The sequence below is a fragment of the Melospiza melodia genome, chromosome 21, assembly GCF_035770615.1.
Source record: "Melospiza melodia melodia isolate bMelMel2 chromosome 21, bMelMel2.pri, whole genome shotgun sequence".
NCBI classification, from domain to species: domain Eukaryota; kingdom Metazoa; phylum Chordata; class Aves; order Passeriformes; family Passerellidae; genus Melospiza; species Melospiza melodia.
In genome coordinates this window covers 8,183,402-8,244,349 of record NC_086214.1, presented here as the reverse complement: position 1 = coordinate 8,244,349, position 60,948 = coordinate 8,183,402, and the positions used below count along the sequence as shown (strand labels likewise).

The window sequence follows — 60,948 nt, the reverse complement described above, 5'->3', positions numbered from 1 at the left end:
GGAACACTGCCACAACTTGCAGCACTGAGCAGAAAACAGTTCCATGCAGATCTCTATCCTGAGGGAGGCAGTGGGGACATGGACCTGGCAGGTCAGAAGTTATCCAGCTCTGAAGCCCTTGGATATGTACAGAGGAACTAAACACAAACATCACTTGCACTTGGTCACATCTGCTTCCCAGCCACCATGGTAATACCATGGAGAAGCCATTACATAAAGCCAGCTCAGACAAAATGCAGGATTTCTGGCAGCACTATCCAACAAAGGCGAAATCTAAAAAGAGATTCTCCCTTTTTACTGTTTTTGCTTAAAATAATTTGGCATTAACCAAGGCTTGAGAAGAAGTAGCACCGCATTCTGGATGCAAGGCTCTGGGATGAGCATGTCTGAAAGCCAGCAGGCACTTCTAATTAAAGATACACTGAAGAGACAAAAACCAGAGTTACAAGTAAAACCACCACTGCATATGCTTTAAGCACCAATAAGTAAATATATAGAGAGATGTTAAGATTCCTACCAGGGAATCCAAGGTGCAAAGCAGAGCGCTCAAGCAGAGAGAAAGGCAGGTGTCATCACAGGAAGCTGAGCACAAGCAAAATGATTCCATTCCAAGCCTTTCTGCCACAGGATTCGGAGGCTTTACACACAATCTTTGGGAAAAGGTATTGTTCTAATTCAAAAGCAAAAAGTAACATGCAGCTTACACCTTTTTCCATATTTTCATGTGTGCCACATCACTTGATCTCTTTGTCCCTTCCTGCAGCACTGCAGCATCTCTTTTATTTTACTGAAATCCTCTTCCAAAAAGAAAAATAGAAGACAGAACAATCCAACACATCCCTTTTATTAATTTAGAAAACATGGAAGAAAAGCAATAGGGAAAGTTTTAGCATTAAAAAAGGGATCCAGATTAAAAATCTATAGAACTTGTCTAGCAACATAAACTGATTTCTTTGGGTTAGAGATGACCCCATACAAAACCCCAAATGCAGAACACTCACAGTGCAGGAGAGTCTGGCTACAGACCACTTTTCTACTTCAGGTTAAACTCTTCCCCTAGATTCATGTATCCCACTGCTACCAGCTTCAAGATAAGTAGAATACGTAGCCTTCACAGTAATATTTCCCTTAAATGGTAATAGTTATGTTTTAGCTTTCAGACAGAAAAAACACTCTGGGCCATTTCAGAAAGAACTCTAGGGTCATAGAGACTTATGGCTGACTCTTTAGAGCAAACTTAGAGCAGACTGCACAGCAGTTATACAAGCAATTAAGAAAAAAATCTCTTATTTGGCATTTCTCTATCATTTTCTCTCAGGCCTGTGACGTGAAGGCCATGCCCCGCTAAGCAGATGCAACGTACGCCAATGGGTTCTGCTTGGCTGAGATGAAAGATTTTCATGCTCCTGAATATAAAGCAATGAACAGTGTTTCCAGCTGTCCCTGGAAGGCCTCATCCTCTTCCCATTACAAAACTTGGCTCGTCAGCATCATCTTCCTTCTCTTCCTCCTCCTTGCTATCCTCTTCTTCGTCATCCTCGCTGCTGCCTTGCTCTTGGGATTGCCCAGGTTCTACAAACACAAACAGGATGAATGGATGGATGAGCTGTTCCCACCTGGCTTCCTTGTCAAGCATTTCACAGCAAAACACTCTCAGGTGCTCAGCAAATGTGGATTAGGTCAGGCTAATTAGCACAGAGGGTAACATAATTCCCCTGTGTCTCCCTTGTTAAGCATCTCACAACTAAGCAGTCCCAGATACTCAGGAACACAAATCAGGTTCTATTAATTCTACCAGGTGATGAGGAGCTCAGAATGTCAAATTCTCCCTTGGGGAATTCCCTTATCTCCAGTACCAAGTCCATCATTAAACAGCTCCACCTCCTCTGGAACATTATTTCTTTCTAACAGAGGCAGTCAAACACTGAGGTGATGATTATTTCATTCCCAATCTCCCCTCTGCAGGCTGGGATGAAATTTGAAGGATCCCACACAGCACTGGGAAGGCACAGTCAAAACTCAGTGTATTCCTACAACCTGTCTAAGTTCACAGAAACTCCACGAGGTGCCATAAACTTTTACAGACTGTTTGCTATACTGTCAGTACAGGAACTCATTAAGATATGCCTAAGGTTAACAAGGGTCACAGAAAACTCGTGAAGTCTGCTAAAAAGCCAGGACACATATACTAGAAATTAAATAACCGATAACAAAAATGAGGAATGGCATAAAGGCCATTTTTCTGCTCTCTCCTCCTCCTCAGGCCCAGTCACACTCTGTGTCCTGACCAGTTCACGCGGGATTCAGGATCAGTGGTCTGATGCCACCGCGTGGTGAAGTGCTGAACTTTGAGCGTTTACTGGGAGTTTGCTCATCAACAGCTGACCTCATTCAGTGCCAACCCTTATTCTTTATGTTTTTACTACAACAAAGATGAAACATGGCAATTCAGAGGTTTAATTTATTCGTTCAAAAAGGAAGATAAATGTTTTCCTGCTATATCCAACAAATACATTTTAATCAATTTGAAAAAACTCTCAGATCACAACCCAGGGTACACAAAACTAAAAAAAGCTGTTCTCAGTTGACCAAAAATGGCTAAGAGAGAACTCCTCTCCCCCTTGATATTATTATTTTACATATAGAACTCTTTTACACAGACTGTAAAGAGTTAAGAACTATTACAAAGACCAAAGAGTTTGGATTCTGTCTTTCAGGAACTTGTGCCAAACAAAACCACTCCTGCCCCACAATGGGTACAGGGCAATCCCACACCTCAGTGCCAGTCCCTGATCCAGCTCTCCTCTCTCCCAGCCACTCCCTAAGGGATGGGTATTCTGTTTGTTCACTCAAAATGAACAAATGTTGACTCATACTTAAATTCTCCTCCCAGTTACAATTCATAAATGAGTAGCTTAAAAAAATAAAATAAAATAACAAGACCAAAACACCCAAAAAATTCACTCTGCCACATTCACTTGCTGTCACAAGTAAAATTAACCTAACAATTTTTCCTCCCATGTTTACATGAGAGGCTGGCAGTGGTTCAGCTGAAACAGATCCAATTCTGAAAAGCAAAGCACAAATAAGGTAGAACTGTCAGGCAAGCCACTGTTCCAGCAGAATTACCAGAAACTGCTGCAAATTTAACATTAACCATTTGTGTGCTAATTCACATTGAAAGAGTAAGCCAAAATATACTCACTGGAAAGAGGCAACAAATATGCAAAAGTTTGAGCAAACAGTTACACTGACATTGCTGAACATTAATGTTGCAGAAGAACAGAAGCAGTTAGGTTTTTCACCTTTATTTCTATGAAATAAAATAGTCCTGTGGAACAGATAGTACCAAGGTGGCTCAATTTCTTACACATAAAATTATAACTTTGCTGCCCAAGTTCTGCCTTTTTTCCACCTGTTTTCCCATACACATTCAAAATATATTTTAAAAAAGCACAGCCTTGAACAATCCTGCCTTTCTGAACCTCAGGTGAAGTTCTGAATCTGCAGTTCATCAGAATAGCTGGGGCAAAATATCCACAAACTCAGATTCCAGAGTTTGCTGTCCAAAATTCCCCCTAATAAATGGAAAATATTCACAAACAGCCAAGTTATTTGTAAGATTAAATCTCAACATAGATGGCTTTCAAAGAGGATTTTGAAACATCAGCTAAAATAACAAGCTTAAGGCTCAGGCTTTAATCCATGTATTGAGAATGCCTGGGATGGGGGGTGGAACAAAAAACCTTCTAAGCTTCAATGAGGGAACAGAACCAAGTCCTGAGAAAAGTAAACTAAATTTCACTGACCTTTTTCCTGCTTCTTTTGTTCAAGTTTATTTTTCTTAGCTTGCAGTTTCTTCTCTTTTAACTTCTGGCTATAAAGCAAAGAGAAAAGACTCTCTGGCAAATCCAATGTTGTAAAGCTTCTGCACCTTCATGCACTGATAAAGGACATATTACAGACATCCTGGAAAAGCTGATTTCAGAAGAGAAGTTAAATTTAAATTTGGCCTCAATTGAAAATTCAGCAAGAGCAAATTTAGCATGTGAGCAAGAGAAACTTTTCTATGTTGTTTTCAGATTAATGGATTTTTTTAAAGCCTTTCATGACTCCACTGCAACCAGAACTATGATACACAAGAATCTCCAAGAACACAGATGGAACAAGAATGAAACTGCCCCCACATTTTATCTACCTAGGCTAATAAACACAAAAAGAAAATGGTGTTAATACCCAGACTGCAGAAACTGAACACTGGGGAAAAAAAAACACCAGTAATACATACTTCAATTGAAGAAAATCAAAATAGTGCAGTATGCTCTGACCTTCCTCTTTGGCTGTGCTTTCTCAGGATGTCAGGCCCTAGGAGTAGCACTGGGGGTAAGAGGGAATTTCAATTCATACAATCCAGCTCTCGTTGCCCAGCAAAGGCAACCTGGGAACTTAATGGCAGATACAGGCAGAGCAGCCTGACATTCACATGCTCCTCTCTCAACAGCACAACTGAATTCTCTTGAAACAGAGAGCCAGGAACTGAACCTGTTGGGTCAGGACAGAGAAGGGTGGTGAGGGAAATTAGAGGGGCTCCTGCAGGGCAAAGTCACAGCATTAGAGCATAGCAGGGGGACATGGAGGTGTTGGTGTTTAGGTAGCATCTGCTGTTGGAACAGTTGTTCTCCATCTCAGCCAGGGAAGAGGCAGCAGGCCAGATCTGACTTGCTGGCCATCTGTTGGACCACATTAAATTAAACTAAGATGGCAACAGTGTTTGTGTTGTGCACTTTAGTGTTAACATGGCAGTGAGCCACTTTGCACAGGCCTTTCCACAGCAACTCTCAGCCACAGCATGCAAAACAGCAAGGGAGAGGCTGCTCAGGGTCAGACCCTGGCAAAGAGCAGAGGCACGATTCCCTGCTTCTTCTGAAACCTATCCTGGACACAGAGAGTGGGATTTAAATTCTTGTGTCACTGCACTACAAAGGTCAGTCTATTTCTTAGAGCATCAATCTTGTAAATGCTTCATTTTGTCTAAAATTTAAAGGAAATATGGATTTAATATTTTTTTAGTATTTCCACCTAACTTATTAGACTTGGCTTGCCAGACATTTCAATGGGGTAGGCAGAAGCAGCCCACCCATGAAGCAGCACCCAATTTTGCACTGAAACTGCTTGGTTCCAAATGATTCAGACATAAACTCAAGCCAGATATAGACACAAACCTTTCCTGACACTGTTAAAACAAATATGCAGCAAGGCATGTTGCAGTCAAGACCACAGTGTCAGCAAAAGCAGCTCAACCAGTCCAAAGTTATCCTGCAAGCAATGGCACGGAAAAGAAACCACCCCAGCAAAGCCTGTCAGGTTTACAGCTACCTTTGGAAACCAAACATTGACATTGACAACTTTAATTTCCACAGCCAGACTTCCCAGCTGATAGATGCAGACACAGAATGACAGTGTTTATCCAGAGCATGCAGCTACAGATGAGGCACAGGGAGTGAGGGTTTCCATGTCAAGCCTCCTGGGAAAGATCTGCCCTTACCGCTTCCTTCTGCGTTTTGCTGTTTGCTCTTCTGCAATCATCTTATTCCTCTCCAGTTTCTTCTGGAATTCCTCATCTAGTCTTTGCTGTAATTGATCACATGTCATACTTTGGTCACAATCTAAATTAAAATACTTATTTTAAAAGTCATGTCCTTTTAGGGAGAAGTCTTTTAGCAAAATACAGAAGGGAGCTCTGCCAGATTTTGCCTGGCTTCTTTATACAAAGCCACGTTCCTAGGGATGGCTCCTGTACAGACAGCATTTTTAACCTGCAACCTGAGCCAAACATTGGAACCTTCTGAGGGAGGAATCCTCACCAGAGCAGATGAGGGAGGCTGGGCTTCTGCCCTAATTAACGTTTCAGTAAAAACAAATGAATAACTGGAGACACAAACATTAACATACGGACTCATCTCGGCCAAGAGAGAGTATATCAATAGTGTTTCCTGAAACAGGGGGCATTCTACTCCATCAGGACTTAAAAGAAACATCTGAACTCTATGCACAGGCACTCACTTTGTTTCTGTCTGTGCAAGGCAGTGTTATCAGGGATTTCTAGCTTTTAAAGCATTTTCAAGTCAGCCTGAGAACACACACATTCCCATGAGGCCTTACAGCGTGCTAGGACCCCAGGGAACACAGGAGATGGAGCACGTCTGACACAGAGCACCAAATGTTTCAGTACCGACACAGACACCACGGATCACACACTCCTACAGACTCCTCTGACAAGGGAATTATTTGTACATGGCTTTCAAAGAAAACACACATTTGCAAAGAACAACAAATAGCTGAGGGGAGGGGGGAGTCATAAAGAGCTGTGCTGACCTTCTCAGCCATGGCATCCATGAAATCTTGCCTCTGGTACTCTCGCCGACGGAGGTGCCGGTACACGTGGAACTCCCCGCTGCCAGCCCCAGCACTGGAACCTGCAACAAGGAGAGCTCAGTCTGTAGGAAAGGAGGTAAATAAACGTTCACAAATCACTGCAGCTGTGTAAGAAATGGTGTCTAGTGCAATACAGCACAGCTGGACACTGAGGGATGGGACACAGGAATGGGCACTGTCAGATAAAAACCTACCAACAGCACACGGAGTGTGTCACCATTGTAAACTCAGCTCACAAGCAAAAGCAGAGTGAGCTGCAAAGCCACACACTTTTGGGTCACTGCAGGTCCTACAATCACCCCCCTGCAGAACCCACCCTGCACATCAAGGCAGGCAAAGAACTGCAGATGAAATGCACTCCTCAGTCTCTTACAGGCAGAGGTGAGCTACAATACCCTGCTGATGTTGCTTCCCACTAATTTTCAGCACTTCTCAACATAAAATAAAGGTCAACAGAAAGGTGGTAAAAGGTGATCTTGTACTTTCCCATGCAAGACACATCCACTGACAGTTTTCAACTGTTTCTTCATAAATTAAACTCCTACAGCTGTCTCTTCCTAGCATTCATCATGCTGAAGCCTTGCAGGAGCTTTAAGCATCGTGCTCCACTCTCTTCCCCCATCCTCCCGAGCCCTTTCTCAAGGGAAAGGAATACAAACCTCAAAGAAAACACCCAATTAAAACCCAGCAGCTGGGACTGCAACAAGGGTGCTCTTGACACCAACAGAGTCCCAGCATGTCAGGTACTCCCAGAAAAACAAGACCATTCACTCAAGCACACAGCAGAGCTATTTGAAAAAGCCATGGGAGAATTACTATAAGCAGATTATATTCAGAAGCATATAAAAACCTGAGTCCAAGATCAAATATTCTGAAATAAGAACAGGTCAACCTCTAGAAAGGATGGAGGTCTCAAAGAAAGACAGAACTTCTACATGCAGGCAGTTTATACCACAGCAGCTCCATTTAATCCCTGCAGGCAGAAGTAAAGTGTACACAGAGCACTTGGGTCAGGTCCTGGCACAGCTGCCACCTGAGCACACACATTCACACCTGCTGCATGTGCCTGCTCCTCACAGCCTGAGATTCAGGCTCAAAGCAGTCCAAAGAAGGACTTCACACTGCCAATCTTCCAGAGCACTCTCAGATCCATGGAGAGGACAGATTTACTCATCATCATTTACTTGTCATCACCAAGAGCAGCAGCTTATTGCACTGCAGGCAGCCCACGTGCTGCAGTGCCACGGGCTTTGTTCTCTCTGCATTCTGACAGCCAGCAAAAAAGTGGAATCAGAGAACCAAATAAAACTTGAAAAATCAACTCTCAAAGCACATTTCACACCTCTTTTCTCCAGCAAAATGAGCAGCAGAAAACCACCTCTGTCCTTCCCTGCTAAACATTTTTCTAAGTTAATTGTGGCTGATACCAGAGTTATCTGAAGAACAGAATCTTTACCCATGACATCTCTAACGAACTCCGGGGGAGGTCGAGGTGCCCATTCATTCAGTTTTTCAGGAATTGGTACAGTCTTTTCCTGCAAGAACAAACCAAGCAGCCATCAGTATCTTCCAGGAGCAAAGTCTGCAATTTTAACACTTTGTTGAAAGGCGGGGTACGTCTGACAACAGCCTCTTCCACCAACTGACAGATCTCAGAAGGAGCACAGCTGCAGCAATTTCTTCATCCACAGGGATCAGGAGCAGGCAGAAAAGGAGAATCAGAAGGGATCCTCTCTGTCCCTCACATTCAGGCCTGCAGGTCAACAAACCCCAGGAGGATTAGGAGTGTCTGTGCCTCTTTTCAGCACGGCAGCTAGAAGGAAGCATGTCAGCACCTCCAAGCACTCACAGGAACTGGTATAATTCACTACCAGCAGTCTGGGAAATGATGAAAGGTGTCTGAGCACCTTCCATGCCAGAGCTAGAGGACAGGGAGAGCAGGGGAGGGAGAACACATGGTGCAAGGTCAGAGGAAGAACGTGCTGCAGGGAAGTCTTAGGCTGCTCCAGCACATGCAGAGCGGGGGGTGAGAGTCTCCTCCTGGCAAAAATCTCCTCAGGAAAGGATCAGAACACCCAGATGGAGGACCAGGGTCATGCTCCCACACATTAAAAGCAGTGGATAGAGGAAAGACCAGCGGGCAGAGCACCGAGGGGCCCCTGTGTTCCCAGAGAAGCGTGTTTCTCCTCACAGCATCCCACAAAAGACGGGTCCTTCCCCCCTTACAGCAATACAGTGTGGGGGGGTCGGTCCCGCTCCCCTTGGGGACCCGGCAAGGAGCAGGGGGCGTGTGTCGATCCCGTCATGGAACCGGGAAGGAAAAGGGGGGGTTGGCTGGTCCCTTTCTCCTCACAGACCCCCGGGAGGGGTGGCGATTCCTCTTCCCTCACGGACACGGAGAGGAGAGAGGGGAGGCTGGTCCCACTCCCCCTCACGGACCCCGGAGGAAGGGAAAGGGGGTGTGAGTCCTTCTTCTCTCACAGAGCCAGAGCTGGGGTGTCCCGGCGTCCTTCTCCCCTCACAGACACCGAGAGGGTCCCAGTGTCCCTCTCACCTCACAGACACCGAGGGCGGAGGGCTCGGTGTCCCTCTGCCCTCACAGACCCAAGGGGTGGCTGGGGTGGGGGTCTCGGTCTCCCTCTACCCCTCACGGACCCCGCCGGGATCTCGGCGTCCCTCTCCTCTCCCGCCGCCCCGGGCCGTGCCCCGGCGGGTGCCCTCACCGGGTTCCTCATGAGGCGCTCGAGGCGGAGGCGCTGCTCCTCGGCCGCGCTCCTGGGGATGACGAGCGGCTGCGGCTCCTTGCGGGGCCGGGGCGGCCGCGGGGCCGAGGGCGCCGCCATGTTCCGGCCCTGGCCGCGCCCCGCCCCCCCGTGACGTCACGGCGCGCGACGCGGGCGGCCCCGTCATGGCGGGTGCGGTGAGGGCCGGACGGGGGCGGGGGTTTTGTGAGGGACCCCCGTGTGAGGGAGCCACGGAATCCCGTCCGTGAGGGGACAGGGACACCGAGGAAATCCTTGTGGGGTCATCGAATCCAACTTCTGCCCTGTCAGTCAGAGCACTGAGTGCTACATGTCGTTTCTTGAACACCTCCACGGACAATGAGTTCACCACCTCACTGGGCAGCCTGTGCCAATATCTAATCACCATTTCTGTGAATAAATTCCCCCTCCTAATGTCCATACCCTGCAGCCTGGACGGAGGCTGAAGGCAGAGTCACCAAACTGTATAGTTGGAAGGGCCCTCTGTAGATTATTCAGCCAAATCCCCTGGCAAGGCAGGGGACACAGGAACGTGTCCAGGTGGGCTTGGAATGGCTCCAGACAGGGACACTCCACCGCCTTCCTGAGCAGCTTGTCCCAGCACTCTGCCACCCTCAATGGGATTCTTTGAAGGCACAGAGTCACAGAATTATTGTTCAGGTTGGAAAGGACCATTGGGGTCACCCAGTCCGCCCTCCCTAATCCAGCACAATCCCCTGAGTGTGGCACTCGGGGCTGTGTCCAGGGGGCTTTAGGGGACACCCCACACCCTGTCTGTGCAGCCCGTGCCAGTGCTTGGTCACCCACACAGTGAAGAAGTTCTTCCTCATAGAATCACAGGATGGTTTGGGTTAGGAGGGGTCTTAAAGACCTTCCTATTCCAGCCCCCTGATGTGGGCAGGGATGCCACTCACTAGACCAGGCTGCTCAGAATTCTCTCCTACCTGGCCTTGGGCATTTCCAGGGATGCAGCAGTCAAAGATTTTCTGGGCTATCTGTGCTGGAGCAACACCACCTTCACAGCAAAGAATTTAGTCCTAATATCTCATCTAAACCCATCCTTTCAGTTTGAAGCAGGTCGCCATTTGTCACTATAAATTTGTGTTCAAAGTCCTTCTGCATCTTTTTGTCCATTTGGGTACTGAAAGGCCACAATTAGATCACCCTGAAGCCTTCTCCTTTCCAGGCTGAACAATCCCAGTTCTCTCAACCTTTCCTTGTAGGAGAGGTGCTCCATTCTGCCAGTCATCTGGTTTGTCTTCTCTGGGCTCAATCCAACACTCCCCTGTCTCATTTTTGTGTAGAACTGCCTTTGCTCCATCCACTCATGCCATGGCCCATCACCACTGAGGAGGGCCTGGCTCCAGCCTTCTCTCAGACACTCAAAAACTCACACACAGCTTGTTCCCTGTGTCCCAGCTGTGGCCATGCATCCTGCCCAAGCTGTGTTCGCTGAGCTCTGCTGTCCCCTGTCCCCTCACACACCTCCTCAGGGCCGCAGGCTGTCCCCAGCAGGCCGCATTAGCGCGGCAGCTCCGGCATCTGCCACGCTCCGTCCAGGGTGAAAATTCAGCGTGCGTTTTCCACTGGCGCCCTCAGCCCTGCCAAATCCCTTCCCCGTGAGGGTGTAAGCGATACAGCACTTCCTGGTGCCCCCGTGGCAGGCTGCCTGCGCCATCTGTTCGTGTCACTTTGGTCATTAACCAGCGTGGCCCCGTGGTCTTTGTGTGCTGACAGTGATGAACGGCAGCGCTGCTCCCCACAGCACCGTGCGGGCAGGTAGCAGGGGGGGAGATGCTGTGCTGTTTGTGAGAGGAATAGAGGATTTGTCATTACAAACAAGCTGTGGGTCTGCTGGTAGATAAAACTAGCTCTGGGAGAGAAAAGGAACAATGGGAAGGATTCCATTCCAAAAAGGTGTTTGCTTTTACAAATAAACTTTAGGTTTGCTGATAAATGAAATTAGGCATTGAAAAATGAAAGAAACGATGGGGAAGAAAAAGCCCTAAATTCCATAAGAATTAAAAATTAAAAGGGAGGGTTATACATTAGAGGGAAATCTTTGGGAAATCTTCGGTATCAGGTGTTTTGGGAAGTCTGAACCTCTCAAGTAACTCAGCCAATGGGGAAAGAGAGAAGGGAAATGTGGCCAGGAAATTGGGATAAAAAGGAGGCTGTGTCCTCCAAAAATTTGAGAGATCCCAGGGGAATGCCCCATGGCCTCTCCCTTTATTCAAATAAAGTAAAAGGACTCCTCTGTCCCCTTTTTGGACATAAACCTCTGGTGTTTGTGGATTCATTTTCCTAACATTTGCATCCATATTCACACCTGGGGTTAGCAGGAACAGCGCTTGGATGAGCTGAGGGCTGCTACACCCAAATCCAAGCTTGCCTGAGGGAGCTGGAGGGAGCCATGGTGGGGAAGAGGAGCCAGAGCTGGCTGCAGCACAGGCCTCCACTGCAAGCCAGATTTCATTCCAAGTCGCTGTGGCCCTACAGAAATGGCATGGCATGTGCTGGGGCTGTGTGTGCGTCACAGAACGAGCCAGTAAAGGTCAGCTGCAATGGAAGAGGGGCACAAGCCTTTGTGCAGTTTATGGAGATAAGCCAGAGCCGGGAAGTTGGGCTCTGGGTTTCAGACAGCTTCGTGCTGTGCATGTGGAGAGGGTGACAGAAAGGGGAACAGAGAGGTTGGGAATGGCTCCTTCTGAGATTTATAGTTCATTTGTATGGCCTGAATTTATTAAGCTTCTATTCTCTTCCCCTTTCTGTGGAGAAAATCGGAGCTGATCCTCAGGTTCAGCCCTGTGTTTACAAAAGACTTTTCAACCTCCGCTGAGGTTGCTATGGAAATCACACTAGTTTGTGTCTCGTGTTTTTCTTACCAACCTGATTTGTAAAAGAATGGTGTGAATTTAGTGCTGGCTGAGTTCCCAGCTGGCCGCTGGTCCTGGAAGGCATCCTTGCAGTCTCAGCCCTGGCTGGAGCAATGCAAACAGCTTCCTCCCCGCTGTCTGCCAGCTCCCCAGCTCCTGTGCCTGCGGCTCTCCCAGCCTTGGGTTGTCTTCAGCACACCAGGGCAGAAACCATCCATGCCAGGCTGCACTCAGCCCTGCCAGAGAGACACCAGAGGCCACAGCAGGTCCCCTGTCCCCTCTCTGTCGCCACATTCTGTTTTACAAAGCAGAATTGCTGCAAACCAATTGAGTTTCCTCTGCTGAGCCCTAAGCACATCTAACCCCTAACGTTTCACCCTGTCTCTTCCTCACAGCCACTTCTGCAAACACCCATCTTCCCACAGCAGGGCTGTGAATGATGAGCTGCCAGGACTTGGCCCTCCCGTGCCAGTCCCCACGGGAGGAAGGCAGAACGGCAGCCTGAGGACTGCAGGGAGCAGCTGGGCTCGCTTGCCCAGAACGTGGCTTGTTCCAGCCACAGCTCACAGCCCCAGGAAACAGACACCTGCGTGTCATCAGGCAGAGCCCCTGCAAACTGTGGGGCAACAGGCCTGGGAACATCTCACTCAAACTGTGATTGAGGGAGAGGGTGCAGACTCTTGATGCATTATTTACTTTTAAAAATCTGCATTATTTACTTTTAAAAATCTGGGGAGGGGGGAAAGACAGTTCCTTAGGTCATACAAAAATAGAAAGTATTTCATCAAAATACAAAGCCCACAAAATCAGAGTGCTGGGCTGGAATCTGGGCAGGACTGGGCTTACTGGAGTCAGTGGATTTGCATTAGAACAGGGCAGTGTTTTCATAGGTCAGTGCTAACAAAACTCAGCTCCCTGCTCTTTATCCAAGAAGCTCATTTGTGTTTCTGAGGAGTTCTCTTAGCAAAGGGATCCTTCTGGAAGCACTGCAGTCCTTTGCTGAGACAGAACCTGCACGTCAGGCAGGAGCAGCCGTGGAGCTCCAACACCCACGTGAAACGTGGGCAGCTGCTCTGCTGAAATCCCTTTGCGTTTTTGTCCTGTTCGTGGTGCGTGCCAGGGCACAGCTCAGCACCAGCATCCCTGCAGCCCCTTCCAGCATCCCTGCAGCCATTGCAGCATCCCTGCAGCCATTGCAGCACCCCTGCAGCCCAGTCCATCATCCCTGCAGCCCATTGCAGCATCCCTGCAGCCCCTTCCAGCATCCCTGCAGCCCAATCCAGCACCCCTGCAGCCCATTGCAGCATCCCTGCAGCCCATTGCAGCATCCCTGCAGCCATTGCAGCATCCCTGCAGCCCCTTCCAGCATCCCTGCAGCCCATTGCAGCATCCCTGCAGCCATTGCAGCACCCCTGCAGCCCATTGCAGCATCACTGCAGCCCAATCCAGCATCCCTGCAGCCCATTGCAGCATCTCTGCAGCCCAATGCAGCATCCCTGCAGCCATTGCAGCATCCCTGCATCCCAGCCCAGCATCCCTGCAGCCCCTTCCAGCATCCCTGCAGCCCAATCCAGCATCCCTGCAGCCCTTTCCAGCATCCCTGCAGCCATTGCAGCATCCCTGCATCCCAGCCCAGCATCCCTGCAGCCCTTTCCAGCATCCCTGCAGCCCCTTTCAGCATCCCTGCAGCTATTCCAGCATCCCTGCAGCCATTGCAGCACCCCTGCATCCCAGCCCAGCATCCCTGCAGCCATCGCAGCACCCCTGCAGCCCATTGCAGCACCCCTGCAGCCCAGTCCTTCTCCAGCCCTGGGCAGAGGGCACTGCTGGCACAGAACCCAGCCCACACGCTGCTGAGGCTGCTTTCCCCTTGTTTCACCATCAAATCTCTGCATTCGATGCTGTTTTGTCCTGCCCCTGCCCTTCCAGCCACCCTGTGAAAGGAAAGGGATGTTTTCCAGCCAGACCGACGCTGTAATTAGTCAATTTGCTAATAAGCTGAGGTGTGAATGGCTTTGTGTGAGGCTGGAGGAGCAGCTGTCCCCAGGCACAGCCCTCAGTGTCACCTCCCCAGCTGCCCAGCTCCTGATGGATGAGCTCTCCGGGAGCCGTGAAAAGGCTCTGGTGACTTTTGGGGAGGGAATGTTTTTGTGAATGGATCACGACACAAGCACGGCCTGATTACCGAGCTGAGCAGCTCCCTCCACCCCCCCAAAAGCCATGTGTTAGCTGCGTCTGTCACTGCTTAGCTGTCACAGTACAGTCTGGGACAATGCTCCAGTTTTCCCAGGGGATTCTCAGCAGAAAAGAGCACACTAGGAAGACACACAGCGTCAGAGCGTGAGGCACAGCCTCCCGGGAGAGATGGAGGCAGAGGAGGGGGAATGACAGGCCATGGGAGATGCTAGCACAGGCCTTCAGCGAGGGAGGGGCACTTTCACAGCCCAGGGCTGCTCATTCCCCATTATCCCGCGCTACTGACTGACCAGACAAAGTAAATACCAGGCTGGAAGGAGAGGAAACCCTGTCCTCTGCAGACTGGAGCCACCCTCCTCCTCCCTCTGCTCAGCACAGAACTCTCCTCTGCCTTCCTCCTCTCTCCTCAGTGCACCCCAGCCTGGCCCCAGCTGCCCAGAGATCCCAGCAGGGTCTGCACACATGAGACATGACAGCATCCTCTCTCTGTTTTTCCTTTTTTTTTTTTAGGTAGCAAATCCAGCAAAGCCCAAAGCTCTTGCTCACATGCTGTTGTTTTTGCAAGTGATTTTATTTTAAAACCGGAACTCGAGTTCTCCATTTGTTTAACAAGTCCCCCTCCCATCCCCTTTCTTTTTTTAAATAAAATTAATTTATTCTACACAACAGTAAACTCTTCCAGACTCTTCCCTATTTACAAATTAACATTTTTTGCTTGCAGATCATCGCTTCCCCCTCATTTTCCTATCCTGTGCCACAGAAAGTGAGAAACAAAGCCAAAATCTGAAGGTCTGTAAGGCAGTGCTCCCATCCAGCCTTCTGGATCCCACCCTTGGGAAGAACCAGTGATGATGTCTCTGTCAGATCTGGAGATCTCCCCTCATCCACCACGTGTGTTAAACCATCAGCCAAGAGCATCCAGCCTCTCCCTGCTCCTCTGAGCCGTGTGAGGAAGGAGAAATGCCCTCAACAGAGCAACCTGCTCCTGCTGCCCTCTGAAGGGTATGTTTGAGGAGAAGGTGGCATTTGCTGCAGGAATGGGATCCACCAGGACGGTCTCACACCACAGGAGGAGCCTTGGAGACACCTCCCCTCTCCTTCTGTGAGTCAAGCACTGGGGACATGCTTTGCTAGCTCAGGAAAGAAGGCACCTAATAAATAAAAATTTGGCCAAACCCAATTCCAGGCAAATCCAAAGGTTTTTGGTTTTTTTTAGGTTGTGGTTTGGCTTGTACCTCTTTGAACTAAGTGATAACTTCTAGCAGACCCTACTAGCTGCTCTACCTGGAGACCTGTCCAGACACTCCAAAGCCACCTGGCTCAGGTCCTGTGAGCACTGTCACTCCTGTCACTGCCACATGAGCAGCAGGAGTCCTGGTGCTGGGTAACACAACCTGTGTCAGCCAAACCAACGGGATGTACAAAAACTTTGCAAGCAAGGCTGCCCTTCTGGAGGGTCTCCCACCCCCCATGAGGCACAAACCTGGCCTGTAAAACCATCCTCAGGGCTTCCCTGGCCTGTTGGAAAAGAATCAATGTAGTGTGTTTATTCCTGGGAGCCCAGCCAGGCAGGAATACCTGCTTTTACCTGCAAAGCAAAGCTGTCCCTCAGCTCTGGACACAGCCCCTGCTCTCTGCCTGATCCCCTGAGACATCCCAAATGACCAAAAACTGATGTAAAGAGGAGGTGGTGTCATGTTTTCCAAGGTTTGCTTTGAGCAATGGAAAATATTGCCCAGCTGTGGCAGAGAGCAGGCAAAAGGCTGATGCCCTTGTGGAGAGCTTAGGTTTTGAAAAATCAAGGAAGAAAGGGAGGATGAAAGGGTTATCCAGGGATTCTCTGTCAGTACAGCAAGGAGAGAAAGGAAACAAAGGGACAGAAAAGGCAGGACAGCAGGACAACCCTTCCTTGAATGCAATTCATTAAGCTTTGGGCAAAAACCTTCTTCTGTCAGAGGGTAGGAAACACGTGCCCCAGAGGGAGGCCAAAAGCCAGCGCAGATAAACCCTCAGGCCCTCTCAGTGCTCCACGTGTGTGAGAAGAGTTCCTGCATGGACATCTGACACATTTCCATGCTCACCCCAACATGCCAGAGTCCCTTGGCAGCTGGTTTGCAGGATGATGGTGCCACAAGGATGTTGGCCATGCTGGGCTCTCACCCCAGAGGGGACATGCCAAGGTGCCTTGGCTGGAGGATGGAGCCTGGCACAGCTTCGGGTGCCATCCCACAATGGGCACAGCCAGGAGGAGCTGCAGGGAGCCCAGCTCAGCCCTGGGAAAGAAAGCTCTTGGTCCGGAGGGAAGGAGAAGAGGCTGCAAGCTACAAAATGGCACTGACTCTGAATTTCAGCCTCCCACGCTGCCAGCACTGCCCCAGCCACGGGGCTGGCACCAGGTCCAGCAGGGACATTGCCCAGCACTGGCACAGGGCATTGCCCAGCCCTGGCACAGGGCATTGCCCAGCCCTGGCACAGCTCCCACAAGCAGCAGGGATCGAGGAGCACGTCCCATCCCGGCTGGGTGGCTGGTGGTGGCAGGAGGAGGTGGCGAGGCCGGTGCAGGTGAGGGGCACAGCTGCCCCGCTGTCCCCCATGCCCGGGGGGCTCAGTAGAAGGAGTACTGGTTTTCCACGGCCCGGGTGCGGCTCCGGGCGCTGTCAGCCTCGTGGTAGTCCTCGGCACCGGCGGCAGAGGGCTCCGGCCGGCGCTCGGCGCTGTCGCTGCGGCTGCGGGGGCCCAGGGCACCCTCCAGGCGGTGGTAGGGCGCGGGGGCCGGGACGGCGGGGGCCACGGGCACCCCTCCCTCGGCGGGCGGCGGCACCGGCGGGCCCGGGGGGGCTGTGCTGCAGAAGTAGTGTGGAGGTGGCAGGTCGACCCGGCAGCCCGGCGGCTGCGACACCAGGGACGGCGGGGGACCGGTGTCTGCAAGGGAAACACGAGCTTGACTCCTTCTGTGCCGCCTGCGGGCTCGGCGCCCTCCCTCTGGTACCTTCCCGCACCCCCTCTCCATCCCCGACCCTGCTCTTGTCCAACCCTGCTTCCTGCTCTCTCCCAGCATAGCAGGATGCTCCGAGCCTGCAGACACCTCTGCTCCTGCCCTGCCCGAGCCAGGGCACTGTCACCCATAGGGATCACAGGGCACTGTCACCCATAGGGATCACAGGGCACTGTCACCCACAGCCAGGGGTCACAGGGCACTGACACCCATAGCTAGAGCCAGGGCACTGTCACCCACAGCCAGGAATCACAGGGCACTCTCACCCACAGCCAGGGGTCACAGGGCACTGTCACCCACAGCCAGGGGTCACAGGGCACTGTCACCCATAGGGATCACAGGGCACTGTCACCCACGGCCAGGGGTCACAGGGCACTGACACCCACGGCCAGGGACAGGGGTCACAGGGCACTGTCACCCACAGCCAGGGATCACAGGGCACTGTCACCCACAGCCAGGGGTCACAGGGCACTGTCACCCATAGGGATCACAGGGCACTGTCACCCACGGCCAGGGGTCACAGGGCACTGTCACCCACAGCCAGGGGTCACAGGGCACTCAGTGTCACCTACAGCCAGGGGTCACGGGGGTCACAGGGCACTCAGTGTCACCGACAGCCAGGGGTCACAGGGATCACAGGGCACTGTCACCCACAGCCAAGGACACAGGTCACAGGGCACTCAGTGTCACCCACAGCCAGGCACAGGGGTCACAGGGCACTGACACCCATAGCTAGAGCCAGGGCACTGTCACCCACAGCCAGGAATCACAGGGCACTCTCACCCACGGCCAGGGGTCACAGGGATCACAGGGCACTCAGTGTCACCCACAGTCAGGGACACAGGTCACGGGGCACTCAGTGTCACCCACAGCCAGGGGTCACAGGGTGCACTGGCACCCACACTGGCACAGGGGTCACACCAACACATCCCTGCTGCTGCCTGCCCTCAATGCCCACCTTCACTGGGTGACACCCACCCTGGCACACCTCCGGAGCCACACCCATCAGCAGGGCGCTGCTTTAGGGAGGGAATCCCATGGGCTTGTCTCTTTTTTAGGGACAATACCCCAGCCCCCAGCGGCCTGGCACCCACCTGGCTGCGGGCTCTGTGCCACCACGTAGCTGCGCAGGGTGATGTCGGCGGCGCCGCCCGACTCCAGCGGGATGGGGTGCGTGTGGAAGTGGCGCAGCATGTCAAAGATGGTCTGGAACCAGAGGTGCTGCACGTGGCACTGCCCGCTCTCGTTCAGCGACAGCCGCAGGTGCTGCAAGGGCAGGGGGCACGGGGTGAGATGGGGGTCTGAGGGTGACACTCACCCTCGCAATCTGCACCTCCATCAGCCAAGGGAGGCGTGCTCCTAACAGGATTGTTGGCGCAGACATCTTTTTATTAAAAATCCTTTCTTAGGGTTTTTCCTTCTGAGAAGCGGAGAGGCCTCAGAAACAAAACATAAACAATGGTTATCTGCTGCTGTGGGATGGAACAGGTGGATCTGTGATTGGTCTCATGTGGATGTTTGGAATTAGTGACCACTCACGGCAGAGCCAGCTCTCTCTCTCTCTGTCCGAGACAGACCTTTGTTATGACTCCTTTCCTTTCTATTCTTAGCTTAGCTAGCCTTCTGAGATGAAACTTTTCCTTCTATTCTCTTTTGTATAGTTTTAATGTAATATATATATATATATAATAAAATAATCAATCAAGCCTTCTGAACATGGAGTCAACATTCTTGTCTCTTCCCTCACCTGAAAACCCCTGTGACCAGCATCACAGATTGTTGTTTACCCTGCTGCAGGGTGTTTCCTGTAAAACCTCACTTTTACACCCAGTGTACCTCACTTTTACACCCAGTGTACCTCACTTTTACCTCACTAAAGCCCCAGGAGCAGTTTGACCCCTCCTGGATGAACACCACAAAGAAACACACACAGAAAGGTGTCTGGGTATAACCAGGAGCAGCTGAAGCTCTGATTCTGGGGGTCACAGACAGCCTGGAGAAGCCTCTAGCCCACCTGAACTACTTCTTGCAAGGTGACAAGAACAGGCAATCTCTGCTAGAAAAGGGACCCAGCAAAAAACTGCTTGTGGTTTTCTTTTCATAGTGCATCTGGGTACTTCAGGGCATGGAACAGACAAGAAGAGGGCAGGGGAAGGTGTGCCAGGCTACACTGAGCCCCCATGTGTATTCATCCATATGCTCACATGACAGGCACCGATCCAGTTGGGAAAGTGTAGAAGGGGCTGGGCAGGATGCAGAGGGGTCTTGGGGCACAAGGGCAGGTGCCCCTGAGGGAGGGGTGCAGCTCCCTGCAGAGCTGCTGCATTTGGGGTCACCCACAGAGCAAGAAGGAGCCTGAGGTGCTGGGCAAGGCTGGCACTAACATGTTGGGGAAGATGAAACAGGAAAGCCTTATAAATATGATTGCCTGGCAAAAGATTTTGAGAATATAGAAACGATAAGGGAGACTGAAATGAAAGCAAGCTTTGAGATACCTCAGTTACTGAACAACTGGAAAACAATGGTGTGGCCAGCTGAAAATAATCCCCTTTTGATGGAACAACACCCTCTGCTTGCAGACAGGCCCAAGGGTCAGAGCAGACCCTGCCAGCTTGGCAGAAGGGGCCCAAAGAGGAGTTTTTAGGGTTTAAAATGTAACACAGTATGGTCATGTAATGATACTTATAGGCTGTATGGAAATGCCATAGGATTTGTATATTGTACTGGATTGACTAGTGAGAATGAGAATATTCAACACAGAAGATGATTTATGGTATTGTAACGGGAACTTCGCTCTCTTGCCTTTTATCTCTTACCCCTTTTGCTCTCTTACCCTCTCATCCTCTCTCCCCCTCTCTTCTCTCGAGCCTGCTCCAAGCTGCAGCTGGCAGCTCCCAGCAGGCCCCTGCACCCAGGCCCTTTGCAATAAACCCCAAGTTACAAGCCCTGGCTTCAGACATCTCTGCTCTCCGTCCGTCCCGACTGTCCTATCCCCATCGCTCCTACACTAACATTCACGGAGAAGCAGAGCACAGGGAGAAACAGAAGACAGGGAGGAGCAGAGGACAGGGAGGAGCAGAGGACAGGGAGGAGCAGAGGACACCCACCTTGGCTTTGCCCTGGAAGTTGAAGGTCAGCACGTACTCCCCGGGCCGTGTCTCGCTCTGCCGGATGACGAACAGGCCGTGGCTGCGGGCGCCCCCAAACAGCACCAGCTGGGCTGCCTTGATCCGGGACAGGGTCCCGTGGAACCAGGGGAAGTCAGACAGGTTGATCTCAGCCTCGGCCTCGCTGTCCTCCCCTGCCCACAGGGACAGCAGGTTTTTAGGGAGTGCCTGAACATCACCCCCCCATCTCCTCTCCCTCTGTGCACCCTCCAGAGTGAGGTGGGTGCTGCATCCTGCATCCCAGTACCTGTGAGGTGCCCACCAGCAGTGGGGGAGGATTCCAGCGTCTGCAGGAAGTTTTCCAGTGGGACGTGGGTGAGGAGCTCCCCCAGGGAGTCCCTGCCCCGGCCAGGGGGCACAGGGACAGAGGTGGCCATGGCAGCGTTGTGAGAGCTGGGCAGGGCACATCTGTCTGGTGGCCTGGGTGCCTCTGGAAGGGAAATTGCATGGGATGAGTGCATGGCTCAGCATCACTGTGCAAAGCTGGGGGCTGTCCTGCTCTGCACGCAACTGTGCTGGATTCTCCTGGATCTTAGAGACACCTGAGGGCTAGGTTATGGCTCTGAGGGAGTCCCAGACCTTCCCAGATGTAGTTCCTTACCATCATTCAGGAACTCGCAGCTGGATGAGGTTGTCCTGCCTGGCAGACAGGTTCCCTGTGCACAGGACACCAGCTCAATGTCGTCCCCACTGTCCCTGGAGGAGAGCACAGACAGAGACACACACATGTGGCACCTCCACTCACTGGCACGGAATGGGGATTTGGCCAAACAAAATTCCAGTGTGATCCAAGAGCACATCCTGTTGCCCCTGAATTCCTCCCAAGGGGTTGCCACTGCACAAAGAGCACTGAGAAGCAGAGCAGCCACCAAACATGACTTTTTGGGGGTGAGAAACCAACGTGGGAAGGATGAAACCCTTGAGAGCCCACACTGTTGGTCATGCTGGTCGGTTCCAGCTGCAGGATTTGCTGCAGGATTTTGTGGGTTTGGAAGGAAAGCTGTTACCTTGACTCTCAGTGCTTTGCACCCACACACCTTCCCACCCGAGGGCGCTTTCACTTTCACCCTCTGCGAAGGGAATTACCCACCCACAGGAATTCCATCCCTAAAAGACATAAACCACTAAGTCAGGAGGCCTGGAGCAAGACAGCAAGCGGGAATAGAGCCAGGGAGCCGCTCAGAACATCCCTGTTGCCAGCCCTCCCCGTGCACTTCAGCACCCTTCTTGCACAAGCATCCGACTTGCTCCACATCCTATTTTTATCCCAGCCACCAGCAAGAGTCCAGAGCTGCCCACAGCACTCAGCAGCTCTTGCTTCACACACAGGGCCACGTGGGCACAGGCAGCAGGGGAAGCTGCTGAATTATTTAGTGGCCAGCGAGTGAATCAGCCATTGGGAGTCATTCAGCTGCAGCCAGTTAAAAACAAGAAGGGAGGAAGGAAACCAAAACCAACAGAGCTCTGCAGAAAAGCAGTGGCTGGGCGCTCAGGAGGCAGCTCCAGCACGCAGCCCTTGGCAGGAGCATCGGGAGCTGATTGAGAATTCGCTCTTGGCGCCCGGCGTGTGTGGCGGTGTATTAAACAGCTCGTTATTATTTGCTCTGCAGTTCATTATTATTTGCTTTACAGTCACGTCCGGGGGCCAGAGCGGGCTGGTGCTGGGTGCTAAGCAAACAGAGAGGGCTGGGAGGCTGCCAGGGGCACAGACAGGGCCAGAGCCAGGGGCAGGGCCAGGGGCTGGCACGGGGACATGAGCGGCTCCTGCGGTGGCTCGAGGGCAGCACGGCCGTGGTGCTCAGCTCCAGCTGGAAAACCAGCACTGAAACATGGAGTGAGGGAAAAAAGGCCTTTTTCCAGCCTCACATCAGCAACCCAGCCTCAACAGTGCTTTTAGAGTAATAGAATCACAGAATGGTTTGGGGTGGAAGGGAATTTAAAGCTCATTTCGTTCCACCCCCTTGCCATGGGCAGGGACACCTTCCACTAGCCCAGGTTGCTCCAAGACCTGTCCAACCTGGCCTTGGACACTGCCAGGGATGGGGCAGCCTCAGCTGCTCTGGGCAATCCATGCCAATGAATTATAGATTTCAGGAAACAGCAAAAGGAGCAAAGATCTGGAGTGCACCAATGCATCCTCCTGTGAGATGCATCCTCCATGGTGACCAAATGCCTCCCTCTAGCAGGAGGGGGCAAAGGCAGCCTGGAGGGAGCAGGAGCCTCTCCAAGCCTCTGTTCCACATTTGACTGATGTTTTCACTACTACAAGTTTTGGTTGTTCCAAAACTGTGCCAAGAAAGGCAGTGCCATGGTTTCCCCAGGGCTGGGCCTGTCTGAGCCAGCAGCACCAGTCCCTGACACAACTTGCTGCAAGTGCTGGTGAAACAGCAGATGAGAAGTTTTGGCTGAGTTATGACTTTAACGACAACACTGATGCCACTGGGATAGAAATACAAATAAATCAATTCAACCAGCAAAATCTTAAATGTATCATGGATGCTAAGGTGGAAAAAACCATGGAAATGGCTCAAATATGGTATAAAAGCTTCAGAAGGTGGGTGTCAGGAGCTTCCTGCTTTGAGGCTGGGTTTCCAGGTCACCTGCCTGTGCCAGGCTGAGGGGACGTGGGGCAGAGAAGGGTGAACAAGTGGCCAGTGCATCCCTGGCAAACACAGGCTGCTAACTCTGCCTCCAGACCTCTGCTGGGCACTTCCTGTGACAAGCCAAGCAGCAAAAATTGCATCTGGGTAACAGCCCATGCTCAGGCAGCAGAGCCCAGCCCCACAGAGCCCCTCCCCAGCAATCCTTACCCAGGGTCAATGCAGTCCTGGATGTCAGCCACCCACGAGTGCTTCTGCAGGGAGTCGATGGTCTCCAGGATGTACTCGGCCCCATTCTCCACCTGCAGGCCAGGTGGGATGGAGTCAGCTGTGCCAGGCTGCTGCCCCCCATCCCGAGGGAAAACACAGCCCAGAGCCCAGCCAGAGCCATGAACAGCACCTCAGCCCAGCAGGAGAGGATTGGTGTCCCACCCTACCCCAGCATAGGGGTGACAAGGGGTGACCCAGTGTCCCACCTCATCCCAGCATAGAAGTGCTGAGGGGTGACCCAGGGGATCAGTGTCCCACCCCAGCCCAGCACAGGGTGACCCAGGGGATCAGTGTCCCACCCCAGCCCAGCACAGGGGTGACAAGGGGTGACCCAGGGGATCAGTGTCCCACCCCATCCCAGCACAGGGTGACCCAGAGGATCAGTGTCCCACCCCAGCCCAGCACAGGGTGACCCAGAGGATCAGTGTCCCACCCCATCCCAGCACAGGGGTGACAAGGGGTGACCCAGGGGATCAGTGTCCCACCCCATCCCAGCACAGGGTGACCCAGAGGATCAGTGTCCCATCCCAGCCCAGCACAGGGTGACCCAGAGGATCAGTGTCCCATCCCAGCCCAGCACAGGGGTGACAAGGGGTGACCCAGAGGATCAGTGTCCCACCCCATCCCAGCACAGGGTGACCTAGGGGATCAGTGTCCCACCCCATCCCAGCACAGGGTGACCCAGGGGATCAGTGTCCCACCCCATCCCAGCACAGGGTGACCCAGAGGATCAGTGTCCCAGCACAGGGGTGACCCCAGGGGATCAGTGTCCCACCCCATCCCAGCCCAGGGGTGACCCCAGAGGATCAGTGTCCCACCCCATCCCAGCCCAGGGGTGACCCCAGAGGATCAGTGTCCCACCCCAGCCCAGGGTGACCCCAGGGGATCAGTGTCCCACCTCAGCCCAGCACAGGGGTGACCCAGAGGATCAGTGTCCCACCCCAGCCCAGGACAGGAGTGCTGAGGGGGCACTCATAAAGATGCATCCAAGATGAGCCCTGACCAAGTCTAGCACTCAGAGGAAAACCCCACTGCACCACTATCAGCAAATACAAGTTTTTTACAAGGTTTTTACAGCCTCCACGGAAAAAACACACCTGGCTGGCAGCACTGGGTACATGGCACTGTGCCCAAGCACAGACAGCATCCCTCACTCCTGGGGCACCTCTGTGTCCCCCCAGAACCAGCTCTGCACAGCTGTAGCAGAAGCCACACTGCTCTCTGCCCCAAAACCCTGCCAGACCCAGGAGTTTTAAACCTCTCCTCCATTATCTCTTCTGCCTGCTGGTTCATGAGGCTTCTGATTGCAACAGAGTGGGAAAGAAACCCACTTTCACAGGGAAAAAAAAATAATAAATAAAAATTAGGACACAAAAGAGCCTCCAAACTGCCCAGCCCAAAGGAGCTGTGCCATTCTGGGGCTGGGCAGAACCAGAAGCTCCACATCAGTGGACTCAGATGCCATGGGATGCTCTGTGCCTCTGGCAGCTTTCCCTGCATCCCTCATGGAGCCTTAAACATCATGTTCTGAGGTGGCAGAGCAGCCCTGACTCTGGGAGAGTGTCACACTGCCAGCTGAGACAACCTCCAAGCAAATTCAATTAATCACAAACAACTGAATCACCATGCTGAAAATAAGCAGGGAGGGCAGGGAGCAGAGCCCTGGCTGGGGCTGAGCAGTGACCTGGACCCCAGCAGAGGTGGAGGGGAATAGCAAAGATCCCCCTCCCCAGTTTGTTTAACTCAAGAAAGGATCTTCTCAGGCTTTTTGAGGGCAAGGCATGAAGCTGACGTGGGAGATGGGGCTGCTCACTCATGCAGAGCATGACAGCAAGCAAAGCACGTGCAGGGCTTGGGTATTTTGCAAGCACCTGCTTGTGCAATGGAAAAAACTGCATGTGCTGGGCGTCTGACGGGCTCTGGGGACACACTGGCTGCTCATTTTTAGGCAATCTGGCAGGAACTATTTCAGTGTGGCCTCCCCAAGTAAGGCAGGGGCTTTTCCAGCCATAGTAACATCCCTAAATGAGGCAGGGGCTTTTCCACCCATCATAACCTCCCTAAATGAGGCAGGGGCTTTTCCACCCATCATAACCTGTGTGTTGTGTGTGAAGGTTGAGACTGGGCTCCACATCACACAGAAAGGGAAACCACAGCACGCAGCTTGCCCACCTAACCTGCTAAACTCAGGGTGCTTCACCCCCTCTGCAAATCCAGCCAGCAAAGGGGGAATGGGAGAGGAAAAAGATGTCCCAGCAAGGAGCCAGGCAGAAAATGAATCACAAATAATAATGGATGTGAGAAAAGGGGAGCAGCATCCTGTGCCAGCAGCTGGGAGGGGAGAGCAAAGCCTGGCTGGGGGGCTCCATGCTGTGCTTGCTGGCTCTGCTCACTCAAAGGATCAATTGTGATCAATTCCCCCGGGCAGGGTGAGAGCCAGGACAGGCAGGAGCAGGAGGTACCTGGTAGAGCAGGTATTTTCCAGCTGGCAGGGTTTGGAGCATTCCAGAAGTGCATTAAAGGAATGGCTGGAGCAGTCACCAAGCTGTTAGCAGTGGGAGAGGGGAGACCATGTCTGGCTTCAGAAGATGGGAAGAGGGCAAGCACAGAATTTTCCTCCAGGAGCCAGAGAAACCAACCCTCACAGGCACCCAGGAGGCATCCCAGAGCTGAAACCTCCTAGAAGGGATCTGTCATGACCAAGCCCATCTGCTCATGCTCGTGACACTCCAGGGATAGGGAGAAGCAGTGGCACCTCCTGGGTGTTGAACCAGGATGAGGACATCAAGCTTTGGACACTGATGTGACACATTTGACACATTTGAGGTGGGGCTTGTAAGGAGATCTAGAAAACGTGACAAGAACGTGATGAGCCACATTCCAAGAGCAGAGATCAATGGCTGATGGGTTGTCAATGGCCAGTGGTCAAAGCTGAGGGATGTTCTCCTTTTCCCATCAAAGGCTCTCTGTGTGTGCTCCTCAGTGATGAGCACAAAAGAATGTGAGGATATCTGATCAATTCATGGATGACATCACACTGAAAATGTGTTGGAGGACCAGGCAAGAATTCAAAGGGTCTTGTCAAAGCTGAAGTGGAAGAAGAAGCTGAAACCAGCCTTGAGCTCAAGGACAGGGTGAGCCCTGGGCTCTGAGTGATCCCAGTGGGGAAGCACGGCTTGGGAGCAGTTCTGCAGAAACCACCCCAGAGTTACACCAGCCCACAGGCTGCCTGTGAGTCAACATCATCATCATCATGGCGTGAGGAAAGCACTGCATCAGCTTGGGCTGGACAGAGAGGAAGAAGAAAGGAGAAGCAATCCTTCCCATCTGCTCTGGGCCACAGCCTCATGTACACTTTGGGGCGTTCCATCTCCAGAGCCTGCAGGGAAAGCAGGGAGGAGCTTGGGCTGGTCAGTGTGGAGAATAGGAGACACTGGAGGCTGGCCTTTGAGGCACAGAAAACAACAGCTGAATGAGCCCCTGTGCCCATGGTGGGCACTGACCATTGCTGAGGCTGAACAGCAAGAAGCCCTTGGGGAAAGGGAAGGTGCCAGGAGAAGTTGTGTGACCTTGACAAGGAGCTGGATTTGATGGAAAGAAATTTCTCCTGGGAATGTGTGCTTGGGCCAGGTGGATTTCAAGGCTTGGGAGCTTTCACAAAGCCAGGCTCAATTTTCCCCCTTTTCTTTTCACAGTTTTCTAAGCTTTCAAGTAGGTTCATTCAGCCTGGCCTCTCTGTTCTGCATTGCCACACACTCTGGGGGAGAAGCATCAGGAAGAGAGGGGTTTAGAAGAGGTAGAACAAAGAAATGCTCAAAATCTAGTGGTCCATCACTGTCATGGTGTCCAAGACCCTGCAAAAGTCAGCCCTGATCTGCCATGACAGGCTGTTGTCTTCCAGCAGAGCAGGAGACAGCATTGAGCTAATTATTTGCATGATATGGAAAATTCTGAAGAAAGAGACTTTCACTCTGTTCATGCCCCCAGACTCATGTGTGGTTGATCCCCAGGGTCTCACCGGTCCCACAGAGCTCCCATAAAATCACTAAGGCTGGAAAAGACCTCCAAAACCATCAAGTCCAACCTTTGACCAGCTGCCACCTCATCAACCAGACCTAAGGGCCATCACAGTGTGTCAATGAAACAGCCACCATATGTCACCGATGTGGGACAGCAGCAGCCACAAAAGCACAGGCAGCTGCAGCAAGGAGCATTTTCCCTTGCAGGTTGTCTCAGATCACTGATTTAACCCATCTCCTAGTGACACAGAGAAGCCAAACCCCATTGGTGAAAGCCAAACTTGATCCCAAAACACCCTGGTGTCAGCTGGAACAGGCAGGAATCCTCCGGGGAGCATTTGTGCTGTTGGCATCCCGGCTCTGAAAGCCAAGGCAACAATCCCTTTGGGGTCTGAGCCTCCTGCACTGCAGGGTGCAGGTGCAGAGGGGGTTCCTGTAGGGATCCACACCCTGCTCTCACCTTTAGGACAAAGGTGTTGTCCTTGTCAGGCATCTCCAGGGGCATGGTGGTGCGCACCTCGATGATGGCCGACAGCGGGATGCTCACCTTGGGTTTGGAAGCCTGAGAAAAGGAAAAAAAAAAAATAGCAAAGACAATAAATGAAATCAATGAATTAAAAAAAAAAAAAAAAAAAAAGTCACTCAATTGAATCAAACTGTCCCTGGGGACAATGCAGCAGGGCTCTCAGAGGCAAGATCAGCTCAGCCTGTGTGGTTATTACAGAGGGGGAATAAACAGCACTGATTTCCCTCCTGTGCCTGATAACTCTGAGCTCTGTGAATTAAACCAAGAGGAGGCCCAGTGGAAGACAGGGAGGTGCTTTTAAATGCCAAACCACCCTTCTTGCTCCAGCGCAGGCTGATGTGCCAGCTCTGCCAACACCACTTAATTTCTCTCCATTTTCAACCCTCTCCCGATGGAGAGAGCTGTGCTATCTGATGGGGGATGCTTCCCATGCAGAAAGCAGCCCCGTTTCTCCAGCACAGGAGCAGCATTTCAACCAGGCAGCTACAACACAGCAGCCTCAGCCATGCAGGGAATTTTAATTACATTAAAATCAAGAAAAATGAATTTCCCCCAGGGCCCCTGGCACCCGCCGGAGCCTCGGTGGGGAGGCAAGACCCGGTGCCTCCCACTCCGAGTGTTTGCTGAGCAACAAATTCCCCAGATATTTGTTTTAATTATAACAAATCCCCACAAAGGAGCTCGTGGAGCTGCTCTCCAGGGCTGGTCCCCTCCAGGGCTCTGGGATTTGGAGCACTGCAGCTGCAGGAAGCAGAGATGAGATTTAGTCACCAGGACCTGCGCCTGGTGCTGTGGATGCAGTGGGTGGGACGAGGCCAGCAAGGAGCTTCAGGCTGCAAGTTACCAATAACGGGCCCAGTTCCCATTTTTATTGGGAAATAAAAATAAATAAATCCAAGACAGAACAGAAACTGCTTTTTCCCTTGCAGGATGTTTCGTTTCTGCCAGCCCCAGAGCCCCGGTGCTGCCTGCAGACACATCTCAGCCGTGCAAGGCTCTGCCCATCCCTGGGGAATTTTTCCACCTCGGTGTTTGCACAGCAGAAGGTCAGAAAGGAAGCAGCAGCTGCTTTGAAAGGAAAGGAAACAAGGTGATAATTCACCCCTGAGCCAGAGAAGGGTCTTAGAATCACAGGATGGTTTGGGTTGGAAGGGACCTTAAAGATCATCTCATTCCAACCCCCTCCTCTCCAGGAGGGTTCTTCCCTTTAAAGGTTTACAGACATGGCCATAGTTTTTGTAGGGTCTGTGTAAAAACAAAGCTGTGGGCTGCTGAAGCAAAAAGCAGTTTTCTTCCAGCTGTGCCAGACTGGTGCCACTTTTACATTTGCCAGATGGAAAGCAAGATGGGATGAGAGGAGAAAGCTGTAAACCAAAGTGGGGTGTGATTATAACAGAAGAGCAGACAATGTTCATAAAAGTTGCCATAAAATAATTTCAAAATTGATTTTTAGAGGCAAATCAAGATACACTAAAAAAGGAATCCCTCTATGATCTCTCTCTTAAATGTTTTAAGAGCAGCAGTTGTTCCATTTTAACCCAAGTTTATTTTCTCTTTGGTGCAGCTGACACACCAGGCTTCATCAGATCCTCTATCCACAGAATGGGTTGGAAGGAATCCTTTTCCACCCCCTGCCATGGGCAGGACACCTTCCACTAGCCCAGGTTGCTCCAAGCCCCATCCAACCTTGCCTTGGGCACAGCTGGGGCAGCCACAGCTTCTCTGGGCACCCTGTGCCAGGGCCTCCCCACCCTCACAGGGAACAATTTCTCCCCAGTATCCCACCTATCCTTACTCTCTTTCAGTTTAAAGCCATTTCCCCTTGTCCCGTCACTCCATGCCTTTGTTAGATGTCTCTCTCCAGCTCTCCCATAGGCTCCCTAGTGGGCACCATGGACATTGGGGTGGTTTCCATCCAGCCAGACCCCATTTCTGGGCTGAGGAAGCCCCCAGTCCAGCCCAGAGCAATGCCCACCATCCGTACCCACGCTGAGCTGCTCTCCAGAGAGATGCATTTGAGTTCAAACTCATGTTTTATATTTTCTCAGAAGGTGAGAGGCACAGACTGACACCAAGAGTGCAAGGTTCATTTTGGCCTGCAGGTTGGATGGGTTTCAAGCACATTTTCCAATCCATTTGCACCTCAGCCACACAGCACCAACTCTCCCTCTGGACCAGAGCTGGATTTCAGCCCAGCTCAGCAGTGGAAACAAAAAAAAAAAAAAAAAAACCCAAAAGCAAAGCCCAACTGCTGCTTGAATTTCTTATAAAAACAACAATGGACACAAGTCAGGGCTTACCTTTGGAGGGACATAAAACTCCAGGAGGAACCTCTCCCCTTCCACCTTCACAGCTTTGCGCAGCAGGAGGCGGCACTTCTGCCACTGCGAGCTGCCCACACAGTTCGTGTCATCGGCCACCATGTAGCGCAGCGTCCCCTCCCTCTGGATGTCCACCAGCTCCACCTTGGACGAGGGCACCTTGGACAGGCGCAGCTTGTGTGTCCATTTCTCCCGAGGGTCCCCAGGCTCCTTGCCCCCGGCCGGCCACGGCTCCCTCTCGGCTCTGCGCCCGCCCAGAGCGGCCTCGGCGCCCGGCTCCGGAGAGGATTTGCGGTGCCACATCTCCTTCATGCCGTCCACCACGCACAGGCTCATGTTCCTCAGCGAGAAACCTTTCTTGAACTTGGGCTTGGCAGCAGCATGGATGGAGACGTCCTCTGAGCTGCGGGACTGCCCGTAGGAGGAGACTTTGTGAGCCTGCACCTGCTGGGCGGGGGTCAGGTAGCGGCTGGCGCCCAGCGGGGCGTCCATGCTGTCCAGAGACTCCGTGGATGTCTCCTCCTTCCTGGGGGTGACCTCCCGCCCGTAGGGGACGTGGCAGTTCTGCAGCCCCACGAAGGGCACGATGTTGTACTTGGTGGGCGAGTCAGACACGAACACCCTGCTGACCTCCAGGCTGAAGATGTCCAGGAAGTTGGCGGTGAAGTGGTGGGAGAAGGAGGTCTCTGCCCCGGGGGTGTCGTAGTGGGGGTTCTCCTTCAGGAACTGGCAGAACTTCTGGGCGAAGTCCACGGCGGCTGCCTGGGCGTGCAGCTTGCAGAACTCCCTCCAGTCGGGGAGCGGGGAGGAGGGCTCCTGGCACAGGGCATCGCCGTTCATGGCTGCCCCATTCCACCTGCCGGCGGGCTGCAGGGTGAGGACATGGACTGAGTGTGGGACACAGACTGGCCCCCAAAAACAGGGACATGGACAACCCACTCTGTCCCCCAAAAACATGGACAGGGACACAGACTGTTCCCCAAAAACAGGGACACGGACACAGACTGTCCCCAAAAACAGGGACACAACATCCCATCCTGTCCTCCAAAAACAGGGACATGGATACAGACTGTTCCCCAAAAACAGGGACATGGACATCTCATCCTGTCCTCCAAAAACAGGGACACGGACAACCCAGCCTGTCCCCCAAAAACAGGGACATGTCCAACCCATCCTGTTCCCAAAAACAGGGACATGGACACAGACTGTCCACCAAAAACAGGGACATGGACAACCCAGCTTGTTCCCCAAAAACAGGGACATGTCCAACCCAACCTGTTCCCCAAAAACAGAGACATGGACAACCCACTCTGTCCCCCAAAAACATGGACAGGGACACAGACTGTTCCCCAAAAACAGGGACACGGACACAGACTGTCCCCCAAAAACAGGGACACAACATCCATCTTGTTCCCAAAAACAGGGACATGGACACAGACTGTCCCCCAAAAACACGGACATGGACACAGACTGTCCACCAAAAACAGGGATATGGACAACCCAGCCTGCCCTCCCACATGGGGACATGGACAACCCAGCCTGCCCCCCAAAAACAGGGACATGGACAACCCAGCCTGCCCCCCAAAAACAGGGACATGGACAACTCAGCTTGTCCCCCAAAAACAGGGACATGTCCAACCCAACCTGTTCCCCAAAAACAGAGACATGGACAACTCAGCCTGTCCCCCAGAAACAGAGACCTGGATATCCCATTCTGTCTCCCAAGAACATGGACACGGACAACCCATCCTGTCCCCCCAAAACAGGGACACCGACAACCCAGTCTGCCCTCCCAACCAGGCACATGGACAACCCACTCTGTCTTCCCTCAAATGGGGACACAAACAACCCACCCTGCACCCCCAAACAAGGGCATGGACATTGACAACAACCCTGACCCCAAAATGGAGGTCACCCCTTGCCATGATGCCAGAGCTGATCTGCAGCTCCAGTGCAAAGGAAAATGCTGTGGGAAAGTGTCTGTGTGTTGCTCTCTCTCCATCTCATCCACTAGGAAAGAATCTTGGCGCTGGCAGCAGCCATAAATTGTATTTATTTCACGATTATGACCATGCAAAAGCATTATTGATTTCTCATGAAACCGCTAAGGAGTCCCCAAGTGTTTGCCTGCAGGATTCCTCTCACTCTGTGTCTGCCTGGCCATGGCACAGCTCTCCACAGGGGGAGGGAGCAATGGGAGTCCTGGATGTACCCACCCAGGGCAGCACCTTCCCCTCTGCACCCCACAGCTGGTCCTTCTCTTTCTCTCCAGTCTCTATTTCTGCCCTCATCCTTTGCCACATCAATTTTGGGATTTTGCTCTCCCTGCTGAGCATCAGCTGACAGAGAAGCCAGGACAGGTTCTCAGCAGAGGCCCATGAGCAGGTGGGGTGCAGGGGGAAAAGGAACAGAAGCCAGACCCAGGAGCACACCAGAAGTTGACAGGAGCTGCAGAGCAGACCTGGGAGCCCTTGGGAGAAGCACCACTATGCCCAAACCCCACACTGGTCCTTCTCCCAGTGGCTGTGAGACTGGCAGGGCCTGTGTACAGTCAGCTTGGTGCTCATATTGCACTTCCCAAATCTCTACCTGACTCTGGGCAGCACGAAGATCCTCCCCTGGGGGACCCCAGCAGTGACTGCATCTCAAAAATCACCTCCCAGTGCCAAAACTGCTCATGGCTGCTGGTGCTGGTGGGCCTTGGCTGGGGCACTGCTGAGCCCATGACCCCAAACATCTGGTCACTGTGTCCAGACATCTTCCTTCCTCCACTCCAAGGGCAGCAGTTTGGCAAATCCATCTCAGCTGCTCAAACACTGGGTGCCTGTGGGATCCAGTTCTGGAAGGGCAGGACAGTTCCCCCAGGTTTTGCTGTTCTCCATCACAGAGCAGCCCTTTCCCTGGATTTTGCTGCTCTCCATTCACAGAGCAGCCCTGTCCCTGGATTTTGCTGTTCTCCATTCACAGAGCAGCCCCTTCCCTGGGTTTTGCTGCTCTCCATTGACAGAGCAGCTCTTTCCCTGGATTTTGCTGCTCTCCATTCACACAGCAGCCCCTTCCCTGGGTTTTGCTGTTCTCCATTCACACAGCAGCCCCTTCCCTGGGTTTTGCTGTTCTCCATTCACAGGGCAGCCCTTTCCCTGGGTTTTGCTGCTCTCCATTCACAGAGCAGCCCTATCCCTGGATTTTGCTGCTCTCCATTGACAGAGCAGCCCTTTCCCTGGATTTTGCTGTTCTCCATTCACAGAGCAGCCCTTTTGCTGGCGAGGGATTACTCCTGCTAATAAATCACGCGCCGGATCCCGCCACAGCTTACACAGCCAGTAATTAATTACTGCTCTGATGAACGGCACCAGCCACGGATCAGGGCGGGCACTGGGGACTGGCATAACCCACTCCTTATCCTCCAGACCCCAGGCAGGGCTGAGCCCTGAAGGCTGGGATTCAGAGCAGCAGCTGTGGCCAGGAGCTGGTTGCCATATCCCCAGCACATCCCTATGGAGATGAGTTCTCTGGGAGCACCTCCATCCCAGAAAAGGGCCCTCAAACCACCCCACCCCCTCCAAACACTGAGAAACCCACACAGGCAACAAAATCCCAACACAAACATGACACACGTGGCATTTCCTCACTGTTAAGGCAGGGATGCTGCTCAGTGCCCTGGCTGTGCCAAGGAGGGGCTGAGGACAGGCTACACATGGGCCTGCACTGGCTCCTCACATCCCACAACACCAGCAGAGCTCCAGCTCTGCAGAAATCCCTGGCAAAGCTCTCCCCAGCATCACAGGGATTTCCCGGAGACCTGAGCAGGGAGCCATGCCAGCTGGGAAAAAAAACCCATCCCTGCAGTTTAGGAGCAGCCTCTGAATTTCCCCAAGAGACATCAGCACAGCAGCAGAAAATGCAAAGCTGTTTGTTACCCGCCCAGCAAATGAAATTCCTAATTATCCATCCATCACCAAGCAGGGGATTTAAAGACTCTGCCCTTTGAATTGAAAATTCACAACCCCAGCTCTGCCATGGCCCAGGAGCTGCCCTGGCACCAAGCCATGGGCCAGGAGTATTTGGGCTCAGGGAGAAAAGGGAGATGGAAAGGATTCTCCTGCTGCCAATCCAAGCAGTCACAGCCAGAGCAAGGGAGAGCGAAAGGGTGCAAAGGGAAAAGAGCAGGAAGGGGCTTGTGGGGGAAAGGGAAAGCCCCTTAGTGATGGGTTTATTTACATCTGCCCCGGGGCTCTGCTGGTTTCCCTCCCATGAATTTGGGGGAAAACACAGCTCCACATCCCTCTCTCCAGGAGGGACTGGTGCTCAGGGCCTGCCTGTTTGCAACCAAGGGATGGCAAGCTAACAGACTCTGAGGGGTTAAGGAAAAAAAAAAAAAAAAAAAAAAAGGAAGAATAAAAAAAAAGGCACTTCAAAAAAGATAAAGCCCCAAACAAAAAGCCTCAAGGAGATCCAGGCATGGCAGCCGGGCTCCGGCTCGGAGACGCGCACGCAGAGGCATCACAGCATCTTCCTTTCATCTGCATGGGGATGACAGACTTTAAAAAGGCCAATTTATAAAAATGAAGCCTAGAGGAGAGACATCTGGCAGGTCTGAGGAGGCGGCGGCGGGGATTACTAACCCTGTGTCACATATCCAGGATATCCAACCCCCCGGCCCGGAGCACAGCCAGGATCCAGCAGCACAGGCTGGGACTCCGTGGGGTGGTTCAAGGGCAGCTCCTGGGACTGCAGAGCCATCCCCGCCCCTGATTCACCTGATTTCTGCAGGAAGCAGGCTCCCAATTATCTGTGTAGATTTACCTTTAATCTGGATGCCTGCACTCCCCTCCATACCAACAGCTCTGCCCCACTTCTTGAAATAACTTATCATGCCACAGACAGCATCCCCGGGCAGAGCGGTGGAAGCGGAGACCAAAATAAGCTCACGATGAAAATAAGCAGCAAATCTGCAATTGCTTTTTGGAAAGGGCCATCCCCTGCCAGCCCAGCTTCCTGAGGGCTGCAGCACACTCCAGGCACCTTTCTAAAGAGCCAGATCCTCTGGAAGTGCCCTCAGCCCACTCCAGAAGTGGCTCAGGGGCCACAGCCTTGAGTCCTTGAGTCCCTGGCCTGGGTGACATAAGAGGACAGAAAAATAAATATATAAAATGGGGTGGTTTGTTATAAAGAAGCCATGAAGTGGCAATCATGGCATCAGGCTGGTGACAAGCACCTAACCCACCTGCACACTCCTCCAGGGCAGAGCTGTGCCTGCTGCCTCTCTCATTTGGGAAACTGAGTCAAAACTTAAGAAAAGAAGACAAAAATAAAGAACTTCTGGGGTTTGCCAAGTGGAAACCCAGGCTGGGATGACAGGTGAGAGCCAGCTGCTGGCAGTGATTTGGGACACCTCTCCCACCAAGGTGTGCTGAGGCATCCCCTGCTCCGGAGTGGGGGGGGACACATGGAATACTCTGGAAGTGGAAGCAAAGCTACTGACCTCAAGAAGAAATGAAATTTAAACTGTCAGCAGAAGCGCAGGAGACCATAAAAAAACAACTCCTCGGTGAAGCAGGAGTCAGGGAGCAACAACAAAGCCACTGGGATTTGCTGAACCAGAGGCGTGGGGAGGAACCAGCATCTAATGAGGTGTTAATAACCCGAATGCGCAACGCCGGTCATGGGATGGCCAGCACAGCCTGCCCAGCACGGCTGGCTCTGATGGCTTTATTTAAGGAAACAACCCTAATAAAGAGATGTTTCCCTTCCTCCCAGAGCGGCACAGCCAGGCTGGGACAAAGTGATCCGAAACTGAGAGGGGGGAAAAGCACGGTCTGCCGTGAGCAGCGACCTGAATCCATCCATCCCTCCACCTCCAAGCTGAGCCCCTCCATCCATCCATCCCTCCACCTCCAGCCGTGCGGGGAAACCGCCAGACAGCAACGGGAAAAGAAAAGGCAGCTCAGGAGGCAAAGCCTGGCTCCAGGACAAGGAGATGCCAGCCCAGCCCCGGCTGTCCCGCTCCTGCTCGGTTTCCAGCAAGATCGATGCCACTCAAAGCCCCAGCTGGTCACGGCGATCCCGCGGGAATGACATGAGGAAACCCAGGCACCTGCTGCCCCAGAAAAGCGCCTGACCTAAGCGTGCCGTGCCAGAGGAGATCCCCGAATCACGAGCAGGGCGCAGAGCAAGGCGATACCCCCGGCCCCCCCAGGGGATGCTGCTGGCAGCGGCTCTGACACACGGGCAGCTCCTGGAGCCCGTCTGCACAAAGCCCAGGCACTGCCTGCCCTGGGCACACGGGACAAAGAGGGTCGTTTCTTGCCCGTTTTCTCTTTTGAAGATGTGTCCCATCAGCATCTCCACCCCAAAACCTTGTCCTGAGGAAGGGGACAGTGGGGCAGAACGGGCAGGCTCAGATTTCACAGTATCACACAGAGCTGTGGGAACACCCTTATGTGCAAGAGGAGGAAAGGTTCTTTTCTTGCCCATTTTATCTTCTGAAGATGAGTCCCATCAGCACCTGCACCCCAAAACCTTGTCCTGGCCACCCAGCACTACTGAGTGCTTTGGGGCATCCTTTTTGAGAGCTGGGCTGCCCAGTGGGACCCCTCACAGAAGAAGGCACAAGGAGCCTTTTCACTCCAGAAAAATCTTTTTTCTGGGGTGAGGGATGAGGGATGCCAGGAGCTGGTCTCCCCCCATTCCACCGCTGAGACCTGAAGGCTGTGACCAAGTGACCTCCTCCCTTTGTCACCTCGAGGACCCTTCCCAGCCCTTGAGACCCACCAGAGCTTTAATGGCATGCAAAGGCTGAGCTGAGGAAGAGAAAACCATAGGGGACAAAAGCAGAAGTCACCTTTTGCTTTCACACCTCCCTGTACCCCTGACCACAGCCCTGGCGTGGGAGAAGCTGATTTCTCTCCATGCTCCTCAGTACTCCACGCACTATTTATACTATTGTGATCTTAAATCAGACTGCCTGTCTGAACCAGACAGAAATGGAAACATTCCTTGTTCCTCTCATTTACTGGCCATCCCACTAAAATATTAATTGAACAGCATTTTGGCCTTAAATTTTATAGTCAAACCACCTGCCTTGAACCAATCCCTCAGCAGGAGCAGGCTTTAACTCCCTGCCCAGATGCACTTCAGGGTCCACCTGTCACCTGCAGCTTAGAAAAGATTTTTCTGGGATGAAAAGGCTCCTTGTGCCTTTTTCTGCCGCCCAGCCCAGCTCTCAAAAAGGATGCCCCAAAGCACTCAGTAGTGCTGGGTGGCCAGGACAAGGTTTTGGGGTGCAGGTGCTGATGTGACACATCTTGAAAAGAGAAAATGGGCAAGAAAAGAACCTTTCCTCCTCTTGCACATAAGGGTGTCCTCACAGCTCTGTGTGATATCCTGATTCCAGCCCCACAGGGACCAATGCTCCTGAAAATGAGCAGATGGGCCCATGAGAGCCCCCAGTAAAACCTGAGATTTTCTCCATCTCCCACTACTCTGACCATACCACAGGGTTGTTCCTCTCCCTCCCCTCCAAAATCCCCCGCAGTGGATGTCGTACTTCCTGTGCTGACAGCTGCTGGAAAATAAAGACAAGTTCATAGATAAGATCCACTGGATCTTAGATAATCTTTTCTCTGAGTAATTCCATCCAGCTTGCAGTGAGCCACTCTGCCAGCCCACTCATGGGGCTGGAGCATCATGCAAGCCACCCAACCTGCTGGTGTTGGGGGACCTGGGGGACACCTCAGGGTCCCCAGGGTGCAGTGACAATGATCAGCAAAGCTTTGGTGCATCATGAAATGCAGCTTAGGGCTTGGAGGCTGTGTCTGGGAGTAAAGCAGAGACTCCCCCTCAATGCCCCAAAGGAAAAGCTATTGGAAAAAGGAAATAAATGAAAACCCCAGAGCTTTGGGTGAAGGAGGTCAGAGGCTGTTGTCCATTCCCCCTCACTCAGGTGCCACCTCACGTGCCTGTCTCCAGCCAGAGAGCTTCCCACAGAAAACCACCCAGTCCAAAGTCTATTTTTAACCACCACAATAGCAGAGCCTCCCCCGAGGAGCAGCACAAGCCCTGTCCCAACCAAGCAATCTCACATTTCCCTCGCTAAGCCTCGATTTCCTTCCGCCTCTCAGCCCACAACAAAACCCTTCTCCTCCTCCTCCTCCCACCTTCCCATCCTCAGAAAACTATTTGCACATCCCTCCATGCCCCTCCAGGCTGGTGTGCTGTGGGTGCAGAGTGTCCTGCACACCTGTTACACATTAACCACTGACCTGGCACCTGTGGGCAGACCCTTCCTGCACTCAGAAATGCCAAACTGGAGCAGGAGGTTCATCTGCTCAGCCCCCTCCCCTGGATGCACCCCAAAACTCTGGGGATTTAAAGAAAAAGCCCTGCAACATCAACCCAGCTGCACTTCCCAAAGTGAGTGCAAACTCTTTAAAAGAGATTATTCTCTCCCTGGAGATTTCTGTGCCATTGAGGAGCTCTTTGGGGGTTTTTGGGGAGAGAGCTGAATGGATGCTCAACTAAAGCAAATCCTGATGGATACAGCACTGTCATCACTGGGGATCCCCCACCATTAAGTCAGAGAAACCCCTAAGATTGTTTTTCAATTACTGCACATAATAAACATGAGATAAAGTTACACAGTTCTGTAGGAAATTTTCTTATTATGTTTTTTTTTACGTTGCAGATCCAATTCCCCACACGCATCACTGTCTCATACCCGCCTGCAAACAGCCTTAAACTGCTGCCTAATGCTATCTGAGCTGGGGAAATTCAATTCTACCCAGCGCCTCACCCAGGACTGCTACAATCACTGCTAATTGCTTAAGTGGTGTATTAAGCAAAATAAAAATTCCAGTGGGCTTTGAACCACCCCCCCCCCTCAACCAGATGATGCCAAAACACCCTGTTAGAGCTGCCAGCCCTGGCTGGAGAGCCAACCTCAAATATCCTTCTTCTCTTCACTGTGCAGGGATGCTCCTGGGCAGGCAGAGCTTCGTACTCAGCATGGCCATGACCACACCAGAGGGATCCACAGGCTGTGTTTGACTTTGCCACCCCTCTTGCCAGGGTTCTGGGGTGCCACTGCAGCCCCAGGGTCCAAATGCCGCCAGGAGCCAGTGAAGCAGGGCACAAACATCTGCCCAGTGGGACCCTGGGGTGGATGCACACTGTCCTCTCCTGTCCCCCCCACCTGTGGGTGTGGATGGATGTGGGGCTCATCTCAAATCCAAACCCTGCACAAGAGCAAGCAGATTCTCCAAAGCCCTTCTGGTTTTCCCTTTAGCAAAAATCAGTTGTGGGATGCAGTTTTAGGCATGTTCTCTCCTCCTCACCACCATGATGGAGCCAGCTGGAACTGAATTTCTGGGAGCACCCAGGTTCCCTCTGCCTGCACAAGGATGGGGATCACTGAACCAGGGACAAGTCCCCAGCCCTATCCCAGCACCTCACTGGCATCCACGGGCAGGGAAAGCAGCTGAGGTCAAGTGAGGGCAGCCTCGGGCAGGAGGGGAATGATGCAGGAACCTCAGGGCTGGAAGGAGTGCCCTGGGGCATCCCAGGCAGCCTGAGTCAGCAGGGCCAGCAGATGTGCAACCATCATCGGGCTCCTCTGCTTCTGCTGGGAAGAAGAGGAGGAGGAAGAGGAAAGGCATCAACCAGCAACATCCTCATCCTGAAGAGATGCGTGTTCTGCCTCCAAGGAGGAAGGGCAAGAGGAGGCTGGACATAAACACACTGCCATGAGGGTGGTCACAGTCCAGGAGAAGAGGGGACAGACCTCAGATCAGCCAGAAGAGGTGGCCCTGCAGTCAAGCAGCCACTGCAGCCCTGAACCAGCTGAGGAATGAGGGGATTTTAACCCCAAAGCCTTGACCAGGCAGGGCTGACTCACCCTCCTCGACAGGGTCACTGAGCTGGGTGAGACACCAGGCAGGGCTGGCAAACCTGTGTGCTCCCCAAGCTGCAGCAGAGAGGATTGTGCAGCCTTTTAAAGGAAACACTCAGCCCTGGGCTCCTCTATGTTACAGTGATGGTGAGACACTGGGAAATACCACAGAAGGACACAGAGAGAAGGTCCAAGGGCACTTGCCATCCCATGTGAGCAGATCTCCTGGCAGCACACACCCACCTGTCTGTACAAATGTGCCCTCCCCCAGGGAAAGGGGGCTGAGCAGTTCAGAACAGCCTGTGTGCTTTAGGAGGATGATTCCTATTTAGAAAGGCATCCCCAGAAATCCATGGTCCTTCTCCACTCTCCCAGCAAACCAAACCAAAAATCCTCATGGAGGGCAGTTCTGAGTAATCACAGAATTGATTAGTTTGGAAAAGACATGCAAGATCACCCAGTCCAACCATTCCCCCATGTCCCCTAGTGCCACATCCACACCTCGGCTAAATCCTCCAGGGATGGTGACTACACCACTGCCTTGGGCAGCCTGACAACCCTTTCAGCAGAGATTTTTCCTAATATCCAACTAAACCTCCCCTGGCATAACTTGAGGCCATTTCCTCTTGTCTAGTCAGCTGTACCTGGCTACAATTTCCTTTCAGGCAGTTGTAGAAAGAGAGAAATTTCCCCCTGAGCCTCCTTTCCTCCAGGCTGAGCTCCCCCAGCTGCTCCTCATCCACTCAAAGCCACAGGAGCAGGGTCTGTGGGGGTTTTGGGCAGGGTGCAGGGGGGGACAGGGAGGTTTTACCTCCTTTCCCGTTCCAGTTCACAAGATCCCCGAAGCACCGGCAGCGTGGCTCTCGCAGGTCAAATGCATAACTCCAACCGATCAATTTCCACACTGGAAGGAAGTACCAGAGCGACTGGGAGACAGGGAGGGACCTGGAAGGCAAAGGTTTAGGCTGTCAATGCCTGGAGCCACAGCAATATCCCCAGGCACATCTCACACCTCCCCCAGGCCACAGTCCAGCAGGGCTCGGGCCTGACTTCACCAAAAGCAGAAACAAGCAGGAGGGCCGGGCAGAGAGTCCCTGAAGCCTCGCCGGGGCCTTCCCGCGGTGCTGCCCACAGAGCAGGGCTGGCTGGAGGCAGCAGCCGCCCCTCGCTGTCCCCGCAGGGCTGAGCCCCCCTCCGGAACCCCGCACCCCTCACGCAAAGCCAGGCACACAAGACCGACTGAAAATGAGGGAGCATCCGTGCAAGGGGGCTGCGTGTTGTGTGTGCCCCCCTTCGGGTCTGCTATCCCCAAACCCTGGGGAAAAACAACCCATGGCTGCAGCCCCGAGGAAAACCCCGTCCCCAGAGCAGCCCCCAGGGCCGGGGGAGCCCAAACCAAGGCAGCAGCCCCATCCCTAGAGCCGGAGGAGCCCCCATCCCCGGAGCAGCCCTCAGAGCCGGGTGAACCCAAGCCAAGGCTGCAGCCCCTCTCCCACGGGGCAGCCCCCATCCCCAGAGAAGCCTCCAGAGCTGGGGGCAGCCCCCACGGCCAGAGGAGCCCAAACCAAGGCTGCAGCCCCCATCCCCGGAGCTGCCCCCAGGGCCAGGAGCAGTCCCCAAGGCCGGGAGCAGCCCCGCTCCCCCGGAGCAGCCCCCAGGGCCGGAGCAGCCCAAAGCAACGCTGCAGCCCCGCTCCCCTGGAGCAGCCCCCAGGGCCGGGAGCAGCCCCCATCCCTCTGAGCAGCCCCTATCCCCGGCGGAGCCCCAGCCAAGGCTGCAGCCCCGCTCCCCCGGGCCGAGCCGGGTCTGCCCCATCACCGCCCCCCGCCCCCGCGGGCCCGGGGCCGCCCCGATGCTCACCGGGGAGCGGGGCTGGCCCGGCCCCGCCGTGCGAGGGGAGGGGGCGGCTCGGGGACCCTCCCGAACGCTCCGCGCCGCAGCGGCGGGGGGCGGGAGCCTCCCCCGGCCGGGGGAGCCGCTGCTGAACGGGGGAGTGGGGGGGAAAGAACCGCGAATAAATCCCCGCCTAAATCCCCGCCCGCCGCTGCGGTGCCGGTACCGGTGTCGGTACCGGAGGATGCGCTCACCCGGCCCCGCTCGCTGCTCGGTTCGCGGCTCGGCTCGGCTCGGCTCGGCTCGGCTCGGCTCGGCTCGGCTCCGGCCGGCCCGGCCGCCCCCCGCCCCGCCGGCAGCGCCGCCCCCCGCACCGCCCCCGCTGCCTTAAAGGGCCCCGCCCGCCCCGCCGCCCCCGCCCGGCGCTCCGCGGGGGGACCCCGGGGACACCGAGACACCCCCGGCCAATGAGGGGACACCGGGGACACCGAGACACCCCGGCCAATGAGGGGACACCGGGGACACCGAGACAGGCCGCCTCTCTATAGGAGCCCGGGGACACCGAGACACCCCAGCTCGGCATGGGTGGCCTGGGGCTGTGCCTGCCAGAACGCCCCGAATAACACGGGCACCCCAAATCCTCAGGAAAAGCCCTTAATCCTCGGACAGGCTCGCCGGCCCTCCTGAGAGCGCTGCAAATCTTTGGGCAGCACCCCAAATTTTCAAGGTGCCGAGTCTTCAGGTCCCCGAGATGCTCGAGATGCACAAATCGTGGCAGGGCACCCCCGTGCTCTGAAGAGGGGCTGCAGCCTTCCCTCACCCATCCATCACCCAGCATTTGTCCTTGCAGTGCCCACGGGAGGGGATTGGGGTGATCCCCCCACACCCACGTTCCCAGGGAGTGTGACTGGAGTGGTTCCAGGGGGAGTTTTGGGGTCTGGACCCACTGCCCACCTTTGTCATGCTGATGATGCATTTTGGGCACATCTCAGAGCACTTTCCTTGCCAGGACAGACTGAACCCCAGGACAGGGTGTGTCAGGATGGACCAAGCCCCAGGACAGGGGAACTGAAGCCCAGAGGGGTTTAAGGGATGGATTTAGGGGTCACACTGCCTGTGGGACCCTGCACAGCCCCCCAGCCTCCCCATGGCATGTCCATGCAGGGATAGGGATGAGTCACCATTAAAAAAAAAAAAAAAAAAAAGGGAAAAAAAAAAGGATTTGCAGGAGGAACAAATCCTTTTTACTTCTGTAAAGCACCTGTAGGATTAAGACAATGCTGGTTATGTAAGAGGTGGAGAAGGGTGGATTTCAGCATTAGTGTTATTATTAATATTTATTTATTATGCTTCCTCACCGTCCCATCACCCTGACAGGGGTATTCTGGGGAGATTTGGGGAGAGGCTGGTTAGGGGAAGAAGAAGGAGATTTGTTGTAGGGCTGGTGCAGAGCGATGCACCATTTGCTTTTTCTTCCCCCAAAGCAGCAGGGGCCAAAGTGGACAGTGAAAAAGCACAACTGGGACAGGGATGGTTGATCTTCTCCATTACGGCTCATTTGTGATGATTTTGGGTGGATTCTCTCCCTCCTGCTTCTGGCTGGTCACATTTTCAAAGCCAGGGCTTGAGCAACCAGGTGTGGCAGAAGGCTCCCTGCCCACGGCAGGGGCTGGAATGAGATGAGCTTTACGTTTCCTCCCAACCCAAACCATTAAACGTTTCTGGCATTCTGTGATTCCCTTCCCAGGGGCATTCTGGGGGTGAATGGATGCTCACAGAGGGGCTGGATCCCTCTGCTGAGTGCAGGTGACCCTGGGCCACCCACCTTCACCCACCTCCCACAGCAGCTGACAATGCGTTTCCACTCCCCTCCCTTCCCCTGCTGCCTCCTCTGGAAAGCCTCTCTCCCATTCATATCCATTTTTAAAGAAAACACACAATCAATAGTCTCTCAGGCTGGAATTTCATTAAGGTTTTCATTGCACTCGCTATCGATTGGCAGCAGGGCCGGGAGCTGCACAGAGCTGATGCTGAGCCCTGCCTGCTCTGGGACCTCCCAAACCATCCTAAAGGGAAAGGGCAGCGCAGAGAGGGTCTGGCTGCTCCCATGCAGGCAGCAGAAAGCCCAGCATCCCAGATTTTCCTGGATTTTACCATCACTCAGAGCAAAACCAGGAGCCCAGGGAAGGGCTGGGGTGCTGGGGTTTCTTTCATGAACCAAAACAAAGGCTTTGGTGCACAACAGGCTCTCTCCTGCCTCCCTTCCATGGGATGCTGCTTGTTCCAGGATGTGTAAAACCAGGCTGGAATGCTTGGCCTTGCTTCCATCAGACATGGGGGCTGCAAGTAAAGAACACCCAGAGCTCTGAGTGTGGAAGGGCACGCTTTGCTCCGCTGCTGGTCGGTCACTTGGAAAATCAAGCGAAAAATCCCAACCTCTAAAAGGGCTCTGTGGGCTAATTTTAGGTCTGGGCCTTGACCAGAGACATTTACAATAATTGCCAGGGTGAAAGTTTAACTTCTCCCGCGACTTTTCTCAGCAATCCCCAAGGAACTGCGTTCTGCTGTGCAAGGAGCATCCCTAGGCCAGCTCCCCAAATTGCCTTTTAAAGGCTTTTATTTAAAGCCAAACCCACAGGCTGCCTTCAACAGGACAAAAATCCTTCACGAGTCCCAGTCTGGAGCTGGTGGGAGCTCCTGTGGATGGGGATGAGCTTGTCCCCATTTTTTGGCCGTGCTCACCCCCTCAGACACAGAGCAGAGCCACCATGGCCACCCCTGTTCCCACCCCTAAACCATTTTAACAGGAGCCACGAGAGGAGCAAACCTCGTAGAACCACGGCCTTTCTGCCATGCTAAATGATTTAAAGCTGGTGGTGAATAAACCGAATATCTGCCCGCTCCTGCCAATTCTCATTACTCTGGGACTCCCTCGGAGCGATTAGCTGCCTTAAAAAAAAAAAAAAAAAAAAAAAAAAAAATTGCTGGAAGGAATCGAGCGAGTGGCTGAGCCAGCGCTGGGGAGGGCTGCTGGCAGGGCAGCATCCCGGCTGGAGCGTGGCGTGCCCTTGAAATCCTGAAATCCTGTGCCCGGAGGCATCCGGCATCCGAGCGGAGCCAGCCCGGAGCTCCGCATCCATCCTCACCACATCCCGGGGGGCTGGGGGGCACTCCGGGCAGCTGGCACCGCCGTGCTGTGCCTGGTTATCCACCAAACCCTCGTGCTGCGAGGCCACAGCGTCCCGGTGGAGAGGGGAGGCTTGTGAGCATCCCGGGAAAAGCCCGGAGGGCAGTGCCAGCCCGGCCGTGAAGCCATTGCGGGCACGGCAAAGCCGGGTGTGTGTGCGAGCTGTCAGGCAGGCAGACAGCCCCCAGGCACCTGCCGGGCTGTCACAGCTGCAAATTGTCCAGGAGCAGTCCCTAATGGGATGTAAGGGGAGGATTTGTTGGAGGGAGATGTCACAGGGATGAAAGGGGGAAAGAGAGGAAACCTGGAGAAATAGCGGTTTGGGTTAGTGTTTATTTGCGGAGGAGAAATTGTTTTAAAATGTCCTTTGGTGTGCTGGAGAAGGCAAACAGGCAGTGACAGCGCAGCCACGGGGCTGGAGGAGCCTTCACTGATGGGAAGACCTTGATGTGCAAATTCCCTGCTCCTCCTCACCCTGCAACTCAGGATTTACCTTCGAGAGGGAGCAAAGCCCTTTCCTTTCAACACAAAATCTGTGTTTAATATTTCCTCTGTGACCTGAGCTTTTTCTTCCCCAGAGTGTTTGTGCAGCCCTGGGTGAGTGGTGCTCTCCCAGGATGACCTCAGGGATGGACAAGCCCAACCACAGACCAGAACAAAGCCTGAAATTCCCTGGGGGAGATGTAAAAACTGAAAGGGATGCAAAACCAGCACCAAAACCCATCCTCATCTTTCTGTGGGATAACCAGTGGAGTTTGGATGGAGATGGACAGCACCAGCTGAGGCAGGAGGTGGTCAGCCAGCTCTCAGCATCAGTTCAGCCCACATCCCTTCTGTGTGCACACAGCCTGTCCCTCATCACATGATGGCTATTCTGCACTTCAAACATCTGTCCAGGGTTGTGCTCAGCGACCTCTCAGTGTCCGACTCAGAGGGGAGGGAGAAATATTTGGGGTTGATGAGTGGGCAGGGAGTGCAGTCTCACTGCCAGGTGGAAAAGGGTTCAGGGCTTGATCCTTCTGCATCCCTGATGGTGCTGGGAGAAGAATCAGGAGCACAGAGGGGTGTTCAGCTCTGTATCAGCAGATACAATTCAGCATTTCCCATCTTACAGAGCTTTGTTCTGCCTGATCCTGGTGCCTCCAAGAAGGACAAGTCTCTCCTGCTGCTGGGATGGAGCTCTCTGGGCCCCTCGGAATGCACCAGCAGGATCTGTTTGTGCTCTCTCTGTCTCTCCTGTGAGCACATCTGAAGGCAGATGGGTGCATCCCAACTTTCTCAACCGACCCTGTGTTATCCTGTAATTCTATTTTATTTATGCTTTTTTTTCCTGCTACAAAACCCCAGAAAAAGCTGAGTTGGGCGGGATCCACAAGGATTGTCTAGTCCAACTCCTACCCTTGCACAGGACCATCCTCACGAGTCCTGTGTACCATCCCTGTACCTGAGAGAGGATTGTGCAAACAGCACCACCTCTGAGAACGCCTCCTTCCCTCCCTCGGGGGGAGCCACCGAGGTCTGGCTGTGCTGCTGCTGCTTTTCCTCCTCCTCCTCCTGCTGCTGCAAATGCCAGGCGATGCTGTGGCTGAGCTCCAGCCCCCTCCCGGCACCTGCTGGCGGATCTCAGGTGCGGAGCTGCCGAGCGCGCAGCGCTGCGAGCACAGCCCCGTGTCGGGGCAGGCACTCCCACACCATTCCCTGTGCTGGGGGATGTCAGCCGCGGCTGCAGAACTGAAACTTTAGCAAAAAAAACCGCCCCAAACCACGGCGTGTTTGCTGCTGTCTCACCCCAGGGCTGGGTCTGTCCCAGGGGAAGGAACAGGCTCCTTGTGCACCTTCTCTTCCCAGCCACCTCCTGTTCCTGCAGGCAGAGGTCACAGCTTATTAGCTGCTCGTGGGTTGTCTCTTAAATGTCCCTCTTCTTTGTGCTGCTCTGCTCTGCTCTGCGCTGCTGGGGCTGTGCCTGGGCAATGCTGTCACAGGCTTTGTTCTGCCTGCACAGAGGGAAAGGCTTCAAAATCCTCCCCACACCCTCCGTGGCTGTGCTGCCCTGGCCAGGGGGGTTCCAGGAGCATCACCCACCTCCTGCAGCTGCTGCTGTGTGTCCCCCTGCCTGGGGACAGCCTGGGGACAGCCTGGCACTCCTGCCCTGACCCAGCATGGGGGAGCTGGGCACCTCAGGACCACAGCCCTAGGTCTGCGTGCCAGGTCAGATCCTTCCCTTTTGCGCTTTCTGGGTGTCACAGAGCTGTGCACTCGCTCGATGCTGCTGCTGCTGCTCCAGGATCTCATTGTGCCAGAGGTCCCTCTGCAGCCTCCAGCCAGCAGGAGCCAAACCCCTGGAGATTTCAGGCACAGAGAAAGGGTTTTCACCTCTCCCACGTGCAAACACTCCAGCAACAGCAGCTCCTTGCACCTGGAATCCTTGGGGAGAACTGTGCTGCTCCTGCAGGATCCTCTCCCCAGCATTTCTTGCTCTGCTGGTCCAAGTGGCTTTTTCACTGCAGTTTTCCAGGATTTTGCTTTTCCTACAGGCTGGAAAATGCCCTTCTGGCAACCTTGGCTTTGAGGCAGCCCCACGCTGCTGGGTCAGGCTGGCCATGGTGTTCCTGCAGTGCCCAGCTCCCTGCAGCAGCTCTGAATGCTCCCTTGCACGTGTGCTCAATAAAAAAGGAGAAAAAAATAAAAAGCATTAAATATTAAAGGAAAAACCATCGTTGCGTGGACTCGGAGCAGCTCTTAAAAATGTTAGCAGCTCCAAAATCCCAACCTTCCCTTGGCTTTGAAAGCTTCCATCTTTGCAGCAGCCTGTGGAGAGCTGTGCAAGGTGTGAGAGGCAAAGTGCCCCTAAAGAAGTTCCCAAAATGAAGCCACATGGCCCAAAGCAGCAGCCAGGGAAATTCCATAACCCTGTGAACCTGCAGGGGCTGCTGTGTGGAGGGGAACTGGGAAAAAGCCCTGGAAAATCCCAGTTCAGTGCCAGGGCACTGGGAGGTGCAGATTGTGCCACCCCAGAGGAGGGGACACCAGGGGACAGGACAGGAGCCACCCCACCCCAGGCACTCAGGATCTGCTCCTGGGGGAGGTGATGGAGTCCCCTCCATCAGTGAGATCCCTGAGGGGCTTTTTCTCTGCAGGGAATGGCAAAGCCTTTCCTGCTCCCACCCCAAACCCAATCCCTGCCTCAAAGGGAACAAGGCTTTTGGGGCAGGAGGGGAAGATCCCTCCCTTCCCTTCCCCTGGGAGCTGGAAAAGCCTGAGCATCTCCAGGGAGACTCTGTAAACAAGGAGCAGGGGAGGGAGCAGGGGGGCTCCATCTGCTGCACCAGCTCTCGGCCCCGGCCTGCCCTCAGATGTCTCACACAACAGGAAGCAATAAAACACAAATTACCAGCACGGGGGAGCCTCTTTCCCCTGCTGGAGAGTGGGGTTTGCCCAGGATCCCACTTAGGGGTGGTTATTAACAGGGTTAGGAGGCTCAGGTGCTATCAGAGCTCGTGGCAGGGGTGCCCAGCTCTGCTGCAGCAGGGGATGGTGCCAGCCCCTCACTGGGATAACCCCACTGTGATTCCCACATTGCCCCCATCCCTCTGCTGGCTGCTGTCCCCTCTCCCACGGGACTGGGTGTTCCAGCTTCTATCTAATCCCACAGGAGCTGAGTCCGTGCCTTTATGGAGACACCCAAACTGTTTCTATCCCACCCTGCATGGGCTGTGTCTGTGCCTTTATGGAGATACCCAAACCCCTTCCATCCCATCCTGTGTGAGCTGTGTCTGTGCTTCTATCCCACCCTGCATGGGCTGTGTCCATGCCGTTATGGAGATACCCAAACAGCTTCTATCTAATCCCACAGGAGTTGTGTCCATGCCTGTATGGAGATACCCAAACTTATTCTATCTCATCTTGCATGGGCTGTGTCTGTGCCTTTATGGAGATACTCAAAGTGCCAGGCTTTTAATTTCAGGATAGGAGCGGGGAAGATCATTGCCTTCATCCTACAAACCCCTTCTATCCCATCCTGCATGGGCTGTGTCTGTGCCTTTATGGAGATACCCAAACCCCTTCTATCCCATCCTATGTGAGCTGTGTCCATGTCTTTATGGAGATACTAAAACCCCTTCTATCTCATCCTGCATGGGCTGTGTCTGTGCCTTTATGGAGATACCCAAAGTGCTTCTATCTCATCCTGCATGGGCTATTCCATGCCTTTATGGAGTTACCCAAACAGCTTCTATCCCATTCTGCATGAGCTGTGTCTGTGCCTGTATGGAGATACCCAAACAGCTTCTATCTCATCCCACAGGAGCTGTGTCCGTGCCTTTATGAAAATACCCAAACCCCCTCTATCCCATCCTGCATGGGCTGTGTCTGTGCCTTTATGGGGACACCCAAACCCCCTCTATCCCATCCTGTGTGAGTTGTGTCTGCCTTTATGGGACACCCAAACCCCCTCTATCCCATCCTGCATGGGCTGTGTCTGTGCCTTTATGGGACACCCAAACCCCTTCCATCCCCCCCTGCATGGGCTGTGTCCATGCCCTGCCCCTGCCCCAGGCTCTGTTTACCCACCAGGCTCCCTGGGTCCCCCCCGAGCTGGAATCCCCCGGGCTGGCTCTGCCGTGTTTGTGTCTGACTCCCCTCCTTTCCTGCCCGATCTCTCTGCATCCAGCCTCGCTCGGAGCCATCGACCTCCGCCCGGTGCCAGCCCTGCCACAGCCAGGAAACCTTTCGGAAATGGCATTATTGCTATTTTATAGCGCTGCGATGACCGCTGCTGCAGCCTGCTCTGCGCACAGAGCTGCTCTCTGCATTCAGCATCCCGAATCCCATCCTGGATCAGCCCCCCAGCCCCACATCACCACACACTGGACACATCCTGGCACCGATTTCTCTCTCTCTCTCGTCTCCTTTGCCCACGGCAAAAACTGAACTTGTGACCCAGATGTGAGCAGCCTGTTATCTCGTTAGCCAGCCCAGCTTCCCCAGCAGCCTTTTATCAGCAGATAAACCCCCGAAATTCAGGCTGGGTCCCTGAGATGGGCTGAGATTCGCAGGTTAAACAGATATAAGAAGCACAGGTTTGCCCATAATTATTTTCCCGAATATCTGTCGATACTAATTAAAATTGTTTCCCATAATTAAATTTAAAACAGCAAGGGAGAGCAAGGGGTCGCTGAAATCCTTTTCTTTGAATCGCTCAGGGATAAAAGGGGGTTTCAAATCAAATTAGTAAAAAGAAACAATTCCCATTTTCTCCCCCTGGCTCCAAGAGAGGGACAGATTGTGGGGTGCTTTGGGGCTGCCCTGAGCCTGGCTGGAAATGGGGTTTGAGGAGGTGTTGGGGTTCTGTAGGTGGCTGTAAGGAGAATTCAGGGTGTCCCCCAAACCCAGTGACACCCCAGGGCTGGATCAGGCAGGGAATGAGGAACTGGCTGTGCCCAAATCCCACCGGTGCCAGGACAGCAAGGACAGTGCTGCTCCCCTCCCTCCAGGCAAACCCTGCCCAGGCTGAGCTGCTTGGGGGCTCTTACCTGAAACTGGGGCTCCTGCTTGCTTTAACTGATGCACAATGCCATTTTTCTGGAGGAAGAGGGTTTGGATACAGCACTGCCAAGCCTGGCTGGAGATGCCAGGAGGTGCTGGGGGCTGGAGGAGCCATCCCCTGTGCCTGGCCACCCCAGGACACCCCTCACATGCAGGGCATCTCTCCAGGCACCAAAACTGCAGGGTTTTGTTTTGTCCTGAGCAGGAACATCCCACTGTCCTGGCACACTCTGCCTGGCATCACCAGCATCCCCTGGAGCCCAGCACAGCTCTGGGAAGCAGCTCTGAACACTTGGCTGGGGCTCTGAGCAGTGACCTGAGAGCCCTGCCCAGCTCAGGACACAGGGTTTGGCAGAGCTGGGCTCTGTGAGTGGCTCTGGGGACATCCCTGGGCTGCTGCAAGGTCCCCAGGGCTGGGTGAGCCCCCTGAGGGGAGCAGGGCCATGCCATGGCAGTGGGAGCTGCTGGAAGCAGCAAAACTGAGAGAGCAGGAGAGGAAACAACAACACACATCCACCTCCTGCCCTCCCCAGGAGGGATTTTGGGACAAATCAGTGAGCTTGTCATTGTTATTTTGGATGGCAGGAGGTGACAGCTGTGCCTGAGGGACAAGATTCAGCAGCTCCAGGGGGGACTGGCAAGACCCAGGTGAAGAAACCTCGTGGTGGGGGAACAGCTCCTGGCTCTCCCCTTGCACAAAGGAAGCTGTGCCTAAAGCCCAAAGCAGCCCAGCTCTGCCAGCCTGGGGTCTCCCAGGGCTGGAAAAGCCAGGAGAAAGGAGGCTGAGGAAGAGGGGGATCATGAGCAGCTCACCAAAATTAGCCAGGCAAGCTGACACCGTCCAGCTGGGGCGGCTGTGCCAGCAGCCACGTGGGGACATCCGGAATATCTCAGGGTTTGGAGCTGCCTGGGCCCAATTCCCGTGGTGCCTCCATCCCCAGGGGCTTCCTCAGGCCCCGGGGATGCTGGTGCTGGTGGCAGCTGGGACGTGGTGCAGCACATGGGGACAGAGGTCCTGCCCTCCGCGGCGCTGCGAGACATCGCTGCCTTTAGCTGCTGTAATGGGTTTCTAAAATTAGCAGCACACTCTGCCCTTGGACTGGAGCAGGACATTTCTCAGTTGTTTAATATCAAAAGTCCAAAAAAAAAAAAAAAAAAAAGGAAACAGAGCACAAAAGCCAGCCCAGTCAATGCAAGGCTAAGTTTATTTTATCACTTGTCCAACAGAACTCGACATCTATTTTAAGTCATTTATGAGGAGTACAAGTGTGAATAGCTGCAGAAGTTTTGCAATTCCAAGACACCACATACAGCTGCTAAAAAAAGCAAATTTTAACCTTCCCAACAAAGCCTCAAAAAGCAGCCCACCCTTCCCGAGATCATGTTTCCCATCTACTGATTTCAGGCAGCTAAAGCTCATCTCCCCCAGTGAAGTGGATTGGTTTGTGCAGAGAGCCCCAGCCATGGCAGCATCACCCCCTCACTGCTTCCCTTCCACTTGGGCTCAGTTTTCCCTGTGCTGAGCAGGACAGGTGCAGGTTGGTCCCTCAGGGTTTAGCCCTCCCTTCAATTTAGGAGTATTTTACATTTTGCCATTGGCCACAGCTCCTATAAATAAACCCTGGCTGCCTGTGGCAGATGTGAGGCCTTTCCCTGCTGCGTGCTCTGTTAGAGGCCCTGGCTCCCAGCTACTGGAATGGGGATGGATGGGAACCTGCAATGAAATATTAATTGGGAGCAATGCTGCTCTCCTGTCTACAGAGGGGAATTTTAATTGAGGGCCACGTTAACAAGCCAATACCTTCCCTCACCATGTGGTCACAGCAGGAAGGAGAGATTGCTGGGACCTGCTCTTTTTAATTGGAGCTTCTCCTATCACCTCTGTCTCCCCAAATCAACCCAAATTAGCAGCCCAAGTGCTCATCACCCAGCAAACCCCATCACCAGCAATTGCTTGATTTGACTTGTGGTTTCCTAAGAGGCAGAAACCTCTCAGCAAGGAGAGTCTGGAGCATCCCTGTGAGGTCAGGCCTGACCAGCAGCACCTCCCTTCATGCCCTTTGAGTCCTAGATATTCCTAATTATTCCCAAACTGAGGGCTCCAGGTCAAGAAGGGCATCTGTGAGTGCCCAGCAGGATGGGCAGCAGATGCCCAGGGCTGGAGAAAAGCAGGAATTCTCAAACAGCACAACAACACCTGACAATGCAAGCTCAGGAGGCTGCCTCTCCTCCCCATTTCTGGCTGGATTTAGCCCACCCAGTGCTGCACTGGGCTTCAGACAGGAGGGAGAGAGATGTGGGTCTGGCAGGAGGGGAACCTCTGCTCTAGCATTTTCCACGTGTTCTGCTAAGGACTGAGCTCTCTGAGGAAAGCATGGGAACTGCTGCAGCTCTCAGGGCTGGAAAATGATTCTTTCTTATCATTATGAAGTTTTTAATTTCGTGGGTGGGAGTGGGGGGGATCACTGCCTTCATCCTACAAAGCAGAAAGCAAAGCACAGCACAGCAGCGGGGACAGCTCCGGCGCCGTGTCCAGCTGTCACTGCCACATGCCAGCCACGTCCCCGTTCCTGTGGAACTCGTGCAGGTGGTCAGCATACCTGGGGAGAGGGCAGAGCCACGTTAACCTGCAGCCAGCCCCAGGGTGCTTGGGCAGCCCAGCACCGATGCCAAGGGGTCGTTCCTTGAGGATAAGCACTGTGCTCTGCTCCAGCCATGGCCAGCAGGAAACTGGAGTCATGGCATCCCCCCAGGTCTCCAGGATCACGTTTATAAACCTTTATAATAAACCTTTATCAGGATTCCTCCTGGGCAGGAGAGGCTTTGGAGAGCACCCAACTGAACACAAGCGGTTGCCCTGTTCTGTGAGCTTTTTCTCTCCCCTTCCCTCACTGGGTTTAAAGCCCAATTCCCTGGCCTTGTTTCCAGCACTGGGGTACCCAAAAAATCTGCTGCAGACCACCAAGCCCCCCACCAGCCAAGCCCTGTCCTCACTCACTTCTTAGCACAGAAGGCAGAGCAGTCCCGGCCCACACTCTCACTCCAGGCAGTTTTGTAGAGCACCTGCAAGGGAAGGAATGGGATCAGCTCTGCTCTAGGATGGGTTGATCCCATCCCAGCCCCTCCTCACTGCAGCCTGTGCCAGCCCAGCCCTGCCAGCCCATCCTGAGAGGCACCTGTGACATGGGTGTGCAGTGACAGGACAAAGGAATGGCTTCAGACTGAGAGAGAGCAGGTTTGGATGGGACATCAGGGAGGAATTCCTCCCAGGTTTAGATGGGATATCAGGGAGGAATTCCTCCCAGGTTTAGATGGGATGTCAGGGAGGAATTCTTCCCAGGTTTAGATGGGATGTCAGTGAGGAATTCTTCCCAGGTTTAGATGGGATGTCAGTGAGGAATTCCTCCCAGGTTTAGATGGGATGTCAGGGAGGAATTCCTCCCAGGTTTAGATGGGACATCAGGGAGGAATTCCTCCCAGGTTTAGATGGGATATCGGAGGAATTCCTCCCTGCGAGGGTGGGCAGGCCCTGGCACAGGGTGCTCAGAGCAGCTGTGGCTGCCCCTGGATCCCTGGCAGTGCCCAAGGCCAGGTTGGACAAGATTTGGAGCAGCCTGGGACTGTGGAAGGGCCCTGCCCATGGCACTGGAGGATTGTTAATGTCCCTTCCCACCCACACTGTGACTCTGTGGTCACCAGCGTGGGGAACCCCAGTGTGCTGCAGGGGCTGCCCTCAGGATGGTCAGGATGACCTTTCCCTGTGGGTTATTTTTACTGGGACAGTGCTGCTGTGGCTGGGGTGGTTTGGGGAAAGGCTCAGGGCTGCACATGGATGGAGAGGTATTTTTGGAACAGCTTAAGGAAGGTCAGTGCTTGGCTGGGCTCCTTTTTACCTTGGTGCCTCTGTGTTCCCATTGCAGAGCTGAGGTCTGAGGAGGCAGAGCTGGGGCTTGGGAGGAGGGAGAAGCTCTCCCATCCCCAACTGATTGGTATCCTTGGGGATTTGTAAGCTGTTATCACCAGGGAATCCCTCTAACCACCAGCAAACCCAAAGCAGGGTTAATTGAGTTAATTGAAGTCTCCCAGGAACAGTGGCAAGGATGTCACTCCCACTGTGGGGATGGAGGAGCAGGGGCTTCCTCCAGTCCCTGTGGCACACACAGCTCATCCCCAGCCAGGCAGTGCTGGATTTCAGGCTCTTTTGTGTCTAGATGATGTAAGATCATTCCAGCCATGTAATATTTATGAATTTTCCTTTTTTTTTTTTTTTTTTTTTTTTTCTGGGTTAGAGCTTTAAAGTTTAATGATGTTTAACTTTTTATTTCCTTTGCTCCAAAATAACTTTGAGAGCAGGACAGAAATATTGTTCTGATTTGGCTTTCATCTCACTTCCTCGTTTAATTATTGATGATTTGTTTGGCTTTTTTTTCCTCCCTGAAATGACAAATAAACTCCCAGAAACTGTGCAAGGATACAGGAGGGGTTTGCACTATGACAAACTCCCAGGAGATTTGGGCTGACTAAAGCCTCCACTCCTCCCAAACCTCTCTGCTTTTAATCCTAATGGGAAAACTTGAAAACCAGAGAAAAATGGAGCCACAGGGCATGTCAGGAACACGGGGAGAGCCAGAGCTCATCCCTGGAGAGGCAGCAAATGAACTCCACTGGGCAGGAGGTGAAGGATGCACCCAGGAATAGGATCCACATGGTCTAGAACCAGGTAGTGTGGGCTCAGGGGTGTGCATTTTATTCCTAAAATCTCCTATGGTGTTAGATTCATCATAATTAACACAAATTTTGCTCCCCACTGAGCAGAGGCTTGCTTGGCCTCTGTTGTGTCACACATTAAACTCCTGGCATGGCACCACCATGACCCCATGGCTGACCCCAGGAACAACAGGAGCACACAGACAGCTCCCAGCTCCTGCCCTTGGGCAAGCCTGTGCCCACCCAGGGTGGGATTTCCACCCTGTTGCTGAAGATTGCAATGCAAGTTGTTTTCCATTACCATCTGTATGGCAGATTACCTTTGTCAAGTGGGCAGTTTGCTTTATCTCTCTCTTTGAGTGACCACAATCACTCCTCCCTCAGAAGGGGACATCTGCTGATAACAGCCATTGAATGTCACTGCATGGCTGATAAGAACTACAGCATCCCATTAGGAGATGCTCCGCCCAGAGGGAGGAGCCAAGCATTCCTACATGGATATAATCTGGAGGTTCTGGAACACCAGCACGGCTTCTCCACTGGATTCCCCAGAGGAACAGCAGCTGCCTCTTCTCCCACTGGATCTTCAGAGGAAGAATCCATCCTTCTCTACAGGATCCCTGCTCCAGCAGAACCACCCCTGACACTGCAGGAGGGCTGAGCCACAATTCCAATGGGACTGCTGCCAACACCCTGACCCACAGTGTGTCAGGTTGGGCTCTGACTCTGTCAGTGTTGTTCTAGTGCACTGCATTGTTTATTTTATCCTTTTATTTTTTTTCCTTTCCCTATTAAAGAACTGCTATTTCCTGCTCCCATTTTTTTGCCTGAGAGCCCCTTAATTTAAAATTTACAGCAATTCAGAGGGGTGGGGAGGGTTTACATTCTCCATTTCAGGGGAGGTTCCTGCCTTCTTTAGCAGACTCCTGTCTTTCCAAACCAAGACACTCTGTGAAGCCGAGGGGACATCCCTTGGCATGTCCTTGTCCCCCTCTGGGCCTGCAGTGCCACCAACACAGCAGCTGCAGTGCTCTGGCTTGGCACAGCATCTCAAACCAGCCCAAACTCCCCCTGGAGGGGAGCACAGGCTGTTTTATCTCAGTGTCCACCCCTGTGGTCCATTTCCTCACCAGGAACACGAGGCAGTGCAGGAGCAGGGTGTAGAAGAAGGCCACGGTCCGAGCGGTCTTGTTGGACAGGATGAGCCGTCCCTGTGGGAGAGCAGAATGGAAAATCCCAGTTTAATGTGGCTCACTGGGAACCAGCTCCCCCAAACAGCCCTGGAGAGACCCTGGCCAGCACTGGGAGCTTGTTCCTGCCAGACCCTGCACAGACATGCAGGGACGTGGTGTTTGTGCCCTGCTCTGAGCAGTGATGCTCCTGCAGAGTGGCTGCACAAGTGCCTCAGCTCTCAGCCCAAATGTGCCCAAACCAAGGTGGGTTCAGTGTGGGCTTTCCCCCACTGGAAACCCTTCTGGGGGTTGATTCTGAGCTCCTTCAGCCCAGCTCTCTCCAGCAGCTCTCCCTGCTGCTGCTGTGCCAGCCCTGCCTCGGTGCCTGCTCCTCAGAGAAGCCCTGGCAGTAATTAAGCTTTGCACATTTTTAATTTGTGAGCTCAAACAACTTTGTGATTTGCAGCATCCCCTCGCTGCCTCCTGAGCAGGGCACTGGAGCCAAGGCTGTGCTGGTGCTCCCAGAGCTGGGCCCTGCTGTCCCTGGGCTGTGGCTCTGTGAGCTCTGTCCCCAAGGGTTTGTTCTCCATCCCAGGAGGCTGGAAACCTGTGGGGTCAGGATGAATCTCCCTCCATCCCTCATTTTGGAGATGCCACTGAGCCACAGCCATACCCTGCTGATGCCTGAGCCCTTTTGGCACCCCACACCAAATCCCAGTGGGAAAACCTTCATGCCCATCCCTCCAAAAGCACCAAAATCAGGAGCAGCAGAGGAGTGGCTGGCACAGGACGGGTCCTGCCCTCCCTCACAGCCTCTCTTTATTCCTGCTGTAACCCAGGGACTCATTATGGACATAAGCACATTCCCCAAACACCAGGCAGGCTTTCCAGAGCTGGCATTAAAACCCACAGATCTCCCACCAAACCCATTCCGGGCTGGAATCATCTTTGCTATTCACGGCCACGGCGGAGGCTGCTGGAACAAACAAGATTATGTTCTTAAATATTCCCAAGGAAGAACTCCCCTAAGTCAGGTTTTTTTTTTGTGTGAATGCCTTTCATTAATTCTCTGTGGTGCTGGCACGCCACACAATCCATATTCATGTTGGCATTTGCTTGGTTTTTATGCAAATTGCAGCTCTGCCTTTATTACAGGATATCTCTGTGTTCTGTGCAGCCCCACGTTCACCTCCCTTGTGCTGGAGAGCTGGGGGTTAACTCAGCCAAAACCCCATCCTGAGCCTGCTGCTAATGCCACAAATTCCACTAGAAGTCAGATTTCCTCAATAATTTCCACATTTTTAGCTCAGGAAGTTCTACCCTAAGAGATGGCAGCCTGCAGGGGCAGCAATCACCTCTGTGGCTCAGGCAAGGACCCTCTGTTGCTGCAGACACCACAGCTCCCCCCAGGATTTCCCCTGATGCTTTTTTGGAAGGGAGAGCCAGAGCAGGAAGGCTCAGGGCTTGGGAAGGGGTTTTTAAGGAGAATGCAATGAGCAGCCAATGTGTGGAGCAGAGATCTTCCCTGGACCCTCTGCAGGCCCTCACACTCCTCCTCCCCACATGTGTGGGGTGCTGGGGGTGTCCCCTATGCAGGAGGCTTTGCCCTGGCTGGGGGTGCAGCCCTGAGCCCCACAGCATGTCACAAACCAGAGGAGAGGTGCTGGGAATCATTGAATAGAATCACAATTGTCTAAATTGGAAATACCTCAGAAATCCTTGAGTCCAACCAGCACTGCCAAGCCCAGCACTGAACCCCGTCCCCAGGTGCCACATGTCCCTGTCCTTGAAATGCCCCATGGATGGTGATGCCACCACTGCCCTGGGCAGCAAGGGAGGGAAGGGATTGCTCCCAACCCAAATTCCAGCATGGCCAGTGTGCTCTGCACCCTGCCCAGGACAGCAGGGATGCTTCCCCTGCCCCAGAGCCCCATTCCCCTGCAGGCACTGGGCTGAAATCCCCCCAGCTCCCACTCACCATGCTCAGCGTGGCTTTGTCCCAGGGACTGAGGCTCAGGTACTTCCTCTGGCGTTCCTACAAGGAAACCATACAAGATTTTGAGGTTCAGAGGGCAAATTTGGGGTTTGCAAAACGCGGAAGGAGCTGTGTGCCCCAGGATGGTCCTATTTTCCCCTCACCCCCATGTCACAGTCATCTTTTATGAAAAATCCTTTCCTTAGGATTTTTCCTCCTGAGAAGCTGAGAGGCCTTAGGAATAAAATGTAAACATTGATTATCTGCTGCTGTGGAATGCAACAGGTGGATCTGTGATTGGTCTCATGTGGTTGTTTCTAATTAATGGCCAGTCACAGGCAGCTGGCTTGGACAGAGAGTCCGAGCCACAAACCTTTGTTATCATTCTTTCTTTTTCTATTCTTAGCTAGCCTTCTGATGAAATCCTTTCTTCTATTCTTTTAGTATAGTTTTAATATAATATATATCATAAAATAATAACTCAAGCCATCTGAAACATGGAGTCAGATCCTCAGCTCTTCCCTCATCCTCAGACCCCTGTGAACACGGTCACACCCCCAGCCACCATTGGGGCACAGTAACTTTGATTTATTTGTTTTTGCTTTCGAAAGCAAAGGACATCTGAGTGTGTTTCATTCTATCAGAGCTCCCTGGAGTTCACGTGGCCATGACAGAGGGGCTGGTGCAGAGGGAGGTGCTGGGAGCCTCTCATACCTTCCTGCTGAAGGAGGAGAAGGGGTCCAGGCGTTCCTCGTACTGGGAGGAGTAACGCTGCTCCGTGTCATCCCTGCTGCTGCCCTGGGGGAGCAAAGGCAGGGTCAGAGCCACAGGGACACCCAGCACAAGCACAGAGCCCCGGGCCACCCCACTTGGGAGAAAACACCCCCAAAAGATGGAGCAGCACAGCCCAGAGCTGACCCATGGGGCTGACAGCATCAGAAAGGAGAAGCACAACAGGAGCTGTGGAATGAAGTCCTTTCTTCATAGGATTATGGAATGCTTTGAGGTTGGTTTGTCTCAGTATTTTGGGCCCTTTCTATGAAATAATTGCCACCTGTGTCCTCCCCACAGAGCTCACCTAGGCTGCTGCAAACCCCACCCTGAATTCCTCTGCTGCTGGGCCAGGCAGGAGGGAGACAGAGGTTTAGGAGGAGGAAATCATGGTTCAAACACAGAGCTGTTATAGGCTGGGAAAAGGGCAAGGAAAATGAAGAAAATACCTTGAAAAAAGGGAAAAATTTGGGTGGGTCCTGACAGGATGGATTTTATGCTTCTCCTGTATAATTCCCCTTACACAGCCTCAGCTGCAGCGAGCCCAAGGATGCTCCTGCAGCCTCCCTGCTTCTCCTTCCTCCAGTGTTGGCTTATATCTCAAGAGTTCTATTATCATTATGGTGCAAGGATTTCATATCACCAGTTTTGTACCTCCTCAATGTTTCTCACAGGCATCTCCTCTAAGCACTGACTATTCCTGGTCCTTGCAGCAGCCATCTGACTCCAGATCCCACCAATCCACTCTTTTATACCACTGTTCTTACTGGCTACAGGTGTGGCCTGTTAACATCAGGCTTGTTCCTCACCTTTAGTAATTGGTTCAGCTGCAACTCTTTGGGGGATAAGATTACATTCTATACCACCCTCATTTACCCTTACTGCATCCCCCTACACTCTCATTGTGGAATTTGCTCCTCCAGCTCTGCAGGAGCTGCAAATTCCACATCATTCCTGCCCAAACCCAGCCTGGGAAGAGCCCATGCTGCAGGATCCTTGCTCCAGTGCTGATTCCCTGTCCCAGCACGGCACCCCTTGCTCTGCACTCCCCAAGGCCTTTCTGGACCAGTTCCTCCTGCAGACAGCCCTGCCTGCTCCCATTGCTGGTTGTTACACCTCTGTGTAAACCTTTAGTAAGGCCTCACACGCTGCAACCCGACCCTGGGGTCAGTGTGATGAGCCCAGAGCCCGATTTAGGGGCGAGGAGCTGCCCCAGCCTGGCCAGTGCCGTGATCTCTGCCGAGTATTTTTAACGTGTCACATGTCCCATTAGGGGGTGAATTATGCAATCCCCTGCCACGCTGCCACGGAGGGCTTTGCTCTTTAGCTCATGGCAATGGCATTCAGGGGTTGCCTTGTGGCAGAGGATAAACATGGAGATGATATTCCACAGGAGAAAGGGGAAAAAATGTCAGAGGGGACGACCGGGCGTCATCACGGGCACATAAAGAGAGGCACCAAATAAGGTCCCTCGAGCTGCAGGAGTTTCCCAGCACCAAATGCTATTAAAATATCCCTCAACAAAACAGATCAGTGCAGGCAGCACGGGAAGGGGGGAAGGATGGCAGGGAATGGGTGTCCCCTCTGTGAGTGGCATTTCCAAGGAAAGCCCGAGGCCAGCAGAGCCTGGCTCTGACAGGGAAGGGCTGGCAGTGGAAATGAGCCTGAGCCTCCTGCAAACCCCCAGGGACACAGCACGAGCA

At 53.4% G+C, this 60,948-nt stretch overlaps 2 protein-coding genes across 2 annotated transcripts; both read right to left on the bottom strand.

Moving 5' to 3' along the window:
• Positions 1-828: 828 nt before the first annotated feature.
• On the bottom strand, positions 829-9,290 carry PRKRIP1 (PRKR interacting protein 1). The gene is made up of 6 exons (XM_063174129.1): positions 9,159-9,290; positions 7,892-7,970; positions 6,376-6,476; positions 5,546-5,631; positions 3,810-3,877; positions 829-1,572 (listed from the first exon to the last, which is right to left on the bottom strand). Exons 1-6 carry the CDS (start codon positions 9,276-9,278, stop codon positions 1,454-1,456), a joined length of 573 nt encoding a protein of 190 aa, XP_063030199.1. The 5' UTR covers positions 9,279-9,290; the 3' UTR covers positions 829-1,453.
• A 5,531-nt stretch (positions 9,291-14,821) lies between these two features.
• Positions 14,822-42,235, bottom strand: SH2B2 (SH2B adaptor protein 2). Its single transcript, XM_063173785.1, has 10 exons — positions 42,144-42,235; positions 40,868-41,001; positions 30,147-31,034; positions 27,781-27,882; positions 23,242-23,333; positions 21,033-21,127; positions 20,679-20,861; positions 20,372-20,565; positions 18,359-18,530; positions 14,822-17,191 (listed from the first exon to the last, which is right to left on the bottom strand). Exons 3-10 carry the CDS (start codon positions 31,005-31,007, stop codon positions 16,875-16,877), a joined length of 2,016 nt encoding a protein of 671 aa, XP_063029855.1. The 5' UTR covers positions 31,008-31,034; positions 40,868-41,001; positions 42,144-42,235; the 3' UTR covers positions 14,822-16,874.
• Between the last annotated feature and the right edge of the window lie 18,713 nt (positions 42,236-60,948).

Coding starts and splice junctions, on each gene's coding strand:
- PRKRIP1 (XM_063174129.1), bottom strand. CDS start 9,278: ATGGCGGCGCCCTCGGCCCCGCGGCCGCCCCGGCCCCGCAAGGAGCCG. Junction 6,477..7,891: donor GTTCGTTAGAGATGTCATGG/GTAAAGATTCTG, acceptor TCCTTGTTGCAG/GTTCCAGTGCTGGGGCTGGC. Junction 5,632..6,375: donor TGGATGCCATGGCTGAGAAG/GTCAGCACAGCT, acceptor GATCAATTACAG/CAAAGACTAGATGAGGAATT.
- SH2B2 (XM_063173785.1), bottom strand. CDS start 31,007: ATGAACGGCGATGCCCTGTGCCAGGAGCCCTCCTCCCCGCTCCCCGAC. Junction 21,128..23,241: donor CAGGACTGCATTGACCCTGG/GTAAGGATTGCT, acceptor GCTCTCCTCCAG/GGACAGTGGGGACGACATTG. Junction 17,192..18,358: donor GGCACAGAGCCCGCAGCCAG/GTGGGTGCCAGG, acceptor TTTCCCTTGCAG/ACACCGGTCCCCCGCCGTCC.